This window comes from Lepidochelys olivacea, assembly GCF_965140295.1.
Source record: "Lepidochelys olivacea isolate rLepOli2 genome assembly, chromosome: 3".
In the NCBI taxonomy this organism is placed as follows: domain Eukaryota; kingdom Metazoa; phylum Chordata; order Testudines; family Cheloniidae; genus Lepidochelys; species Lepidochelys olivacea.
The window spans coordinates 188,886,536-188,947,483 of NC_140413.1; the positions used below are offsets into that span (position 1 = coordinate 188,886,536).

General features: G+C 40.5%; 1 long non-coding RNA gene across 1 annotated transcript; it reads left to right on the top strand.

Moving 5' to 3' along the window:
• Positions 1 to 19,725: 19,725 nt before the first annotated feature.
• Positions 19,726 to 60,210, top strand: LOC311518596. The gene is made up of 3 exons (XR_014711043.1): positions 19,726 to 19,801; positions 20,722 to 20,851; positions 60,124 to 60,210. It is a non-coding gene; the product is annotated as an uncharacterized lncRNA (long non-coding RNA).
• The last annotated feature ends 738 nt before the right edge of the window (positions 60,211 to 60,948 follow it).

Sequence of the window (60,948 nt, forward strand, 5' to 3'; positions counted from 1 at the left end):
CAGTAAGCACTGACAATTTTGGATGCATATCCAAAACCTCTGAATCATTTGGGTGTCTGGTCTGGGAATCTGGAATGAACAGGATTTCTCATGAGATTTCCTGTATTCCTTCCCAAGTTTCATAAACCACCTGCTATTTTTGATACTGCTGCCTGAACTTCAGTTTGAAATCAGGAAGTGCAGAGCTCTGTGTGGGAGAGAGAGAGAGTGTTTGTGTGCCTACGAAAATTCTAAATCCGAGTAGGCTTGAGTTTTGGGTCAGCATTTACTTCATCTGAACTGTTTCATCTAGCCCGAGTGATCTAGTTCAAAATCTTAACCAGAGGGCCAATACAAAAACTGGGGAGCTGATCCTATTCCCATTGAGGTCCATGACAAAAGCTCCATTAGCTTCAAAGGATAGAGGATTAGGCACTTGATTTCCAATAAATTCAGCATCCAGAACAAATCCATTTAGGTTTGTTAGTTACATTTTTATTTATTTAATTAGCTTTGGGTCCATCTAAATTTGACTTCTTGCTTAGCTACATTAAATGGTTCAATTTCTCCTTTGACATGGTTTAGCAGTACTTGTTGAATTTAATGTACTCAATGAAAAAGTGTTCCTGCTTATACTTTTAAGTAGCTATCATAAGAAATAAAATTGTACAAAATATAAATTAATAGCTAATAACCCCACAAAGTCCAAAAGACACCTGAAATGAGAGCACTGATATGTTTGGTGTCTTTCTGTATGCCCTATTCCCCACCACTGTTGGAAAGAAGGAATAGGTTAGAGCTGTGGCTATTGTTTAAACAAAGAATCAGATGGCTGCTTTTGCTCTTCTGTATGCTCATCCTAGGATCTCATAGTAGTCCATTTCCTTCAGGACATCTACATATATCTCCTCCAACAGCCATCTCTTTTCATGATATTCTTATGGTAACAACTCCATTGAACACAAAGGCAAGTGAGGTATACATTTCCGCTAGCTAACCCTCTGCACTTTGGGGAGTTTACATCCTGCCTCTGTTGAACCAATTTAGACCCATGCTCTGAAGCATAATTTCTTTACTCACCCATTTAAATTCTGCTTAATACTGAGCAGAATCAGCCCCTCCATGTATAAAGGTATCACCCATTTAACATAGCTGTGCAATAATATAAATAATCTATCTTCCTATAGTACCTTTTATCTGATGGTCTCAAATACCCTTGTGAACTAAAACCCTCCTTAACTATCAACTCCCAATCTCATGTGCCAGTGATTAAACAATGTTTCCTTCCCTATATGAAGTGCATCAAGGCTTTCATGTGGTGTTCCAGAAAATATGCTCATAATTCTTAAACAGGACAAAATTGTAGCCTTCCCTCCCCAACAGCCATGGAGGACCTTAACAGCAGCACAAAAATGATCAGGAGATCCTCTGTACAGAGGCTGGGCTATATGTTGAATACACAATTTGGCCTAAAATGCAGAAATTACTTGGTATGCTACCTGATTTAATACCTCTAATTTATATTTAATTGTTGTTATTATTACTAGTCTCATGTTCAGTGCTGCAGAACGGTTAAAAACTGCTGGATACATAACAGACTTGTTGTCTAAAACTTTCTCTGAAAGACATCATGCAACATGCAGTCATTTTGAACTTCCTATCAAAAGAACAGAATTTGGACTTTATTCTGCCATGTGAGTCAGATTCTAAATAGCATGTTACTCCATAAGTAGCCCTATTGAAATCAGTGAGACTACTTGAGGAGTAAAATTCTATTCAGCGAGCTAAAACTATCAGAATCTGTCCCATATACGTCTGTAGGCTATCATTCATTGTAGTATCTAGCTGATGATGTAAAAGTTCTCAGACACCCCTTAAAGAATACTCCCATGCCCAAGATAAAGGCTATGTCAAAAAAAAAAAAAACCCAAAACCTAAAAGCATGTTAAACTCTCAGTTATTAAATTTGTACTTAAATTTGCCACAATATTGTTATCAAACAAGTGGTGATTGTAGCACCCATTTCTTGCTGAAAGCTGCCCAAAATACAAGGTCACCCTACAAGAAATATGGTGGCACTAGTGTCTCAGGCAAACAAGGGCACTCTGTTCGCTGTCTGTGTGGTGATGCACAGTGACCCGTGGCAAGACAGCATTCTAATCCCCGTTCTCAGAGGTTCAGTATGAAGCCCAAAGACAAACTCAATAACAATTTCTTGAGTAGAAAATAGTGCTTATTATGTTTCAGAACTCTCCAGGAATATATTTCACACAGCAACAGTGACTTCCCTGATCGTCTAACTGAGATTTGAGAGCTGGATACTTTTTTTCCCTTAAAATCAAATACAGTAAATTCTATATCAGTTACAGTGACAGTACTGGAAGCTGGCAGGCCACTTTACTCTAAAATTTGCTAAAACATGCTTTAGGAAAACAGTTCTTGTACAAGGTGTCCAGAAGCTGTCCACCTGAAAAATATATCTGTGTACTACAGTTAGTATATAGTTTAGCAAGAAAAAAGTATAGTCACACAACTCATCTTCCCTGGCCAAATGCAATATTAGCATACACATACACCGTACACTTAAATATGCTCATTCTAAAAAGTCAGGAGCTATGGGATTTTTTAAATATATGAACTGTTGTAATTTACAACAGAAAACATGTTTACACAACTTTCCATTTAAGCACATCACTTTACTTATAAAGCATTCCGTTTTTACCTTTCAGGCAGAGGTAAGAATTATGTAAATGCTTTCCTGTGGAGTGTAATTATAGCTGACTAACAATATTTCTAGGATATATTTTTAATCTTCATTTTCTCTGTCATTCCTTTGTTCTAGTGCTCCAATCCCATATAATGCGTCTCTGGTGTTGTATCAACTATCTGTTCATGTTTCTGCCTTTTTTCTGGTGTTGTGACTCTCCTTTCATGTGCTTTCTCTTCTCTACTTTTATTAGACATTTGCAAGACTTTTTGCTTTGAACTGTGCAGGCTGCATTTGGGTCTGAAATGCTTGATACTGACACCATTTTTTCCATGTCAATGTTCTCTGAAATCTACTTGACCAATTTTTCAAGGGCTCAAGATATAGTTGTGTGCACAAATAAGAAGTAGGTATATGCCCATACAATCCAAGTACTGACTGGATGCTAACATCCTCTTATAGTTCTGCCAAAATTGCCTATGCTATTTCTTCTTAGTATTCAAAGGGTTGCACACATATTTTAAATGAATTCAGGTATGATAAAGGGGGAAAACCTATGAGCACAAGTACATTGACAGTCCTGTGTGTGTGTATGTCTATGTTATAACTTTATATTTTCTATATGCAGTCTAATAAAGGAGAAATTCTCACAGATACAAAAGGCCATTTCTGTTCCTCTGCGCAGGGATGGAGACAAGAGATTGAGAGGCCACAAAGGAAGAGTTGACACTGTTGTGCACTGCATAATCCCCACATAAATGCATCTACAGAAAGAGGGTAGGCAGGAATGGTAGGCACAATTTCTGTGGATCCAATGGCCACAAATTCCGCATCGGAGTTAGTACAGCAGCCTCTACTACAGGCCATAAGTTGTGCATTTATACAGCACCCAGAACCAATAGGCTGTAGCAATCACAGATCATCTGGACAGATGTGTTGTACCTGGTTCCAAGCTTTGAGTAGAGGGGAGAATTCCTTCCTCTCCATTCCCAGCATTGGTCCCAAGTGCAAGGCAAATTTAGACAGGCTTTGTATAAGGGAAATAATAATGGAATCTTAAAGGTAATCCTGTTTGCCTGGACACTTTCAAAAATGTAGTGGTAGCTAGTATTATATTTCCTGACTGCAACAATATAGCATGTTCATCTTACATGCCATTTATGACGCTGGCCCATGTAACTTAGATCTGGAAACATTGCTCCTATAGTGCAGGAACCTGGGCAAAATAACATGCATTACCACCAGCGCAACAAAAAACAGAAAATCTGAAAATGTGTTTATTAGTATCAGGGCATCTCATACATAACTATGCAGTGATCCTAAAATGAATAATCCGACCAATGATAATGGAAAATCCAGCAATTTATAACAAACATTACTGTGTATCATAGACAAAAATGAATTACAGTATAATAAGATGCGAGTACAGCTCATCCTCATAATAAGTTTCTTCATGGGATCCAAATGACTTGTATCTGAAAGTAGGTTCAATGTAGAGAGTGTTCATAACAGGATTATATGAAATAGGAAGCCATGTCACATCTGAGATAGTCTAATAAGAGAAAACACTAGAATATAAATGTCTTGTGCAATATAAGGAAATTTTTTTAGCAAAATTAGATTGTCATCATATAACCAACTGCTGCATTAGTGAAAACAAACATCAAACAGGATTATGCAATTTGCCTGATGATCACAGATATGAAAGTCACCAATAAAATGCTGCGATCACAGTAAGTGGCATAGAACAAGCCTTTAAACAAAAAAAAAAAAATTAGTGATCAAATACTTATACATTGAAATCAGTTGTATTACATCAGGGTGAAAACAACAAGGAGTCCAGTGGCACCTTAAAGACTAACAGATTTATTCGGGCATAAGCTTTCGTGGGTAAAAAACCCACTTTTTCAGGGCATCTGAAGAAGTGGGTTTTTTATCCATGAAGCTTATGCCCGAATAAATCTGTTTGTCTTTAAGGTGCCAGCAGACTCCTCGTCGTTTTTGTGGATACAGACTAACACTGCTACCCCTCTAACACAACGACCCCTCTGATTTGGTATCAGGGTGAAAAATTAATCTTGTCACTAGTATTTCAGGAAGCTGGAAATGAAAATTAACCAAAGTCCCTGATGCCATATCATTGGCATGAGTGCTACAGAGTCCATCTTGCAGGTGTATCCATCCATTTTGGTCTGATGATAGTATGTGTTGTTTTAAGAGCACAAAGTTAGCGGCTAAATACAGAGAATAAAGAACAGAATGACGGAGAGAGAAAAAAAAGAATTGTACTAATAATATCAAGAAAATGTTAATCATGTGACGATTGTTAGATAGATGTTTTGTCTATCTTTAATATCAACTCAAAAGCATTTGTAACCAGGGAAATTTGGAAATTTGATATACCTTACAATAATGTTTCATTTGATATTATGAGTTCTGAATCATTATGAAATTAAATGCCCCTTTGCATGGTACCTTTCTTAGTTTTAACTGGTAGCTCATGCTTTGCTTTTCTAGCAACGCCTTTTTAAAAATCAAATCAGACCTTAAGGTCAGGTCTGGGAGAACATCCTTGTTAGAGGGCGTGGTGGCATCCTTAAGACAATTACCACTGATCACCTCTTAATGGCACTTCAGAACTACTTGAACATTAAAAGAAAGGTTAAACAAAGCTACTGTGTGCACTTTTACAGGGCTCCAAACTATAATGTGAGCTCATATATTTGTTCAGTCACGTAAATGGTTTTAGTTACTGTTGTTGGAACACATAGGGTTACTTTGAAGAGGGTGGGGGTTGTAATATCAGCCTTTCTGCTCACTTTACAATTTTAAATAAGTATGCTAGGAAATCTTTATTTTAAAAGAAAAGGTTTCACGTAGGCTAAATTCTGGATAATGATATCCTGCACTCCATATGTTATTGTTACATATACCACATATTATTACTGTCCGGATAGCGATACACATTGTTTTCAAAAGGAAAGTTAAGGGCCAGATTTTCAAAACTGCTCAACATCCATTTTGATAACAAATTAACTGAGCAGATTTTCAGAAGAGCTCAGCACACTGGGGAGCGGAGCTCTTTTGAAAATCTGATCATAAGTGTCACAATATGAACTGCTGGGAGTTGAGGATTTTTGCAAATTTGACATTTACTTATGTGCCTAAATGGGAGCTGAGCTCTTCTGACCTTAATTGTGCGTGCTGAGAATTTGAAAATGTGGCCCCAAGTAACCCATTTCCAGTTGTACAAGCAGACCACAAAGTATAAGCCTGATAAGCTAAGTAAAACTGCATTATCAATACATTTTTTCTGTACTTACACATTTCCAATTACCTTGGTTATATGTTGTATTATAACATACACTTTATCACGTCACTTCTGTCCTGCAGTTGATCTTATAACACCTAGTTTTATAAGGTTCAGAAATTATATCAATTATAGGCTTTATAAAAAAGACGTTGTGACTTTTGCAAGTCTTTCTGTTATTGGGAAATATGTATTTTTCACATAATTTTTAAGAGTTAGAAATATTTTAATTTCTTATTTTCACCACTTTTTGTATGTTTGGCACAGGTATTTTTCTCATACTCTTTCATCCCAGTCCCAATACTAGAAGTTAGCTATTGGGGTCATAGTAAAAAAGAGGTTGATCCAAATAAAGATTTACAAATCACAATATTCAGTGTGGGGAATCTTTAGCATTTCTGATTTTAAGTTGTTTGAATTTAAGACACAAAAGGTTTGTCAGCTCAAAAATAAACAGGAAGGTAATTTCTACGGTGTGGTTTGTGGCATTTTGCCAGATGCTAATGTTTTGGCATAACTTTGCAGGGGGGCTGGTGTTTTCCTACAGAGAATTCTTGTAAAAGCTGGCAAGTTCATAGGGCTTTCCAGGATTTTTTTCCCCCATGCGGTTTCCTGTTTTGAATAATCACTCAGCCATTTTTGGCCTCAAGCTTCCAAAAGGTCTGAATATCTCAAACCATCATGAATTGAGCCATTCTTTTTCAAATGAACCACTTAACCAGCTTGCATACAGACAAAAGAAAACTCTGTGCTAGTTATTGTTATGGTGGTTAGTGATAGCTCTCCTATTATAATGCAATAAGGAAGATTCAAATCAATGCTGACTGGGAGCAGTGAGTTAGAGCTGAAGAAACCATGACTACTATTGCAGCTTTCCACCACCAATGGCTTTCACTCAGATCCTCTATGAGAGGGAGGCTAGAGAAAAGGAGAAGAAAGGCTAGAGGACAGAAATTAAAAACAGAAATGCAATGGATTTTAAAAGTAAGATTTTTAGACAGTGTGCTGGGTAACTGACATACTACAAGATCCTCTTTATCATCTATTTCAATAGCATCAAACTAACTAAAAGTCACTTTTATGAAGACCAAGACTATTGAAATTGATGTAATAGTCTATTTTGTACACAATGGTGCTAAATTAAATGTATGTTTACTAAAAGAATAAATTTTCCTAGCCCAAAACAGAATATGAAAGTATCAACCAATGATGCTGTCTTAGATTAATGTTTGCAATAAATAAACCAGTTGAAATAATAAACCTTCCATGCATCAGGAAAGTGGTAGGAAGTTCAAAATAGCTGTGAAATTAATATCTTTTCCACAGTAATCCCAAATAGACAAGTCTGATGTGACTATACTGTTTCCCTCATGATGAATCTGTCTTAAATGAACATGTTAAAAGGAAAGTTCTCTATGAACCAAAGTTATAGTTTTAATTAGTTTTCATTATATAATCAAGTACAGGAAGGAATATTAGTCTATGGGCCTTATTCTTCCATCCTGAGGCCTCAATCCTGCACTAAGAACTGTGCAGGTAGTGGACTCCCTGTGCCCAATGCAATTCTCAGTCCAGGATCAGGCCCTTACTCATGTAAGTAGCCCTTAATAACACAAATAATTCCTTTGATTCCAAACTTATACAAGTAAAGGCTACAGCATGAAGCTCCATAGTAGTATGATGTATAATGTTGGTTGATCTTTAGGAATTCCCCCAACGAAAAGCTAGGTTACCTAGAGAAAATTCAAAAATCTGTAGAGATTCTGTTTATTGCAAAAGAAAAGTACAATCCAGTCTCCAGTTGTTGAATTTTATGCAATAAAAGCATTGCAAAAATGTATTTGAAATGCATGCCAATGCATAATGTGTCATATTATTCATTTGCAGGTGCATATAAAACCTCTTTTTAACACTTTATTTTGGGAATGTAATACAGGGGTAATTATGTGCAGGTCATTTATTAAAAAAGATGTCCAAACACCTAATTACCATTTTGTACAGTTGGAGTTATATATATTGCCAAAAATTACTATTCTTTCCAGCATTCCCAGTGAAAAGACAAAATGGAGACACAGACAACATCTTTCATTGGATCAGCCTGTTTTTTCCCCAGAGTCTTTTCACTCTGTTTATATGATTTCTATTTTTTCAAAAAAGTAAACTTCCACCTAAAACAATTATTCCAGGTTGTTCCTCTTCTTCACACAATGGGATGCTATCAGTTACTACAAATAAGTGAAATATTAGTTTTCTACCAATAATATAGTTGTGATTTACCGCATGCAGCCTGCCTGATATGAATTCTATTGTATTAATAGAGATTATTTTAATTACTGGTTGTCACAGTTCAGGGCAATTATTCCTGTATTTCCCCTCTGTGATCCAGCAAGGTTCCTGGTTCCTCAGCCATGACCTTTCTTGGATCGAGACCCAAATCTCTCTCTTCCTGACAAGGTTTTCTAGGCTGGATAGTTCCTGGCCTACACTGAGAGTTTCCAGCAAGTCAGATAACCTAAACAGACCAGCATCTGTTCTTTGTTTTCTCTTCTGAGGCTTTCTAAGCAAGTACAGTTATTCTTGAGAGGAAAGCATTACAGAGAAAACAATTTAAAAACCCACACACATGCTAAAAAGCTTACCAAAGGTAACTCCAACCTTGGGCTCTGTCAGATGTCTTTCCTTTCAACTCTTCCCTAAGTTTTGGGGGCCATCCACTGGACAGAATGTTCTGTCCATTTGCTGGAGCAGAAGGCAGGCCCTAAGTCACTTTAAACTCAGGCTATTTATCTAAAAGTTCTTTCTTTGTCTGTTGGTCTCTGGAAAATCCAGTTTGAACCAGAATATGGTGCTGGTGCTTCTTGGGAGGTGCTACAACCTGAGTGAATTTGTTTAATCATCCCCCACTGTTCTTAGTTCCCAGATACCTGTGGTCACAGTCCCCTATGGAATTATGTACAGTCCCTGAATCACAATGAAACCTAAACTTAATACCGTAAGATCTTACAAAGATACTGCAGAGGAATGTCATACTTAGCACCTCTGTGTTCTGTATGATTCTTAAAGATAAATGTCGCTATCTTAAACTATGGCTCACATAAGTTGTCTGCTTCCACTTGCATGATACAATAGTGTTAGGTAGGTAGGTAGGTGGGTAGTACTCATTACGTCTCTGGCATTTAAGGCAGTAATGAAGCTCCTCCACTCCTGTCTGTTTATGGCAAGTCTTTCAAGACTTACTGAAGTCAATATAATGTAAGAGGGAGAAAAGGACATTTTTAGCTCAGTAGCCATAGCAGCGGAGCAGCTAACAGACACAAGATTTGAGGAGAGTGGGGGAGGAACCTATAATCTAAAACTGAGGCCTTACTCACACTGGATAATGTTTTCATAAGTGACCATGTTTTGTGTGCCTCAATTTGAGGGACGTAGGGCTTGTTGCTGTATAATTGCATAAACTTCAGTTTAACTTATGAGTGCTCATTGCCTGTGAAGGTCAGGCCCTCAGTGTATCAAATCAAGTGTCCATAAACAGGCACACCAAAAATTAAGGCCACTTTTAAAAATTTGGGCATGCTCCCTGGAGGATCATCCTCTCAGAAGCCCGTCACAAAGCTGTTTTCTTTTATATGGGCCAGAAACTAGACATGTTTCTCCAGTGCTGTAAACCCAGAAAATCCTGCTGTCTTGTTTAAGTTTAGTGCCATTCCAGCAATGCTTTCCATAGATTTGTAAAGACACATGTAAGTTTAACTCTTTTTTATTTTGTAGTTCTCGCTATATCTATCAAACTGACAATGTAAACATCATTGGGTCAGACTTTGCTGCACTGAAGATCTGACTGTTACCTGGAGCAGCTGCTGTTTGCATGCACAAAGAAAACTTAAAGGGGAGAGGAGGCAACAGGTAGCTCTGCCCACCTAGCAATATTAACAGAAAAAGCTGTGCTCTTCTGCCAAAAAAATGCCACAGACTAGTTGTGGAAGACCATTGTGGGCACAGAGAAAGATCAGAGGAAAAATCACCCTCATCCACCTAGAAACATACAGAAGCAGAAGTCTGGATCTGCTTTAGGGGTCTATTGGAGCATTGTCCTCGCTAGTCATAAAAAGAGGTGATGATAGGAACCTGAGTAAGCAGTGGTGAACCCTTAATGCAAATTAAAGCTGCCTCTGAATAGTGCTTACAAAAGTAGAAGCCTTAATTTCTGATTTTTTTCCCCTAACTAATATGCATCAGTTCTTTGTCTTCTGATTTTCTTTTACAGGGAGAAAATAAATGAACGACAGTTCAAGAGGTAAATGAAACACCCCAGAAGACAAAAAAGTTAGTAATGTATGCAGTCATCTTGATGGTGGTGGGAATTTGTCATCATATAATATGATGTCTGTTCTGGAAAACAGCAGTGTAACTATGTGAAATCAATTATATGCTTGACTGATGAGAGTACATTGTGGCCACACCAGGGAGACCCCATCTGCCCAGACTGTTTCAATGCCCTCAGCCACGGACGAGATACAACAATCAGGACAGTGATTACTATCCATTAAGACTCAATGGGTCAAACCACCCAATCAATGGAGCAGCCATTGTTGGGGCCATTCATCTTCATTAGCTCAGCTGAAAACTCTAGCCAACCAGGAAAACTCAGTTTAAGGAAATACACTCACCAGGGAATATATTTATTGGCTGTGAGTCAGATCATGTGCCAGCTTCATAAGGACCTTAGGTAAACACACTTAGGATATGTCTACACTGAAAAAAAACTGACGCAAACTGATTCAGGTTTGCACTATGGGGCTAAAAAGAGCAGTTTAGATGTTCCTGCCCAGGCTCTGAAATCTGGCCTAGGGGAAGATCAGAATCAAGGACTAAAGGCTGATAGAGACAAACAGACAACCATGCCCTCTGTAATGGTAGAGTAGCCTGCCTTGGTAGTAATGGTTCACTGCTATCCTCAGGTATGATAAGATGTGCTTTTAAGATGTGCTTGTTTTTAATACCTTTTCTCTGACTTCTAAATAACCCTTGTTTTTTTTAAAAAAAAGATCTGCTGACTGTGTCTTGGCAATTCCATTGTTGTCTGTCCCTGTGCAGAACCATGTGTAAATGACCTGTACACCTACAAGCACTGTACTCTGGCCTCAGTCTAGTGGGAGAATCACATGATTCCACTAGAGTGAAAGGTGAGTGGCAAAAGACGCCTCATCTAGGGGTAACTCTGAGAGACCAAAAGAAGGGACAGAGGTACAGGTGGCCATAACAGAGTCACAAGCAGATGACCAGTATTTTTATTACTGCAATGTACTCTTTTCAGTTGAGGAAAGGGGATTTGACTATGGAGTCAGTTCTCAGGTAGATGACCTATGAATTCACTTCAGACCATTTTTCTTGCCCTACCAGTTGCAGAGAGTGCTCACAGGAGACAAGGTAGAAATGCACCAACTGATGATGTGAAGACTAAGGAAATTAAAGGTTCTGCCTTTGATGGATGCAGATTATAAAATCACTACACATGCTGCTGAAATGTCCTTGGCATGCACTCCCCAGGTAATGTGTGAGCAAGAGTGTGTGGGATACCCTATGGTCTTTTGCTGACTAGAGGTACCAAGTAAAAGCTGTGCTATATTCATACATTGATTCAAGGCAAACCAAGTGATGTTTACTCAAGATACGGAAAACTAGGCAGCCCACTAGAATTATAGGTGAATACCAATCCCCACTTAGTTATTGTTTGATGGGCAATGAATTTTGGCTCATGGGGAGCACTGTTTGACTGAAGGCTGACCCTGAAATGACCAAACCAGAACTTTACATTTCCATGGAAACAAGCATTTTCATCCTCCACTAACTTGGTTTAGATGTTTCTTAGTTTTAGAATTGCTATTCCTACAGGATTAATTATAAATAGTTATCTACTGATATCTGCTGTAATACATTTTGCTTCTGACCATGCACCACTGAGTTTTATAATGGGCTGTGCATACACTGAAAATGTAAGACAATATTTCCATTGATAAATCTCATGCAACATGTGTTTGTGTTTCCTGTGAGATTTAATGATGCAATGGGACAGCTGTATGAGAACTAGGAGGTTATTTTTTGTCACTGAGTAAAAGTTCAATAATATTAAGACTTAGAGCCAAAGTCAGCTCTGCAAAGCAGGCACGTTGCCTGTTAACTTCAGAGGGATTTGTGCCCACTTACTCCACACTTTAATATGCTTCTTGGGGAACTAAAGATGAATATATTTGGTTTTATTGCTCTTTACTTTGAGACTAGAGAGAAGTAAACGCATTTTTAATTTGTTTTTTCCTTTCCTTTCCCAGAGCTCAACCTTTCCCAATTTATACTCCCTCTTTTACCCCCCCTTAAGAACAAAAAGACTCTTTCGATTTCCCTAGTCTACCCAAAGCCTCCCCCAACCACTGACTGTAGACAGACAATGCTCATCTCCAAGCAAGCCAACAGCTACCTGACTACTTCCTATCAGCTGCTGGCTCCATCCCAATTATGCTCCTCCCTGACAGCTCAACACCAGTTCTTCCTGTCCACTGGGCTAACATCCTGATTTTCCTTACTCTGCTGACTGAGGGATGGGCCCAGAATCAATAGCATGTGTCATGTGGGGAGAGAAGAGGGGATTCCAGGAAGAGAATATGATGCAGGACTCATTCTTCCTGCCCCACCTCCCATCACCCATAATCACTCCATGGTATGTGCTCTAATGGAGCCCAACTGAAATGCTAAGACAATTGCCAGTCCCTCAGGTACATACACCTGAGGATTAGTTAGTTTCCAGACAGCTAGTGTAGAACATGGGGTGGCAGGAGGAGAGATCCTTTTCCAGGCATTCTTCAAAATGATGCATTTATTTTTATGTCTAGAATGCCAATAACTAGATGGAGAAAGGAGGGAAAAACTATCCATATTTTATTTACTGAATGCATCTATTGAAATGTTGGCTCCAGACCCAAAGCTATGTAACCATCACCTGTTATCTAACAGACTTTTTTCCCAGCTGTGAAGCCCATTTGGGTTAGTTTGTTGGTTTTTCTAACTACATTTCTATAGGTAGCTCTCCAGCATTTTTTTTCATGGATGTCCTGAATATCATTCTTTTCAAGGTCCATCAGTGAATAATGAGAAATGGCCAGTCTTCCTTTGATACAGAAATAGGTCAAATATTTGTTTCTGGTTTCTTCTCTTCTCCTCTTGTATGCTTGCCCACACACATATGTTGTACTTGTATGATTGTTCTGTAATGTTTCTCCTATGATTTCTCTCTTATACTGCTTTTTATTTTGTTATTGGTAAATAAAATGCCCCGGTTTACATCTGAGAACTATTTTGAGGAAGAAAAAGGGCCTGTTTCTTATACTCTCAATGGGCACATTCCTGGAGTATGGCTCAACCCAATGTAAATTAGAGTATCAAAAAATTGTCACTTAGAGATTTATAGTTCCCATGACATGCGGAAAGTGGGTATCATGGGAGGTAGTGTCATAGAAAATGAGAGTGTGATGCACTGTACCTCAAAGTAGCACCTTGTAACCCCATATTCATCATTGCTTATATGTTTGTGATATTTCATACAAAACATACCTTGTAAGGTAACATATGAAAGTCATGATCTGCTGAAATTCACTGTTCTGTCAAAATATGCATATCACTATTGTGTATAAAGTTAGGAGATTTTATTATATTGTTGAAATATGTTGTAAGTCTGGGAGTTGCCTACTGTTAATTCTCAAGTGGCAACAAAGTGACCCACATGCAGGTTGGCATTGAACAACCATCACCAGCCATTGACCATCAGGGGAATTGTAAATTGGAGGTTTACAATTCAATAAGAGACTGTTGCGCAGGCATCATACAATGGGAATTGCTCGACTCATGACCCACCAGGACATGTCTAGGCCAATATCTTTCCTAGGACAGGAACTGGGAGTATGAAATAAGGGACAGTGGCATCATGAGACCACCTGTCTCCATCCCTACCTACTCTGAAGGCAACAAGAATGCTGGGAAGAAAAACTGAGGAGATTGGTCCCAGGCAGAGTCAGAAATTTAGCCTGTGTATTAAGAATTGTAACATGCCTGTGACATCCAGTGGGGTGAGAAAAGCTGTTTGATTCAAATCTTACTGAGTCTGATAAAGTTTATGACTTAGAATGCGTGTTTACTTTTATTTCTTGGGTAACTATTTCTGACCTTTAGGCCTACCACTTATAATCACTTAAAATCTATCTTTCTGTAGTCAATAAACTTATTTTAATGTTTTATCTTTACCAATGAGTTTGTCTAAACTGCTTGCTGAATCTGCTCAGATTACAAAGCCTGGTGTATGTCCATTACCTACTCCTGGGGGAATTTTGCACCAAAAATTTTTAAAAATTCTGCGCACAATGTTTTAAAATTCTGCAAAAATCTGCATTTTTATTTATCAAAATAACACAATATAATCACACCAATTTCAATTATTTTGGTAATTAATTTCAAAATACCTGTCAGCAAGTATGTCTGTAACAATACAGACAAAAAAAACAAAGATTCAGGAATTTTTTTTGACAAATAGATTCCTTACTAGACAAATTAATACAGTACTTTGAGTAATTCATTTAAACTACAATACAGAACCATATTTTAAACTGCACCTCAGAAGCAGTGCAAAGGCTTGGGGGAGTCAGGGGTAATGAAGGAGAGGGAAGAAGCCTGGGAGTGAACCTAGAGGGTTGTTGGGTATGGGTGGGAGAAGTATGGAAAAGTGTTTTTGGGGTGGAGGGAGGGATTGTTGATGGAGGTGGAGGGAGTTGAGAAGCCTCCCCCATGCAGACCCTGACTGACCCTTAGCCTCTCCCATTCAGTCAGGCACATCTGCCCCGTCCCCATGTGGCACTGCATCCCCTATTCCTGTCCCCATGTGGCCATGCAGCCCATATGCCCTCACATCCCCATGTAGCCTTGCATCCCCCCTCTCATTCAGCACCTGGCTCAGTGTTGTCACCCCTCTAGCTCCTGAGCTCAGACCCCAGTCTGTCCCCTCACTAGCCCTTCTGAACCCCAGTCTGTGACCCCCTGCAGCCCTGTGTGTCCCACTCTCTCTGCCCCCTCATATCCTGTGCCTCCTAACCTGGTTCTGTGGTCAGGGTGCTGTGATGAATGCAGCCAGCTGCTGGCTGTTACTGTCAGTCAGTCGACTGCTGGTTGTTCTGGCACCACAGCAATCTCTAGTGAGTGAAAGGCGGAACTTCAGCACTTCCTGGCAGAATGTATTTTCTGCACAGAAAAAAAATTCTGCATCAGACATGAATTCTGCACATGTGCAGTGGCACAGAATTCTCCCAGGAGTAACTATCCTTTGACAAAGTGGTGAACTAATTAATGAGCTTGCAGTATTCAAGAGAAGGTCTTGAGCAGTGTAAAATGGTACATTTCTGGGGTGCAAGACTGGGTGCTGGGGGGATTTGCTGGTGTCTCCCTCTGCACAGTTCCTGAGTGGCTTAGAGAACATTCATGCAACTTAGCTAGGTATACCTCCGCATGTTGTTGACTGAGTGATCACAACAGCTGGAGAGGTTTGCTGCCTGTCACTAGCAAAGCATCATAAGAGACAGCCCAGACAGTAAAGTTAAGGGGGCAGAGGGGTTCCACAGTTCCAGGTTATGTACCCTAGGGATCCTGTCACAGATGATTTACACAGACTTCCCCAAAATGAGAGCTTTGGCTATATTTGAATATTACTAGTAACAACTAAATATAAAAGATTTCCGGCAAAAATAATATATTGGCATTAGAGGTTTGTATAAATAAATAGTTTTCTCATCAGATTCAATGGGAACAGGAATGGGCCCTAAAAATGTAACAATTACTCCTAATCTGGGCTGAAATCATCTCCCTTTTTACAGTATACATTTACATTACAGTAAACAATTTTTTTCAGTTTGGATTTTATTATTTTGACACCATGGACCTGCTGCTCTTTACCTACCCACGCACAGAATTCCCACTGACATCAGCAAATTGAGGGCATTCTCCAACGCTTGGTGATTAACTGTTTCTGTATATGGAGTGTAAATTAGAAATGGGTCAGAATCAAAATACTCACTTAAATTGTGTAAGTATTTGTGGGTAACCCCACTATTTCATTGTTAACCACAAGTACCAGGAGTGTTCAGTGATATCTGAACGATTCAGTGACATCTGGAGGTTAAAGTGCAGTTATGCTTAGAAAAGTGACTACGAAAAAAATGGCATCTTCTAAGATCTTGTAGAGAATCTCTGTTCTGAGAGTGAAATTCATTCTTGTTCAGAGGGCCTGCATTAAGCCCATGCAATACTTGAACCCCATTTAAGCCTTCAAAATAGGGTTCAAGTGGGACTTTTGCAGGCACCTTGCTAAGGGGGTGAATTTCACTCTCTCTGCTTAATTCCAGTCAAACTGCTTACTTTAGTATCAAAAATAAGATTTTACTACATTTTAATCCAGTTTGGCTGGACAACCCAGCCTAGGGGAAAGTGACCTGGATTCAGTTCTAATTTACGTATCACCTCTTATAGTTATAAAGTGCCATCACCACAAAAACTGTGCTATATTTGAGAAAATAAACTATGAACAATGTTGCTTTTTAAGTCAAAAGCACTATTTGGCACTGGATTATTAGCCTTCTCATCAGAGAATGTAAGAATTGCATAAAGCAGGGAGACTGAACTCCCCTATTACCCAACACATGGGGCCTCCCAAGTGAGCATTAGTTCACATGAGCAGAACAGTTTGGGTAGGTTGCATTTACAGCACTCATGTAACTGATCTAAGGATATATTCAAGTCTTCAGTGTCCAGCACTGTCATTCAAACACCCTTCACAAAGCACTAAAATCCACTTTTCAAAGAAACCAGCCCATCTCCATCTTTTGAAGAAGTCAAGAAATGCATATATTACAAAAGATGAAAAAGTTAGAATAATAAATAGTTGGTATTAGGATAGATGGTCTTGTGGCTGGGACTGAAAAGATGTGGGTTTAATTCCCTGCTCTACCATAGATCTCCTGAGTAATTTTGGACAAGTCACTTAGGGTCAGAGCCTTAAAAGGTATTTAGGCATCTAACTCCCATTAAAATCAATAAGGCCATTAAATACTGTTAAGGATCTGGACTTTAAGCTTTCTGTACCTCAGTTCCCCATCTGTAAAATAGGGATAATCATCCTTTCTTTGTCTTCTCTATTTAGAATGTAACATCTTCAGGGCAGAGACTTTCTTTCACAATGTGTCTGTACAGTGCCTAGCACAATAGGGCCTCAATCCCAGTTGCGGTGTGTCAGGGTTCCCTCCCCACTCTGAACTCTAGGGTACAGATGTGGGGACCCGCATGAGAGACCCCCAATCTTATTTCTACCAGCTTAGGTTAAAAACTCCCGAAGGCATAAATCCTTCCTTGTACCTCGGATTAAGTAATGCTGCCACCACCAAGTGATTTAGACAAACTCAGGGAAAGGACCACTTGGAGTTCCTACTCCCTCCTAATATTCCCCCAAGCTCTCACACCCCCTTTCCTGGGGAGGCTTGAGAATAAACAAGATGAGCACAGACCAACCTTGGGTTTTTTTAGAACACTAAAATACACCCAATCAGATTCTAAAATAAACAGAACTTAATTTTAAGAAAAAAGGTAAAAGAAGCACCTCTGTAAAATTAGAATGGAAGATAATCTTACAGGGCAATCAGATTCAAAAACACAGAGGATTTCCCTCTGGGCCAAACTTTAAAGTTACAAAAAGAAACCCAGGAATACACCTTCCTCTCAGCACAGAGAAAATCACAAGCCAAAACAAAAATAAGCTAAAGCATCCCCTTGCTAATACTTACTCATTCTAATGGATCTGGATTGCTTGCTTCCTTGATCTGTGTCCGGCAAGCACACAGAACAGACAGACCAAAACCTTCCCCCCGCTCCCAGATTTGAATGTATCTTGTCCCCTTATTGGTCCTTTTGGTCAGGTGCCAGACAGGTTACTTGAGCTTCTTAGCCCTTTACAAGTAAAAGGATTTTGTGTCTCTGGCCAGGAGGGATTTTATAGTACTGTATACTGGAAAGTTGTTATCCTTCCCTTTATATTTATATATAGGCACCACTGTAACATAAAACACAATAGTAAACATTAATTCCTAACTTAATAACCCCACCCCTGCCTACCCCTTTCAAAGCTTCATCCGTCTCTCAACTTGAGGATCAGGAAATTTTTGTTCAGGAATACCCGCTATTCTATTGCCTCAACACGTTCCCTACATGCTCCCATATTACATACGGTATATCACTGCTACCTCCATAAAACACTAGAGTTTCTACAGAAGATGATGCATGAAGCTGGCCATCAAGTTTCTTCAGGGCTAGACTGATGGTTCCCTCTTCACAATCAAATACAGTCTTATATTTATTGGTGTAGGGATAGCTCTTGCCCCAGTTCTGGGGAGGCAGAATCTCAGCTCCTTACACTGAGTCCTATTCACCTGCAGTTTAAAATATGAAGGACACTCTGGAAGACCCATAGACCTCCAGGGTATTTTGAAGATTCTCACATCATTTCTGCAAGAGTCTCCATTCTTAAATGACAGTGTGTACAGGTGGGAATTGAGACCTCATGAATAGGACTTTTCCCAAATGAAGGATGCCTTCAACAAGGCTCATATATGAGGAAGTTACAGCTTTACTCAGTTTGTTTTGTATTCTCAGTTTGTTTTGACTCGTGGATAAGGATGGCTGTAAAGGGAAAATGCAAGATAAATTGTTCACTGTCTCAGTAAAAGACCATCACATTAAAAAGAGAATAATCCTGTATCTTTTAACTCATTGAAAACTGACCTTCCTTAGCTTGAAACTGTCTATAGAAGTCCCAGGACAGGTTGTTCTGACATTCTTTTAACATCATCTCATCATCACAGCCAAAACTAATCACAAGAATATTACCCAATGACAGGTGCATTTATTCTGTCAATTAAATCAGATGGTTAAATCGAAATGTTCCCCAAATCTCTCTTGTTTGCATTATCCATATTGGCATTTCTTGGCTGTGGTTCATTGCTGGCTGGAAGTCATCCAGCCCCTGCAGTCACTTTGCAATTCTGTGCCAGCAAGTTTCCATGCTCTGCAGCAGCCGTTACAATAAGACCAGAGTGGCCCTACAGGACTGACCTGAAATGTTATATTGCTTCACTAAGATTTATTTAAAAAAAACCAAAGGAGGAGACTGAGATCAATGCTTTTGGAATGAGAAAGGATATATCATCTCATGGCTAAATATGGATGGCGTGCAGGTGATATGAAATAGAGAATCTAAATCCTAAGAGAGACTTAAACATTATCTGTAGACTATAAAATGTGCAAGAATCAGATATACAACCTGCCCTCATTATAAGGCTCTTTTATAAAAGTTACTCCAATGTTTAAAAAAGAAATGTATTGGTGATAATAATTCAGTCCATCTGCTTCAGACTTCTTTTTAATTTTGAAAAAAAACAATGGACATTGAAGTATAATTGTGGTGCAAATCAACAAAAACAAAGAAATGAAGAGTTAAAACCAAAACTCTAGCCATAAGCTATCTCATCTGTCTAGTTACTGGAGAGGCCTCTGAGCAGTGGGTGAGTTTACATAACATATTTGCTGCAATACCTAGTTGCAGTGGGGCAGGTTAAAGGCCAGGATGAATTTGATCTCACCCACATGCTGTGCACACCAGTATATTTCAGAATACTCCAGATTCTCTTGCTCATGGTGCCTTGTGGTAAAGCCTTATCACTACTTTAAAAGTGAGTAGTTTTCTGGGAGGGTTGCGGGGGAGGGGGATGGGGACTTGCATTGTATTATTTAATGAAAACTGAAAAAGGAAGGACAAGAAAATATTTTAGGACCCAATTCACTGTGGTTGCTGGAGGAAGATGTAAATTGTACTCCCTTCTGCAAGGCAGGAGGACTGCACTTTGATTGGACATATGCTCCCAGAGGAAGGCAGGCAGTGTTGCTCTCTCTCAGGGGTGGGTAGCTATAGTTTGTGTTTGGGGCTTCCTAAAAAACAACTCCTGGAAGAAGGGAATATGCAGAGGGGGACATATAGAGACTCGGTCCATTATCCCAGCCACCCATGTCCCACTCCTGCCCTGCGTAGTGCTGATCTCTTTCTGAACCCCCTTCCCCTGCCACTGAGCACTCCCCTCCCACCCTTGGAAGAATTTCCACCACGGTCAGCCTCACACCCTGCTTCACCCCAGCAGCAGATGATGTAAACCAGGGCTGAATCTAGCCAAATATAAAACAGACCAAAATGCAGAGCTATTGCTATCTGTCATGTAAAGATAAATACATATCCCTAGATGTTGCACTACTTTAGTATGCATTGTTCAGCACCTGCTCAATAAGCCACAGCAGCCCCTTTGGAGTCTGATCCTGCAAATTTTTATACACATCAGTAATTTTGCTCATGTGAGTAGCCCTTTTGTCTTCCAAGGCATTACTCACACAAGTAAAGTTACTCATCAGTGAAACTATTAACAGGATTGGGCTCCTGAAGAGCTTCCAGACTGGCAAGTGAATACCATCTTTAATGCAAGATTTTAAAATATTATAGTTTACAGACAGCACATTCACACAATTCACAAGGAAGCTGGTGAGAGTTTGGAGCAAGAACGGTTGTAGCCCCATAAAACATTGATGCCAACATTTTTCTTGTCAGTGTGAATTATCTACCTAAGGGCTCATCTATATGGCACCGCAGTCTGGGTTACAGGGATGTGAATTGTTGAGCCCTTTAAGATGCTGCACTCTAACTGCCCCATGTAGACTCTGCCAGCATAAACTGAAAGGTACCTAGTTCATGTTTACATAGTTCCATTTGAAAGTATATTGTGAATACATAATTAACCATTTCTACTTCTTTCCCATGCTATGTCTTATTATGATGATTCTCATAAATGGCTCTGTTTATTTGTTATTATTCATCTGCAAAATTAAAAGTGAAAAACCAGTGACCTGTTTCACATTCCTGAGCAGTTATAAGCTAATGGTTACAAAATCTATTTATTAATTATTATTATTGGGAGAAAGATGGGTTAATGAATGTTAGGCCCTGAACCTGCAATGTGATACATGACAGTGATTTCCTGTGCCCATGTGAAGCCCAATTGACTCCAGTGAGACATTTTATAAGCACATGGGTTTGCCCTTATGTATCAGATTGCAGGAGCGGGGCTATAGACTGCAAACACATGGTGTTTCTCAATGAGTTTGAAATTTATGTATAAATAATACATTTTGTATTTTTCCTGTGATAGTGCTTGTCCTTGATGTGATGTTCCCTTCCCCTTCTTCTCTATCTCATCTAATGTGTTATGATAATATTCACTAATTAGAATTATCTTTAAGAAAACCAATCACATTGTGCTAAAAAGAAACGAAAGAAAGAATTTAACATGCACTGAGATTAATGTTCATTATTTACAGTGGAGGTAGCCCCAAAACAAACACACAAAACACTCTTTGTGTAGGTCCTACATTAATAGTGACTAGTGTTTTAGCCATTTTAAAAAAATCTTCGCAACAGAGTAGTGGACTTTTTAAAATATTTACTGAGATTGAAAGACTATCCCGAAAGATGGATGTGGATTAAAGTCCATGGGACTTCTGTATGTGAAGAATTTGGCCCTTCAGATATATTTTCCCTGATGTTAAAAGAATTTTAAGATTGGCCAGTAGAGGGGGTTGAAAAAATTCAAATTTTCTCTATTTTTTGTAATCTTATATATGTATGTATGTATGTTTATTTATTTATGGTTTTCAACCAATTTCTAGAGGACACAAAAAATCTGTTTTTTCCTGCATTTTTAAACCAGCTCTACTGCCCAGATTAAAATCTTAGGGTGTTATATTCCTTTCATTTGTTCTAGGTTTTAACCGTGGAGCAACTTTATTGACCTTAATCATGATTTACTGTCATGTGAGAGAAGATTCAGGCTCCTAAAGAACTCATCATTAGATTCTTTTTACTTTTCTGTTAGACTAGCACAATATACAGCATAGACCGAAATGGGAGACTTGAGAAGCTGATATATTTTTTAAAACTTCATGCTTTCATTTTTGCTGCTTAAATGAAGATTTTTATAGAGAGTTGGAGAAAAACTACTGATCTTTACACAAGGCCACGAAAAGGAAATGTTTCCCTTAAATGAAGATTAAGTAAAGCATAAGTTAAAGTATATAATTACCCGATGCTTTCTTTAGATAAAATTACTTACTGCCTGCTTGAAGCACTCCATTTGTATCTATCATTTTAAAAATCGTGAAACATCTATTATACATACAGTATGTCTGTTAAATTATATCTCCAATTTATTTTAAAAAAGTATATATAAAGTTTTCTTTTCAGTTGTGTTTCACATCTTCTAATTTACCAATAATTTCAATGACCATTTAGGGGAATATGTTGTAGGAACAACAGTAAAGCAATATTAAGTATGGTAACCATATGTCTCCTACTTCTACCGTACTGTTTGTGACTGCCCCTGACTCTGGATGGATTAGATGTCTCATCAGTTTGCATGCTGATGGGATGTCTGTTGCAGGTGCTTTGTTGATATAACATAAAACACAAATTTCAGGAAGCTAGACTCTCTAATGCATACAGGAATATTAGCTACTTGCCTTCGCTTAAGCAGCAATTCACAGAGGTCTCCTTTAAGACTCTTAATTTATAATATATTTTATATATCATCATGAGTGAATGGCTGCCCCCAGATAGCTGACACAGTGCCCAGGATATTCAGAGCTTAATGTTTTTGATCATCTTATGGTTTATCTCTGAAGCTCAGTAATAGAAGCAAACTGATTATAGAACTATATTTTCACAAGCAAAAAAGAATTATAAGTGTCAACAAACAGGCTTCCTTCTGTTAAACTCTAAGAAAGCGTTCTCACCTTGGTGCAGAGGTTTTAATGTAATGAATCTTTAAATATAGCTAAACGCAAAGCCCTATTTAAAGCTGCCATTCCACTTTTCTCTGATTCACTGATTTTGTCCATCTTAAGAAATGGCAATAATGTAGAAATTTATATAAAGCAAGGTGGTATGTCAGCTAAGTAGAAGGTTAAAAATTGGCATAATCTTATCCCATCATCACAAATTATATTATCCTGGGGAGGATTTGAGGTTTTTCACAGCTCTGAATAGCCCACCTCTCTCCACTCACTCTGAACAAATTAAAGTGTAGGTGCACATTGCCTCCAAGAGAAAATCAAGCAAGAGATAGAATATAAAAACAACACAAGAGAAGAATCTCTAAGTTTATATTTTTATGTTAATGTGCTGGTAAGAAAAGGGCTTCATTTGGGGAACCATAAAAAAAAGCATTAGAAGATCTCCAAGTTAGAGCATAGATGCTTTTTATGCAGATGGAGGATTTAAAAGAAGCAAAATGATAACCACATAGTCAAGAGACTAGAAAAGAGACCTTGATGTTTGATAGTTGTAATAACCTGCAGAGTGCTCTAATGGCTCAGGGATCAGGTGCAGAACTACAGCAATAACAAGAGCTGAATAATTATCTCAGCCATATCTATGTAACCAAAGTCCCAGAGTATGAACTATATAAGGAGGCTTCTGCTGCCTCTCCAAGATTTCCTGAAATGTTAAATCACTGAATTGGGACCACTTCCAGCATTAGTACTGCCCAGTTAGAAAGAAATAAAGCCCAGAAACCTCCAGTGGCAGTTCTAATGTCTTTGTTAATTATGAATTATGGGTAAACATGCAGACTCACAGAGGTCACGGCTGTCAGCAACAATACTTTTCAAGAAGGATTTTTATGAGGGTCTTTTTCATTTTGCTATAATGTCTTTTATATATACACATAAACTCCACCAAGAATGTGAAAAAATCGTGTTTGTTTTTAGGGGAGGTGTATTTATTTTCCATTTGTTTTTCCCCTTCTGTAGAATCGTGTATCCATTGCCAGTATAGCCCAGTTCATAACTATAACCTCCTCTGTGAATAACAACAGCTGTACAATTCCAAGGACTAGGCAGAACGAGTCATTGGGGCTGAGGTTAGGTTAATGATCAGACACTCTGTTAACAAGAAAGTAGTGGTTTTCAAAGTGAACGGCCAGTCGGTATCCCATCAGCTGTAGTCACCTTTCACATACAATAGAGAAATAAAAGCTGCATACAGTATCCTTGATTAACCTCACTTAAATGGCAATGCTGATCTCAAATCTGTCCCATGGGTGTATATAAACAGGATTAAAATTATATTATGTGTGGATCCTGCCCAACAAAAGCACCTGGCACAAAATCATTTTAATTAGGTGGTAGAGGCTTTGGCATTTATTCTTTTTTGTCCCATTCAAAGAACTTTAATACAAGATATAGAAGGAAGAGAGGCACTTTGCAATAATGTCAACATGCTATTTAATATGATCTCTAGGGTAGATTGTAAGATGACCATATCAAAATCCGATAACATTCAACTTATCTCAGTAAATTCAATGTAGAGAATATAATCAAGGAACAAATTATAAATCCAGTGCTATAGACTCTCCAGCTTGAGGTGGATGGGTTCAGAACCTACTAAATTTATATTAATGGATTTAGACAAATCAAACTCAAAAGATCCAATTCAGATTTTTAGCAAATGGGCTGTAACTAGTTGAGCTAGGTGAAACTTTCCAAAAAAAGCAAGAAACGATATGAACCTCAACTGATTTCAAGTTCACTTTCAGCCCATGAAAATTAAACCTTGCAAGACATCATAGATATTTCTGCTGACTCTGGATAGTCATGTTTTTTTTTTAAACTGAGTGTTGTAGTTTTGTTTTGGTCTCATAATAAAGATTGTGGCAGTCAAACATATGGATGAACTTCTTAGTCAAATTAAGCTGAACCTTTGTGAATCCTTGTAAACATATGTGCAATTGAAACCAAAGATTTCAAAGTCTGCTGAAAACTCATTTGGAAACTTGAGTACTTCTCACAGCACTGTTCACCATCAGTAAAGTTTAACTATCTTTGATCATGCCATTTGTGAATGGTTGAAAGGGTCTTAATCCTCCTAAAGGTTAAGTCAGGTGTTGTGTACTGAGGACTCAGAAAAGTTTAAAAGTGAGTCAGTGGATGCTGATTCCTGCCATGTGATAGGGATGCAACATTTTGCAATCCTGGCCCATGTCATCTGATTGGAGCCAGGAAATTAAGGCAAGCACTCCTGTGTCCAACCCTTATTACATGGTGTTAGAAGTTAACTATGTTTTTTTCACAAAAATAGAGCAACCTAAATCTCCCAGTCTGAAAGAGAACCTGGCAGATAGGAGAGGAGGTGGCTGCAGAGCTTCCAAATGTTCCTGGAAGCAAGTGGCATTGCAGAGATATCAGAGAGGATAAAATCCTCGCCCTGCTACATAGTACAGACCATACACTTTGGAATCTGTGATATATTCTACTGTGAGCATGATGGCAACACAAGAATGTCGTATGCACAAAGGCACATTTTCCTTACCAAAAAATAGCTTTCAGGCAAATGCCTGACCCTTATGTTACAGTCCCACATAATAAAGCAAAGTCATGTGTACTTGAATAGTTAACAGATGGACTAATTAGAGGCTGAATTATTTCTGGTATAACTGATAGCCAGGTGAAACCAAGGTTATTGAGGGAAATAGACTTGACTTTGCAAAGAACAGTGGATATTTTCAGGGCTGATGAAAACTGCTTCCCAAATGAAAGGGTTAACAAAGAATGAAAGAACAGAAGTGCATCTAATTAAAAAAGCATACCAAGGCAGGCAGAATGAATGCAAGGGTAAGCAAATGGCAGAGAATCCGATTTGTCTGCAAAAAATGAAGAGGCAATCATGAAATAATGTAAAGATAGCCAGACTGGAGGGTAAGGCACAATACAGGTGATAAAATCAGCCACACTGAAAAAGTGTCCCTCTCGAGTCACTGCATAAATTGTAAAGAAATATCAAAATAAAATATATACATGAACATACAGGTGAAGAACAAAGTTTGATAATGATGAAAAAGACCTCTTTTTGTGGGCCTCTAAATATATTTAGAAAGTAGATTTACAATCTGTTAGTTTGTGACATTAAAAATAAATTAACAAAAAGTGAATTTCAAAATAGATACTGGAGTGGATTCTAATGTAATCTGTAAACATATACAGAAAGATTACTAGACTGCCCTATGTTAAAAGAGAAAACTTTTTGTTTCAAATAGCAGGTACAAAATAAGCCCATCTGGCAAAAACCACGGGTATATCATTATTATTTTATCAACCTAAATAATTTTAATTTAACAAACAACTTAAGATCTCAGTTGATGCCAGATCACGTGGCATGAGGGCAGTACTTCTACAGGTTGAGTGCCCAGCAGTACATGCTTCCAGAGCTCAGACTACAACTAAACAGAACTATGCTCAGAATAAATAAGACATACTAGCAATTTTTATGGTTGTGAGCTGTTCCATTAATATGTCTCTGGGCCAAAACTGGTCAAGGTAGAATCAGTCTATCAAACTTTTGAAGCCATATTATAGAAACCATTGTATAAAGCCATGCCCAGACTTCAGAAAATGATCAAGAAATTGCAAAACTACTGATTAAATAAGAAATACAAACCTAGTAAGGAGGTTACTATAGTGGGTTTGCTTTTAAGAGAATTTTGAAGTAGTAAAAGCAAGGAGCTGCAAGGAAGAGGAGCATGAAGTAAATATGAGTCAAGTACTGCCAATTTCTGTAACAAAATGTGACAAACTCAGACAAGAAACACAAAGTGACTCAAGCTTACAAGACTTGAGAGAGTAATTCTAGAGAATGACCAACAGAAAAAACCCACACACCTTAAAGTACAAAAACTTATTGACACTATGCAGATGAATTGCTACATATAAAGGGATTATAATAGTAGAATAGAAAAGAATAGTAAATATGGCAGGCGACCAGCTTGGCTTAACGGTGAAATCCTAGCGGATCTTAAACATAAAAAAGAAGCTCACAAGAAGTGGAAGTTTGGACATATGACCAGGGAAGAGTATAAAAATATTGCTTGGGCATGTAGGAATGAAATCAGGAGGGCCAAATCGCACCTGGAGCTGCAGCTAGCAAGAGATGTCAAGAGTAACAAGAAGGATTTCTTCAGGTATGTTGGCAACAAGAAAAAAGCCAAGGAAAGTGTGGGCCCCTTACTGAATGAGGGAGGCAACCTAGTGACAGAGGATGTGGAAAAAGCTAATGTGCTCAATGCTTTTTTTGCCTCTGTCCTCACTAACAAGGACAGCTCCCAGACTGCTGCGCTGCGCATCACAACATGGGGAGTAGATGGCCAGCCCTCTGTGGAGAAAGAGGTGCTTAGGGACTATTTAGAAAAGCTGGACGTGCACAAATCCATGGGACGAGTTGCATCCGAGAGTGCTAAAGGAATTGGCGGCTGTGATTGCAGAGCCATTGGCCATTATCTTTGAAAACTCGTGGCGAACGGGGGAAGTCCCAGACGACTGGAAAAAGGCTAATGTAGTGCCAATCTTTAAAAAAGAGAAGAAGGAGGATCCTGGGAACTACAGGCCAGTCAGCCTCACTTCAGTCCCCAGAAAAATCATGGAGCAGGTCCTCAAGGAATCAATCCTGAAGCACTTACATGAGAGGAAAGAGGTCAGGAACAGTCAGCATGGATTCACCAAGGGAAGGTCATGCCTGACTAATCTAATCACCTTCTATGATGAGATTACTGGTTCTGTGGATGAAGGGAAAGCAGTGGATGTATTGTTTCTTGACTTTAGCAAAGCTTTTGACACGGTCTCCCGCAGTATTCTTGTCAGCAAGTTAAAGAAGTACGGGCTGGATGAATGCACTATAAGGTGGGTAGAAAGTTGGCTAGATTGTCGGGCTCAACGGGTAGTGATCAATGGCTGCATGTCTAGTTGGCAGCCGGTGTCAAGTGGAGTGCCCCAGGGGTCGGTCCTGGGGCCGGTTTTGTTCAATATCTTCATAAGTGATCTGGAGGATGGTGTGGATTGCACTCTCAGCAAATTTGCGGATGATACTAAACTGGGAGAAGTGGTTGATACGCTGGAGGGCAGGGATAGGATACAGAGGGACCTAGACAAATTGGAGGATTGGGCCAAAAGAAATCTGATGAGGTTCAATAAGGATAAGTGCAGGGTCCAGCACTTAGGACGAAAGAACCCAATGCACAGCTACAGACTAGGGACCGAATGGCTAGGCAGCAGTTCTGCGGAAAAGGACCTAGGGATGACAGTGGATGAGAAGCAGGATATGAGTCAGCAGTGTGCCCTTGTCGCCAAGAAGGCCAATGGCATTTTGGGATGTATAAGTAGGGGCATAGCGAGCAGATCAAGGGATGTGATCGTTCCCCTCTGTTCGACAGTGGTGAGGCCTCATCTGGAGTACTGTACCCAGTTTTGGGCCCCGCACTACAAGAAGGATGTGGATAAATTGGAGAGAGTCCAGCGAAGGGCAACAAAAATGATTAGGGGTCTGGAACACATGACTTATGAGGAGAGGCTGAGGGAACTGGGATTGTTTAGTCTCCAGAAGAGAAGAATGAGAGGGGATTTGATAGCTGCTTTCAAGTACCTGAGAGGTGGTTCCAGAGAGGATGGTTCTAGACTATTCTCAGTGGTAGAAGAGGACAGGACAAAGAGTAATGGTCTCAAGTTGCAGTGGGGGAGGTTTAGGTTGGATATTAGGAAAAACTTCTTCACTAGGAGGGTGGTGAAACACTGGAATGGGTTACCTAGGGAGGTGGTGGAATCTCCTTCCTTAGAAGTTTTTAAGGTCAGGCTTGACAAAGCCCTGGCTGGGATGATTTAATTGGGGATTGGTCCTGCTTTGAGCAAGGGGTTGGACTAGATGACCTCCTGAGGTCCCTTCCAACCCTGATATTCTATGATTCTATGATTTTGTACAAAGAACATCATGGCATAATAATACACAGCATGAGGTCAGACATTATAAACATAATTCACAGTGTCCATCTGGATCTTAAGAAATATAAGAAAAGAGCCCAACATGTCTTATTTTAGCCAGGCTGAATTCTGTCATTGAAGGTCAGAAGTTAAATCCTGGCTCCATTGATGTTAATTGCAAAACTCCAAATGAATTCAGGGGAATCAGGATTTCTCCCTAGATATGAAATCAGCAACAACAAATGTAGGAAACATAATGCAAAAGAAACATTGAAATCATAAGATTCCCGATTATACTTGATCCACAGTTGGTACTGTTCCATTCAAATTGAATGGAAAAGATTACCCACAATTAGTGGACCGCTGCACATATTGAGCCTAATGCAAAGACCACTGACGTCAATGGAAGTCTTTCCATTAACTTCAGTGTGCTTTGAATCAGGCCAATATTCTTATTTTTAATTGAACTGTTGCACAACACGTTGAGCAGCAATATAATAACATGTTGTATATCACAGTGTGGTCGCAATGGGATTCCAGATGGGTTAATAACTAGTGATAGTCCACAAATCATCAGTAACTCATTTTGGCAATTCTTTTTGCTAGGTCAGTTCAAGCACACCATGTCAAGCCCTTACTTAGTTTGATAGGTTACCAGAAAATTCAGTACAAATAGCAAGGAACTTGGTAGGAAAAAAGAAGCCATTCACAGAATCAAGAGATCATACTGACTGAGCATTGTTAGACTATCACAACAAACCTCACAATGCTTTATTCTGATCACTGGTTCAGAAAGTTATGGGCAGAAGGAAAAAACAAAACTTTGCGCCAACATCAGAAAAGCTTCTTGAACCAAAAACAAGTAACCCTGAAGTTATTAAAGAAACTAGAGCAGAAAAAATGCTAGGATAAGGATACCAAACAGTTACCACCACTGGAAGTAGGACAGAATGTTAGATTTCAAACATAGAGTGGCAAGCAACCTAAGTTAACAGCTACAACAGCCACACTAAGGTCATTCTGATATGCTGTTCACACCACAGCAGCCCCTGAAGGAGTGTAGATGGCTAGGTGGGCCAGTTAATCACCTAGGCTGCACCTGGAGGAGGAGCCAGAGAGCAATGAAGACTAATTAAAGGATGAAGCTCACCTGGACAGGAACAGGTAGGGCTTCTATAAAGCCAGGTAGCTGAAGGTAGGAAGGGGCCTGCATGGAGGTGGTCTGCAGTCACTCTATCAGAAGCTAGGAAAGAAAGAACATCCTTGGAGGAGGGTTAGGGAAGGAGCCTGATAGAGACAATGCAGGAAGCAGTCCAGGGAAAGAGCAGCAAGGTAAGCAAGACCTTAGCTGCTGGTTGCAGGGGCTGTGGGTTGGAACTTAGAGAAGAGGTGAGCCTGGGTCCCTCTACCAACCAAGTGGTGGCACTTAAATCCTAGTGAACGCACCATCGTAGCTACCCACTGTGAGGGGATTGCAACAAGGGGAAACCAAGCCTCTGTGCTCTGGATCCCCAGAGTGTTTTCAAGCACCTAGAGCTGCTGCAAGCTTCAGTTTTTCCTTTGGTGCATTTCCTGGGCTTGCTTCCCCTTCTCCACACCTTCTGCCAGAGCTCTGCCTCAAAAGTGTGAAGCTTCTAGTTTACAGCCTAACTCTCTCAGGGGCACACTGCAGCTGTGAAGCAATCAACACTCACACGTTGTACAGGCTAACACCTTTATGCTGTTTTATACTTCTATCCTAAGCCTTACATGATTTACAGCTCATCCAGAACAATAAACATCTGAAACTGCAATGTCCCTCACTAGCTCACCCTTCTCTTGTGAGTCCTTGGGGAACAATCTGCATCCAAGAAGGCAGGCAGCATGTCCCCTACCTCATGCAGACTCTTACATAGCGAGTGTTTTCTCTGTCATGGACTGGAGAAAAACCTTCCCCAACAGAGCAGCCTCTGCACTTTTAGAACCTTCAGTCCACTGTGTCAAGCAATCCTTTTACCAGCTTCCCCTTATGACCAGTGAACGAGAAGCTGGATATGAGTCAGCAGTGTGCCCTTGTTGCCAAGAAGGCCAATGGCATTTTGGGATGTATAAGTAGGGGCATAGCCAGCAGATCGAGGGACGTGATCGTTCCCCTCTATTCGACATTGGTGAGGCCTCATCTGGTGTACTGTGTCCAGTTTTGGGCCCCACACCACAAGAAGGATGTGGAAAAATTGGAGAGAGTCCAGCGAAGGGCTACAAAAATGATGAGGGGTCTGGAACACATGACTTATGAGGAGAGGCTGAGGGAACTGGGATTGTTTAGTCTGCAGAAGAGAAGAATGAGGGGGGATTTGATAGCTGCTTTCAACTACCTGAGAGGTGGTTCCAAAGAGGATGGTTCTAGACTATTCTCAGTGGTAGAAGAGGACAGGACAAGGAGTAATGGTCTCAAGTTGCAGTGGGGGAGGTTTAGATTGGATATTAGGAAAAACTTTTTCACTAGGAGGGTGGTGAAACACTGGAATGTGTTACCTAGGGAGGTGGTAGACTCTCCTTCCTTAGAAGTTTTTAAGGTCAGGCTTGACAAAGCCCCAGCTGGGATGATTTAATTGGGGATTGGTCCTGCTTTGAGCAGGGGGTTGGACTAGATGACCTCCTGAAGTCCCTTCCAACCCTGATATTCTATGATCACAAATCCCTGTCAGATGACTTTGTTGCCAAGGGGACTTTCCTCCTGCTAAACAAGCTCTTCTCAGCAGGGAACACTCTTTTGTCTGGAGTGACTAGACTTCCAGTGATTGAGTACTTGAGTCTACTACCCCCTACTTTTGCCATCAGTGTTTGGAATCTCAACCCAATATGGAGGCTAACCGACCACAGAGAAAGCAAACAGTTACACAAATTGAGTGTTCGGCCTGATGCAGATACAAAATCTCACACAGAATTCAAAAACTGCACAGGCATATTCTCAATTCATCACAACACCCACTCACTGACAATGAAAATCCTAATTTGCATATTTGGTCCATTAATGGTTGTTCATTTTGGGTAATATATTTTATTTTTTAAGGGAAGACATGACAGAAGCCACTGGAGTCATTGGATACTGACCAAGGAACCAACACTCTGGTGTGCCGCATCTTTATTGCAAAAGAGATGATTAAAAAGCAAGCCTGAAATCCCATTTTTTGCACTTTTTGTTTGTTTAGGTGTTTGGTTTGTTTGCTCTGGTCTTTTTGAGAGGGAAAGATAAATTTGGGACTACCTGGACACATTTAGGGTGTCATGCTTGCCTTGTATTATTTTTAATAATTATAATGACAGATCTGTGCAAAAAGCCTTCTCTTCCCTCTGTGACTGGCCAGACCATTACACACCATTCTATCATACACACACCTGGCCTCGGTGGCCTGTTAATTCATGACCTTCGGCTTGCTTTTTGGTTCCTTGGAGCTAAGATCAAGTGTAGTTCTTGGCCTTTTGGCTAAAATCAAGTGTAAGTAGACTGAGGGTGGCAGGAAGGGATAGCTCAGTGGTTTGAGCATTGGCTTGCTAATCCCAGGGTTGTGAGTTCAATCCTTGAGGGGGCCATTTAGGGATCTGGGGCAAAAATTGGGGATTGATCCTGCTTTGAGCAGGGGGTTGGATGAGATGACCTCCTGAGTTCCCTTCCAACCCTGATATTCTAAGACTACTGCAGCATGTATAGAACACAGAAATTGATGTGCTTAGAAATGTAGATTGCCATGAACTTTCTGCACTGACTCCCTACTAAATCCGCAGTATAGTTCAAGGTCTCTGTCCTGATATTCAAAGCCCTCCATGTGAGTGGCCCTACTTAACTTAGGGATAATCTCCATCCCACAGCAGCTATATTCCACTGGAACAATAAAATGCTAAACCAATAGAGTGAAGTATGGGAATGCAGGAGAAGGAAAGTTCACAGAAGCAGGACCTCAGCTCAGAACTCATTCCCATAAGAATAGGCACAACCGTGGATTCTACTTTAAGAATTAAATGCAAAACTCATCTTTTTGATTTAGCTTTTCCTTAATAATTTCATGTGTATAAAACACTCAGTTACTCATGCACGCAAGCACACACACATACTGTATAATTGTGACATCACCCAGAGTACAATCTGGACTGCTGAACAGCTATGTCCCCCCGAGTTCTCCAACCTAGGGTGCCTCTTACACTGCTTTACTGTGAGAACGGCCAATCCTGACAAGTTAACAGTGTCTCCAGCATGTAACTTGCTCCCAGTTACACAGTATTGAATGCTACTAGCTAGCCACTCATTAATTAAACTGCAGGGCAACACCAGCACCTCTCTAGTCCCAGACTTTTACACATAAATGTGCATTTTGTACTGTCCAATACATTGCTTAACAATGCAAAGGCCATCATTTCATCAAGGCAAAATGATATGTGCCGGCTTTGTTATCCTAAATGGAGCTTCCCACACACTTTAATCTAAACACACTGGTTAATATAAAACAGTATAATATGTTTATTAACTACAGAAAGAGAAAGATTTTAAGTGACTACAAGTAGTGAGGCATAAAAGTTAGGATTGGTTACAAAAAATAAAAGAGAGAATGCAAACTGATGACTAACTTAACAAACTAACAGAATTCAACGCAAAGGTATTTCTCTCACCACATGCTGCAATAAATTTCACAGGTTGGGTCTCTTTTCAGCCTTGGACCCCTCCCCCTTCAGTGTCCTTCATGTAGTCATTGATGACATGAGCAGAGAGATGGGAGGAAAAGGAGTGAAGCCCAGTGTTTTCCTCCCCTCTTTGTAATTCAATTTCTTGTGCTAGAAACATCCTTTCTGAATCATGGTGGACGTGAGGTTTGAACTGTGTCTGTGATGAAAGGTCAATTTCTTGTTTACCCCTTTTCCCTTGCTGGAGAATGGCTGCTTAAGCATGAGCACCTGGCTGGGAGGCCAGTATGTCTTTGTCTCTGAAAAACTGGTTTGGGCCTGCTTTTCCTAACCTTGGAGTATGTTATAACAATGTTATAGGGTAAAGTCTTATAACTTTACATAAAGTGTTGCCACCCATATTTTATCAGGACAACAATGTTCAGCAAATTATGATTTTTCCCAAATGATATCTCACAAGGCATACTTTGCACAAAATAGATCATAAACTTATAAAGGGGTGAACATGGGGTACAGGCTGTCACAATAATCAAGTAGGCTGGAAAGGAAGAGAGAGAAACTTTGTTGTTTTGATTTTTGAACTTGGCAAGCACTCAAAATTGTGATGACTTTAGCCATATAAATCTATGAGAGACGGAGGCTTCCATACTTAAGCCTTGACCCTCTCACACATGTAAAATCAATTAGACTACTTATGTGCTTAAAGTTAAGCACATGCTTCACTGCTTACTAAATCAGGGCTTTAGATTGTAAACTCTTTGGAACAGAGCTCATCTTTTCAGTATATGCTTTTGCATTATATTGTAGAGTGCCCCGCTCCACGGAGCCCTGAGCCCTGACTAGAATGACTACACACTACTGAAATACGCATAATAACTGATAGATCGACCATTTAAAAAATCCTTCTATCTCCCAGCATGTGAGGGTTCTAAACATTAAGTGAGGCAATAGCAAACAATGGCCATGCACACTGTGAAAGAGGCAGCTTGATGTGTTATTCCTGGTGCCTTATCATGTTGCCATTTCTTTCTCATCTCTTTTTTTTTCCCCTTTATGTCATTATTGTTGTTGCCTGAATTTCTAGAGTCCCTTGCCATGGCAACACCTGCAGGTGAAGGCAGAGCTCATCATCTACAAGCTTTTGCCAATGCTGAAGAGGCAACTAATCACTCCACAAGTAGAGAAGTGCTATCTCCAAGATACCCATAAGCAATTTGCAAATGTGGGTGTCCCTGAAGCACATGCTTCTCACAGGTGTTCAACCTGCTTCTGCAAACATCGGTATAAGCACTTTTTCTGCTGTTTACATCTCATCACGTACCTTGCCTGTGCCACTTCACACAGAGCTGTAAACTGACATTAACAGGGCTAAGAGGAAACAAGTCCCTTCTGCATCAGGTAATATGTGATAGGTATAAACCGTGATGAGGTGCTTCAACTTTCCAAGAGCCCTGAAGTTTGCACTGACACCATTTTAGGAAGCTCTGCCATCATGACTCAGGATGAGAAGATGACCAAATCTTTGCTCTGGCAGCCCTGAGGCATTCACCTCATTCAAATCGATCCTCACTCTGCTATATGTATATATATGTTCACAGCCCTCTCAGCTGAGTTCTGATCTATAGAGTATCAAGTTTATACGCCTATTCAGTCTTTGTCCTCCCCGCTAAGATGTCCAGTACCAATTAATGTCCTATGAGCTGGTATACAAACATTTCCACTAAGACCTGAATGGAACCCACCATCTTTCACATAGGTCACTAAACCATTATCATACAGTAACGCCAACATGGACTGGATTTTGGACTATAACCAAGTTAAGAGGATAAACCCACTGGTCTAACATGACATTATTTTTTGTACAGTGATCACCTTTGCAAACCTGCCAGTTGTACCTTAGGTAAATGGATAATGTTACTTATCCATTTACAGTATTCTCTGTGCTTCCCTGCATATAGTGCAGGGAATATCTAGAGAGTATTGCAGATACTGGAAGCATGTTATTTAGTTGTCGAAGACATTTGGAAAGGTTTGAAGGATGACCATTTTAGATCTTAACACAGGCATAATCAGAGAAGAATGTTAATTTAGACCCCAATCCTGTATCAGGATCTGTTGGAGTACCACTAGTTTGCAGGATCGGGGCAGGATCTTAGGAAAATTAATGTAGCCCTATTAAAATAATTATGTTCACATTAGTGCACAAAAAGTGAATACTACAGGATTCTGCTCTAAGATATTTTGTCAGCCAAAAACAAAATGCAAAGTCTAAAAAATGCACACACTTAGCAGCCACAATCCCTTTAAATTTCTTCAGGCTAGGTTTTCATCCAGCTCTCCAGAGCTGAGAGCTAAATGCCACAAACTGGTGCCTTAGCTCAGTAATTGCTTAATTTTTCATCACAGTAGCTCTTCACGGATGTAAATGGATAGATTTTCCTTTAAAAAAATAAATACTTCCTCCCCCTTTTTTAGTTTTTTTAAACTGTAATTATTTTTGTGTCAGAAATATAATTGCAATCCATATTGAAAGCTAACCCAGTGGGGAAATAATTTTACACAATTACAGAAAGTTTTAATAAAAGACTGATAAGTAAAGTTTTGAATTTTTAATGCATTCTGCAGGCGGTTGAGTGCCTTTTGCCTATTCTGTCACTTATCATTAAAGCTGTGTGAAAGGAAGGACTACCTGTTATACTTGACTTGATTGGTGAAAGTGTAGCCTGACAAATAAAAAGTGAAACAGACAAAAGTGGAAGTGAAAAAAAAATTAAACAGCTATATAGCTTCATAGATAATTTAACATTAATGCCTCCCCTTTAACCATAAAATTCTTTTGTATTTAATATTCTCTACCTACTTATTATTCCACAGTGTGAGTGTTAGATTTGAGTGTAGGATACAGTAGTAATTCACTTCTGTAAAAGCACATTACATGTGTAGTGTGGCTTTCTTGCTTTAATTTGAAAAAAAGTCCTCTGTTTTCCAATGACATTTAAAAAAATGTATATACCTATCATGCATGTTAAAATGGATGAGCCTGAATATTTTAATCTAAGCTCTGAGTGATGGAAACATCACCAAAAAGATGCTATCCTCAAAGTGGAATTGAATTTCTTTGTGTTTTATTATTTGCTTCTGATGCAACATCCAGTGTGTTTACTCCTGAAAAACTGCAGATCCAAAAACAAGAAAAGGAAAACATTTATTTCAAACTTATTGGAGATAAGTGAACTAATTCTCATCCTACTCAATTGTCCTCATGCTGTGATATTAGGAGCATGCCCACTGAGTTCCAACTGCTGTGTTCAAACTGGCATGGACTGGCTCAGGACAAATATCAAGTCATCATTGGTTCATTTGTTTGTTGGCTAATAAGTGTATCTCAGAGCTGCCTGATTTACCAACATACACTCAAGACAAAATCTACAAAATGATATAAAAAACACTCCAAACATTTTTTAATTTCTATTTTCAGATGTGTTTTTATTTTAACCATGTATTTTCTACAAATTTGTAAATTAGACCCCAGAAGCATATTGCAAGTTGTGTAAATGAAATTGCAAAGAGTGTAAGCAAGACTCCCCTTCCTCCCTTTTTATTTGGAATAAGGCTTTTAGAAAAATAGCATGCATGATAAGGAACAGTCGAGTGACTCACAGCAGGTTTGTGAACAGAGGCACAAGGACATAAACAGCTCCGGATGGGTATGGAGCAAAAAACAAAAAAAAACAAAAAAAAACCCACACACCTCAGCTAGCAATCACAGTGCTGAATCCCGGAAGGGGCTTGGAGAAGTGGTCACAGGTGATTGTCATGTGTGATAATTATTATTACTGTACACCTGCTCCTCTGCACTAATTAACTTTGGATATGCAAATCAATCCTATTGCATCATGCCCCTGCTCTCCTCCCCTATAGATAAGAAGATGTTCAGCTGCTGGATTTAATTAGGATAATGAACGGCAGGCCCACTGTGGCTTGGCAGGGGAGAAGGGGGGGAAGCTGTGACTGACCTTTTCTCCCAAAACGTTGACATTTTCTATAGCTTCTGAGCACTCCAAGTCACCTCCATGGCTGGGAAGTTGATAGGAGCGGATTGATGAGGTGTCATTAGAAGAGAAACACTATGGCCCCAGTGTTTGCTGGGAGAATACAGCAGGTGTTCTGACAAGGACACAAGCCATCACTGTTATTTGCCAAACAATTCTCTTGATTCACTAAAGTCAAGCATGCCAGCATTTCTTTAGAAAAGAAAACAAAGCTGTTTTTCATATTCACCCACCAGCGAGGTCATCCCTAAATTACATTTCTGAGTTACTTTTCATTTCCCATCAATAAGTTAGAAAGGGTTAAATCCTCTTCCCACTTAAGCCTTCTTGGGACATGCATGCAAAACACACATGATGGTAAGCTAAAAAAGGTTAAGTTCCATGTTATCTCTTCTTGTATCAGCTCACCTGTAAAATAAGGTAAGTCAAGGTGGCCATGGCTAAAATAAAGAAACAAATAACAAAAGAGAGGGCTAAGCCTTCAACTTTGTGTTTGGACATCCTATTCTACCTGTTTATCAAAAAATTGTTTTCAAATATATATAAAATGCCTTATTTGCATTTCAAATTCAGAGACATGCATAAAAAAAACAATACAGAAGAGCAGTGATTGCAATGCAATCCTCATTTGTTTGGCTTTTTTTTTCCCCCTCTCCCTCTAATCATTTACTTGGCTTTAACTTTTCAGCCATCTGTGCACTTAGACTTTCTCTCTATTTCCAGTTCTAAAGTGTAGTTTTATGTAGTTATAAAATAATACCATATTAGAGCTCTCTCTTGCTTTATTTTTGTTGTTCGTTTTTTTTCCTAATGTGTAAAATGACAATAGCAGGAATCTAAGGTTATAGGGAATCAAGTTTACACAGAGGTGAAATAAAACCGCAAACTGCCAAAAATTAAGGTAATAAGAGCACAAGAAGATGAGAGTATTAAAGTAACATTTCTGAAAAAAACAAAGTTTTTAAGAGTAACAGAATTTAACAAAAGAAGAAGGGTGCCATTCAATTTAAATAATCTTGATAGTCTGCATATTGCATAAAGATTTCTGTAGAGGACAGAAATAATAGTTTTGTCTACATTTTTTATTTTTGGTAGATAAGAGGCAATTTATTATTTTTCTCTCTCCTCTCAACAAACTCTGAGTGTGATAGACAACATCTCAGAAATACAACAATATGTCCAAATGGCATCATAAACCACCAGAAACTATTGATTGATCACTGTCTTCAATATAATAAAAAATTAATTACATAGTCAAGAGCAAAACTGTGAGGTAATGCAGAATCAAGACAGCTAATAACACAGGAGAAAAATGTTTTAGAAAAATTGCAGGAATTTTGTCTATGCCTAAAATAAATAAATAAATAAAATATAAAGGAAGAAATAAAAAAGACTGCAAGTACATAATCAAGGTTCTCTCTGTAGAACAGGCATACTTATAGATTAATTTATCAACCATTGAAATGAACAGGAATTTTGCCTGAGTAAAGACTTCAGGATTGGACCTATATTGTGTAGTTATAATCACATTCCTTTCATTATGAGGGTCCTGCATAAATGAATGTTAGCCACTAGTAAGTTTGTTGCATGAACAAATAAATCAGCAATGTGCAGCTTTAGAGAAGTCATACAAAGTAGCCAGAATTTAAAACCAGATGCATCACACTAATGCTGATTCACATTTTAAGTCCGTTTTAGTATCTTTCCCTATTTTGTTTCAATCATTTTACTCATTTACTAGTGTTCATTGTTTGCTTTAAATAGAGGCCTACCCAAACAAACTGCAAATTACCTCACACAATGATTTGTCTTGTCTGCGCATAGTTGTTTTATAGTTGATTGACGTAATTTTCATTTAGCTTGGGGCACTGGTCTCTACAACTTGAGAGCCTCATGAACTGTAAGCAGCTGAAATATAACATCCCAATTTCATCTGACCTGTAAATTAAATAGCAGAGTTCAGAAAGAGCTCTCCTGTGTAATGCAACATCAGCCCAAGACATACCAATAGTATGGTCATGAGTGGGAATAAAACTCAGGCTCTTCAGTGCCAAAAAATCACCTGGTCCCACTATCTGAGCTAAGGGAGTAATTCTTTCAGTAGTGAGTAAATAGCAGGCTCTTGGTTTCTGGGGCACAGACACTGGCGGGAAACATAACACCACATATTCAGGGTTAGACCGTGGGTTGAACTGCACAGGTGTCAGTGAGATAATTCTGCTGAGAGAGCAGTGGAAGAGGAGATAAAGATATTCACCTGCAGTGCCATGGGACCATTCCCTCCCAACTGAAATTGCAATAAGATTCAAACACTATAAGTTCCTTTTCCCCACACCCTGCTTAGACAAGAAAAAATAAAGGTCCCAACAATTACTTTGGCTTCTTCCTGTCCCCATAGATATCCATCCCCCGTAGGTGTTCCTCCACTCCCCCCACCGCCTCCATGGATCTGGTGATTTCTCTGCCCAAAACTGGACCCCATCACACTCCGCACCAAGTGGGTAATGGAAATAGAAGTTGCTTTTCTGACTCCTACTCTCAAAGAAAGTAGAGCTGCAGCCCACTGGCTACTTGGCAGGGGGTCAGAGTGGTCCCTAGGGGTGAAAAGCTCCAACCACAGCTTCCTGTAGAGCTGAGCAGCTAAACAGCTGATGGGGGAGGGAAACAGCTAAACTGCTGCTCAACCACCTCAGACTATCCTCACTGCATGGTAGCTATACCCTCACCACCGCATCTAAAAACCATCCACCTTAGCTAAAACCTTCACTTCCCCATGAAACTGCTCAGCACAAGCCTAGGTGTTCCCAGGAATGTGATTCCTCCAAATTCAGGGCTTCAGATAAGCTGAGAGGTAGTACTGTCTGACAACCCACTTGCAGGTATAGAATACAATAGGTTGTTTTCATCCATTTTCCTTGAGTATACAAAGAAATTCCTCACAGGTGTCTGTTTTGAATAAAGGGGGCAATACATTGCCCAGCTATGAAAGTGGCCATTGCAGGGAAGATCTGGGCCCTCCCAACCTGTGTGAGTCCTAGATCCAGCAAAACAATTAGCCCCAGTCCTCAGGTCTGACCAAATCTGTTCAATGTTGCACCTGCAGGGAAGACGACAAAGTTGGATGTACAGCCTTTGGGAAGCTCTGATTTGTGCAGACTGTCCCTTAAGGGACCATTCCAGCTGGGGATTACTAGAGTACAGCAGTGCTCCAGATAACCCCTTTCTTCCAGCCATACTCCCATCATATCCCCGTATGTCAGTTACACCAGCAATACACAGCTGAAGGATTCCCAGGTAGATGATTATGCAGACTTTCCAGCCCTTTTGCTTAATTAGAGCAGCACACGGGGCCTAAACAGGGCTAAGAATCTGGTCCATTGTCTTCAAAAGGAGTTTTGCCCCAGCAAGGCCTGCAGAATTCTACCTTGAGGGCCAAATCTTGCGCCCTGTTCTAGGTCCAAACCTTGATGGGGGATTCTCCAGGGAGATTGGGAGGAAACATCCTTTCCCCCTCTGCCAGGCTGTGAAGTGGTAGCAGAACCATGCTGCAAATACAGCAGCTTTTGCCTGTGGTAGGACCTAGTCTCTAAAGCATTGGTGGGCAACTTGTGACCCACAGGCCGCATGCGGCCTGTCAGGATAATCTGCTGGCAGGCCGCCACACCGTTTGATTACATTTGCACAGCTGTCCACAGCTCCCAGTGGCCACGGTTCACCATATTCAGACATTGGGAACTGCAGGAAGTGGCAGCCAGGCCCGTGCCGCTTCCTGCAGTTCCCATTGGCTGGGAATGGTGAATCATGGCCACTGGGAGCTGCGGGCGGCCATGCAAATGTAAACAAATGGTCTGGCAGTCTGCCAGCAGCTTACCCTGGTGGGCCACATGCAGGTTTTCCCACCACTGCTCTAGAGAGAATGACTAGTGGATCTGCATAGTCGCAGAATTTGTCCTGATATGAAGAATCAGGACTGAATCCGTAGCAGAATGGGACATCTTCTATCTGTGGAACCCTATGCAAGGAGCACCAGCCGTAGGGAGTTTTATTTTAAAAAGCCACTTTGTCTGATTACTACGCAGCACCCAAAGATGACATCAGTGAAGTGAGAGGATACAGAAAGAGCAAAGTTTATTTAAAAAGTATTGATGAAACGCAGTGTTATGACTGATTTAAGACTTCTATTTTCTTTAACAGTTTTCAATTATGTCCTTCTGCATGCTATTCATGAGCTTAGATTAACCTCTCAGGCCGGCTTGCAGATTTCCAGCCTCAGTCGCTACAGTACACAAGTTCTAGATCTTAAAGGCCAAAAAACGTCTATTTGACTAAAGAGCTATAAGGCAGCCATAAAAATTATGGATCACAGAAATAAGCAATTAGTGTTATCTTCAATTGCTTTATTGGCAGTATTCACTCGTTAGAATAGAGGCAGCAGTAAAACAGATTGCAACATACTGTATAACAGCATATGGGATTTTACATTATAATGCCATTCTCTGCCAAGAAGTCATATTTTCATTTGAATGCATGGAACAGATTATCACAGGGTTTCCAGCATTAGGACTGGGTGACTTTTTTTTTTTTTTTTTTTTTGGCTGTAAGGCAATTTTCGAGGTTACAACTAAATCATAATAAATACAATAACAGAGCAGTGATAAGGGAGCTCTGACTGTAGAGCACTGACTTGTGCTCTCAGACCCTTGGCCCACACAGACTGAGCATGTCATAGAGCTATGGAGATAATAAACTCAATCTCTAAGGTAGTGGGCAGAGGAAAAGTTGAGGGCTTGCCAGTCTTTTCAACCAGCTGGCTTCAGCTCTAGAGGAAGCTGCTTGCCCGCCCATCTAATCACAGCTGAAGTGCCACAAAGGCAGCCACCAGCAAGAGGGCTGGAAATAAAAGAATCGGAATAATAAGAGGGGGAAAAACAGAATCTTTATATTGTATGTAACATTAGGGATATTTTCTGCAATTGTTTTTCTGTGTCTACAGCTCCTCTTTAAAAGGTAGTGCCATAATGTGAAGGAAGAGAACTGGTTCTCTTCAGGACTGACACACAGGCCTGCGGTTCAAGTCTCTTTTCAAATTTTTCACATGAGCTAATGGAGAAGGTGTAAACACTGTGATCTGGCACTCGTGCAAATTAGAGTGAACAGGACATATTATACAATAATTGTTCTGTTCGAGTAGAAAGATACCTTTGGAAAAGCACTTTCTTCTTCCTGCCTCAGCCCAGGAAGGATTTGAAAGTCTCAAGTGCCAAAAAGAGAACTTGTATAACTTCAAAAAACTAGCCATAGGGGTGCACTCATAGCTGATCCAAATGTACTTACATCACTCCTTGTGAAATGACAATGGTTTTTGAAATGCTGAAACAAAACACAAGGAGGGGAAAAGCACTCTCCTTTATAAAAACACAGTAACTGGAAAGCTAGAGGCACAGGTAGTAATTTACCAGAACAAAGAAATCTGATAGAATTAGGTTCTGAATGTTTCTATTTATTCAATACTAATGAAAGCTGAATAATTTGGTAACACCTCAAATACAGTGTGAATCAGTGAATTTCTGCACACATCTAAGACAAAATTTTGTATGGAGGATATTATAGCTTTCAGTATTTTCCTTTGATTCTTAAATGCACCGCTAACATTCATCAACAGGATAGCATTTTTAAATATTGATAAATAAGTTAATATGTTGAAATATGGTCCAATAACTGTTCACTACGTGAGGTTTCCTGTCACTGACTTTACACCCTTCCTAAAGACTAAAAACAGTACTGTCATTTGTACAACCAGCCCATCCCTGTAATGGTTGAAGTTGTTTAATAGCAGACACTCTTCTCTTAGTTTCCTTGCTTGGGGTAAAGTCAGAATCTTAACACTATTTATAACAAGCATCAGATGGAGGCTCCTAGGCAGGAGCTGCAAAAATATTGGTAATAAAATCAATTATTTTGCAGTTTGGCACAAAATATACAGTGCAAATTAGCATATACAATGGGGTGGAGGAGGTTGGTTTTCACAGCAGTACAGGATGCAGGAAATTTCTAAGCTCCAGATGAAGTTCATTCTTTCTCCTGTCTGCGTCCTGGTACATCATCCCTGCCAATGATTCATTTTATTCTGTGCTCATAAGGATACTTTGGAAAAGCAAATTTTGTATTAGTTTTTGGCAGGTATTTTCCAAAAATGTTCAGTGGGGGAGAATGCACTAGAGCAACCCTAAACCAGCAATATCGCCCTCATTTTATAAACTACTCAGCACAGACATTTATTAGACAACAATTCAATTTCCTGAGTAGTTCAGAAGAAAGGCTGAACTGTTCTGGCACTTATACAATAGACCACAAGCAGGACAACATTCTGCTAACATGGTCAACTGCCTCCAGAGCACCTCCTTGTCGCTGGGGTGCCTCTGCAGTGCCCTGCTTCTGTTTACCCTTTTTTCAGGACTATTTAAACAAACTCCACACAGGTTTTCTCATCCAATCACAGCCCTTTGGGGGGGTCTGTTTTTTCTATTAACACAAAAAATCTTCCACCCAGCCTTAAGCTGGGCCCAGCCCTTCTTCCCAAAGGTACTGTCCCCTCCTGCCCTCTAAGCAGCTGGAGAAGACACAAGGCCTGGCCATCCTTACTTGCCTTTTCCCAAAGGAACAACAAAAATTGCAGCTGGGTCTTCTTTCCCAGTCACAGGTGCCAACTTTTGTCAGCGCAGGTGGGTGCTCAGCCCCCCCCCCCGCCTCAACTCTGCCCCTCCCTGCCCCTATTGAATCCCTCCCCAAATCCCCGCCCCGGCCCTGCCCCCTCCCCCAAATGCGCTACGTTCCCCCTCCTCCCCCCTCCCTCCCAGGCTTGCTGCGTGAAACAGCTGTTTCACAGTGCAAACACTGGGAGGGAGGGGAAAGAAGCAGGACCCAGCGGCGTGCTCAGGGGAGGAGGTGAAGCGGAGGCAGAGGTGAGCTGGGGCAGGGTGGGGAGCTGCCTGTGGGTGCTCCAGCCCTGGAACACCCATGGAGTCGGCACCTATGTTGGGCCTATGTTCCCAGTCATAGAATCATAGAAGATTAGGGTTGGAAGAGACTTCAGGAGGTCATCTAGTCCAATCCTCTGCTCAAAGCAGGACCAACCCCAACTAAACCATCCCAGCCAGGGCTTTATCAAGCCGGGCCTTAAAAACCTCTAAGGATGGAGATTCCACCACCTCCCTAGATAACCCATTCCAGTGCTTCACCACCCTCCCAGTGAAATAGTCTCAATTCTCTTCCTCCGAAACCACCGCAGGAGACTCTCCCTCCCTGCAACTTCACTCTACAGTTCCCCTTCTAGATCTGCTCTCCTTGCAACTCCCTCTAATCCTTCATAGCCCAGGTGCAGCCCCCTGCCCTCTTAATTGGCTCACCCGGGAGCACCTGCTCATGCCACAGGGGAGCTGGACCTATTTTAATCGCAGGGGCCAACCATCCTATGACAGTTCTGTTAAGCTATATCCCAGTCCACATGTACGTAGCAGTACAGTGACTGTGCTGTCTTGTTCCTGCTGTTACAAGTTCAGCCCTCTTGTCCATTTACCACCCTATCCCTTGCCGTAAACATTACATGAGTAAAACATTGTTCTCAATGGGAGTTGCATTGAACACTTGAAAATCTGGCCGCAAATGAGGATGCTAAGCACTTTTGAAAGTCTGGGGTAAGACTTGCTACTTTTTCTTCTCTTTTGGATGCAATTCCATTAAATGCTAAGACCTTCCTGCAAACCACTGTCCAGCATCAGGGCTCACTGACCTCTGTGGGAGTTGATAGCTCTAAGCACCACAAAGGATGAAGCCCTTTTTGGAGTTGCGTAGGAGGAAGATCAAACAATTTGGTAACTGCCAATCAGCATCCAAATTTACTGAAGACTGAGGAAGCAGCCTGCGTGCAACTGCAAAGCAAGAATGCTTTGGAAGGCTGGGATACTGAGCATGCTCACATATCTAATCCTCCCTGAATACATTTCCCAGGCCTGAAGAAGAGCTCTTCGTAAGCTCGAGAGCTTGTCTCTCTCACCAACAGAAGTTGCTCCAATAAAATATCTTACATTACCCACCTTGTCTCTTCCATATCCTCGGACCAACATGGCTGCAACAACACTGCGTGTATATAAAATCCACATAAAGCATCTGCTTTTTGTACAACTAAATTCGGTACAATAGCAACCTTTTATTCCTCTCTATATTTAGCAGCTGTTGCAGCCCAGTTCTTGAAAAAAGAGAAGCACACATCACAAAGCAGTGTTGGAATCAAGCTGAGCTTTCTTGTCTGTGTTAGGTTCCAGGCTCAAGGGACTGCATGTTTTGAAAATGTCACTGTGCTATTTTTCCACTGAAGGTGGTCTTACCAAGTCAAATGACAAAAGCTAATAGAAAAAAATGGTTCTTTTATCTTACTTTCTCTTACTAAACATTAATACTTTAATTAAGTACTGATGAAGACAATACAATGATTTCTAAAATATAATACATTTCAGTACAACAGCCAAGTCATAGAGAGCCCTGTGCTCTCATGCAAAAAAAAAAAAAAAAAGATAAAGGGCAGCTCTCACAACAGCAAATAGTAACTGCTTTCAGAAAGGTTCATAGGGAAGCATACAGTAGTATAATATTATAACTAGAAATATAATACATGTTGTTCCACCCACCCACTCACCACCAGTACCACCACCAAGGGAAATATATAGCACTTGGCAGGGCATAAGAGGTTACAGTGTGGAGGCAGATTCATGCAAAATCTGTTGTATTACAGTATATGGCAGCTGAAACACTGTATTGGGACTGCACAGGTGTTTGCTAAGGAGGTCTGCTCTCACCTCAATGTGCATGCATAATTCAGATTAACAGTTACATGTGCACACTGAAGGAAGATTTTTCCCTAAAAGCCGGATGAGGGCAGTTAAACAGAAAAGGGTTGGGGGTTATGGGTTTTTGGGTTTCTTCCTCTCAGTTCTGGAATGAATTTGTGGGTTGCAGGAATTTGTCTGTCACAGTGCAACAGATTGTAGCTTGATCTGCCAACAAATTGCAAGTAACAGTAGGTAGTGACTAATTGCAAGTGTTGGGGAGTTGTTTATGTTTTAAAACAGGATAATTAACAAGTTCTTTTCTCAAGGAACATCGAAATTATGATAAAATGGAAAAAGTAATAATAAAAAGAAACATGTCTTTTGCTTTTAAGAACTGATAAATAACAGTGTCCTTATTTCAATGAAATTTCTGGAAAACTGCAATCCAATCTTAACGGACTCTGCAATTCTCAGTGTAATGTCTGCTCTACTATTTCATGCCTGCCCCTTATATGATTACTTAGGAAACTTTAAATCGTATCAGCCAGATCCTCAGCTAGTGTAAATCAACATAGCTCCATTGATTTAAATGAGGCCTTGCTGATTTACATCAGCTGAGGATCTAGTCCATTCAGTACATCAAGCAATTTTCCATATTTTTAATAGGAAATAGCTTTCCAATTAATACTTTAAAAACTACAGGCCACCTTGACGTTGCTTTATGTGCACTGCTAGCCTGGCCTGACCCCAAATCTGATTTAGGGTCAAATCACAGGAGTGCAAGAGATGAACATGTGCCTTATGCCAGCTACCTGCATCACAGGTAGCAGTGCAAGTTCCACAGAGCCATTACATTTCCACTCCACCCCTGCACAGGTTGAAATCAATGGCACTAATCAGATGCTTCAAGTTAAGCACATGCTCAAGTGCTTTGCTGAATAAGTTCTTAATAACTATATGGCCCTCCCATAAAACATGCTAAAAGCAAAATGAAGCAAAAACCTGAACACATGGGGCCATGCAGCATTTTCAGAGTGAATAGACAAGCGTGACTGGTTCCCAAACCTAGGGAATGTCTTTAGCTTAAATTGCTTAAAGTCAGGCACACGCATGAGTGTTGTCTTCAGTAGGGATGCTTTCCTGAATTGGGGCTTGTGTGTGCAGGACCAGTGAGAAGCCCAAGAGCCTTGGTACCCAGAGCAAAATAATACAGAGTGCCCACTCCCAGCACCACATAGCTTTCCCCTGACTTTCTTCTGATGTCGGCTCCCTCCATACTGGTTTGGGGGAGGGGGAAGTAATATGTGCACTCTAGGTTTCTTCAACAGGATGGATAAGAGAGAGGAAAGAGGGCCCTTTCTTAACATTATTTGCAATGAGCATCCAGACTGAAAGTCAGGAGTGTTCCGAGTTATTTCTCTTGCTCAGTTTTGCTCTGTGACCTTTGGCAAGTCATTAAACCTTTGTGTGCCCAGTGTCCCCACCTGTGAAATGGGTTTTACTGATGAGAGCTGTGAGGGATAATCCAAGGGCAGATCATTGCTACTATTGGGATCGCCACCCCAGTGGGAGTCCTGGCAGACATTGTGCCAGTATCCCATGCATGCAGGGAACTTACCTGCTGCTATACCCTCTGTTTGGTACAGGGGAGAGAGATTCTGGCCCTGCCTCGTCCCCCATCTTCCCTGCCCCCACACAGGACAATGCAAGGACAGCAAATGTGTGTGGTCCTGAAAAATGGGAGGTAAGCAGGGAGGTTTCTGCCACTCTCCCCTGCTTAGGGATTGGCCATAATTTGACCCTTTACTATGATCTATTTATTTGTTTAATAAAGCTACGGTCAGAAAAGAAAAGATGGGAAGCTCAAATTAACGGAGTGAGAATTGGGGGAAGCCTAGACAGACAGACATATCCAGAGGGATGGGCCCACAAAACAGAAATCTCTAAAGAGAGAGAACCAGGGAAGAAGAATATAAAAATAGAATAATGGGGAATTCTGTCAAAGAGGAATAAATCCAGAACCTGAAATGAAGCTGGCATTAGTAACACAAAAGTATTGCATTTTATCCATTGTCACTTCGTCCTACATCACTAAAAAGTTTAGATGCCTCCCTAGCTCATCAGTATTGTAGTCTGTGGCAGGTTCACTCAGGATCCTTTGGAGTCACAGTGCACACAAAGAGAGAGAGAAAGACACAGATATCCCCTAAAGGGCATGTGTATGTGCTGTATAGTGTCACCTAAATGGAATACTTGCGTTCTTGAAAGGTACATTTTGGAAGGAAAACGTATATCCACATCTTGGTAGTTACAAGCCTGCTTAAACTGTTTACATTTATTGTAAAACTGTCTCTGCTTTTCAACTTGTGCACTGTAAATCCAGATTTTCAGCACAAGCGCACCAGCCTCACATTGTCACCTCTATCTTTTACATTTAAACACTACATGACAGCATAGCCATTTGACAACAGTAATATACTATGGCTAACATGTACATAGCATAATGTTGATGGGGTATTGTGAAGAGCTAGCAGTGGTCTAGACAAGAGACAAACACCAGTATTCCAAACAATGGAACATCCTTTGCAAATTGCAGGCCAGGAGACAAGTTTCAGTGACGGAAGAAACTGCAGTTTTGGGTGGATTGTGCAGTTCACATAGGGTGAAATTCATCCTTGCATACAGGGAGCCTGCAAGAGGTCTGCATATCACTTAAGTCCCACTTAAGTCTTCAAAGTAGGGCTAGTATGGGTAATAAGTGGTTCATAGACTTTGTGCTTGGCCTCTGCACAGTTGTGAATTTCACTCACTGTGCATATTCAGGCTTTTGAACATAAAATCCACTCTTTGCAAGAATTTTTGCTAGTCTTGCTTGGGCGCCCAATGTTCACGTAAAGCAAACATGACATGGTCACAAACATGGTTTACCTGCAACTTATTTTGAATATGAAAAAATATCATGGGAAATTTTTTGAGTCTTTGCTCAGCCCAGATCTGTTAGGCCCAGATTCAGGAAAGCACTTGGCATGAGCTTAAGTCCCATTGATTTAAGTTCAAAAAGCAAAGAAATTCCTAAAGTTAAATATGTTTAAGCACTCTTCGTAAAGAGGAATGCTTTTCTGAATCAGGACCTTAATGAGGTATATTCTCCCCTTCCCCATACATCTAAATAGGTGTTAACTACAAAGCCTACCGGTAGCTCTGACCATTCCACAAAGAGACTAGTGATGATTTACAGTCTATTCACAATTGTACCTTAAAATAGCACTGTATTATTATTATTATTATTTTATTAAGTACTATTTTTGCTGAAGTTTTATAAGTTTAATATGTATATGACTTTCAACAACAATGGCTTTTAAAGGGAAATATACTATACTGATTCTATAGTAGCCATGAGTCTTGAGGCAGTGGAGTGCAGGGAGAAGTAGTTTTGAGTATACCAAATACAGTTTTCAAGCTTTAAAAGTGCTAAACAAAAAAAAAAGGACACAAATTTTGAGTAAAGCCCAGGCACTAAAGAAATGTAAGCACAAACTATTTGCACAGAGGATCATTAATAGATATAACAAATTATCAGTAGGCAAGTAACATAGGAATGGTCAATATAGCATGATGTATGTAGTACAGTGTCTTGTCTCTGACAGTAGGCAATGCAAAATCATAGAATCATAGAATATCAGGGTTGGAAGGGACCTCAGGAGGTCATCTAGTCCAACCCCCTGCTCAAATCAGGACCAATCCCCAATTAAATCATCCCAGCTGGGGCTTTGTCAAGCCTGACCTTAAAAACTTCTAAGGAAGGAGATTCTACCACCTCCCTAGGTAACGCATTCCAGTGTTTCACCACCCTCCTAGTGAAAAAGTTTTTCCTAATATCCAACCAAAACCTCCCCCACTGCAACTTGAGACCATTACTCCTTGTCCTGCCCTCTTCCACCACTGAGAATAGTCTAGAACCATCCTCTCTGGAACCACCTCTCAGGTAGTTGAAAGCAGCTATCAAATCCCCCCTCATTCTTGTCTTCTGCAGACTAAACAATCCCAGTTGCCTCAGCCTCTCCTCATAAGTCATGTGTTCCAGACCCCTCATCATTTTTGTTGTCCTTTGCTGGACTCTCTCCAATTTATCCACATCCTTCTTGTAGTGTGGGGCCCAAAACTGGACACAGTACTCCAGATGATGTGGAAAAAGCTAATATACTCAATGCTTTTTTTGCCTCTGTTTTCACTAACAAGGTCAGCTCCCAGACTGCTGCGCTGGGCATCACAAAATGGGGAATAGATGGCCAGCCCTCTATGGAGAAAGAGGTGGTTAGGGACTATTTAGAAAAGCTGGACGTGCACAAGTCCATGGGGCCAGACGAGTTGCATCCGAGAGTGCTAAAGGAATTGGTGGCTGTGATTGCAGAGCCATTGGCCATTATCTTTGAAAACTCGTGGCGAACGGGGGAAGTCCCGGATGACTGGAAAAAGGCTAATGTAGTGCCAATCTTTAAAAAGGAGAAGAAGAAGGATCCTGGGAACTACAGGCCAGTCAGCCTCACCTCAGTCCCCGGAAAAATCATGGAGCAGGTCCTCAAAGAATCAATCCTGAAGCACTTGCATGAGAGGAAAGTGATCAGGAACAGTCAGCATGGATTCACCAAGGGAAGGTCATGCCTGACTAATCTAATCGCCTTCTATGATGAGATTACTGGTTCTGTGGATGAAGGGAAAGCAGTGGATGTATTGTTTCTTGACTTTAGCTAAGCTTTTGACACGGTCTCCCACAGTATTCTTGTCAGCAAGTTAAAGAAGTACGGGCTGGATGAATACACTATAAGATGGGTAGAAAGTTGGCAAGATTGTCAGGCTCAACGGGTAGTGATCAATGGCTCCATGTCTAGTTGGCAGCTGGTGTCAAGTGGAGTGCCCCAGGGGTCGGTCCTGGGGCCGGTTTTGTTCAATATCTTCATAAATGATCTGGAGGATGGTGTGGATTGCACTCTCAGCAAATTTGAACATGATACTAAACTGGGAGGAGTGGTAGATACGCTGGAGGGCAGGGATAGGATACAGAGGGACCTAGACAAATTGGAGGATTGGGCCAAAATAAATCTGATGAGGTTCAATAAGGATAAGTGCAGGGTCCTGCACTTAGGACGGAAGAACCCAATGCACCGCTACAGACTAGGGACCGAATGGCTAGGCAGCAGTTCTGTGGAAAAGGACCTAGGGGTGACAGTGGACGAGAAGCTGGATATGAGTCAGCAGTGTGCCCTTGTTGCCAAGGAAGCTAATGGCATTTTCGGATGTATAAGTAGGGGCATAGCGAGCAGATCGAGAGACGTGATCATTCCCCTCTATTCGACATTGGTGAGGCCTCATCTGGAGTACTGTGTCCAGTTTTGGGCCCTACACTACAAGAAGGATGTGGATAAATTGGAGAGAGTCCAGCGAAGGGCAACAAAAATGATTAGGGGTCTAGAACACATGACTTATGAGGAGAGGCTGAGGGAGCTGGGATTGTTTAGCCTGCAGAAGAGAAGAATGAGGGGGGATTTGATAGCTGCTTTCAACTACCTGAAAGGGGGTTCCGAAGAGGATGGCTCTAGACTGTTCTCAATGGTAGCAGACGACAGAACGAGGACTGATGGTCTCAAGTTGCACTGGGGGAGGTTTAGATTGGATATTAGGAAAAACTTTTTCACTAAAAGGGTGGTGAAACACTGGAATGCGTTACCTAGGGAGGTGGTAGAATCTTCTTCCTTAGAGGTTTTTAAGGTCAGGCTTGACAAAGCCCTGGCTGGGATGATTTAACTGGGAATTGGTCCTGCTTCGAGCAGGGGGTTGGACTAGATGACCTTCAGGGGTCCCTTCCAACCCTGATATTCTATGATTCTATGAGGCCTCACCAATGTTGAATAGAGGGGGACGATCACGTCCCTTGATCTGCTCGCTATGCCCCTACTTATACATCCCAAAATGCCATTGGCCTTCTTGGCAACAAGGGCACACTGTTGACTCATATCCAGCTTCTCGTCCACTGTCACCCCTAGGTCCTTTTCCGCAGAACTGCTGCCTAGCCATTCGGTCCCTAGTCTGTAGCTGTGCATTGTGTTCTTCCGTCCTAAGTGCAGAACCCTGCACTTATCCTTATTGAACCTCATCAGATTTGTTTTGGCCCACTCCTCCAATTTGTCTAGGTCCCTCTGTATCCTATCCCTGCCCTCCAGCATATCTACCACTCCTCCCAGTTTAGTATCATGTGCAAATTTGCTGAGAGTGCAATCCACACCATCCTCCAGATCATTTATGAAGATATTGAACAAAACCGGCCCCAGGACCGACCCCTGGGGCACTCCACTTGACACCAGCTGCCAACTAGACATGGAGCCATTGATCACTACCCGTTGAGCCTGACAATCTAGCCAACTTTCTACCCATCTTATAGTGTATTCATCCAGCCCGTACTTCTTTAACTTGCTGACAAGAATACTGTGGGAGACCGTGTCAAAAGCTTAGCTAAAGTCAAGAAACAATACATCCACTGCTTTCCCTTCATCCACAGAACCAGTAATCTCATCATAGAAGGCGATTAGATTAGTCAGGCATGACCTTCCCTTGGTGAATCCATGCTGACTATTCCTGATCACTTTCCTCTCATGTAAGTGCTTCAGGATTGATTCTTTGAGGACCTGCTCCATGATTTTTCCGGGGACTGAGGTGAGGCTGACTGGCCTGTAGTTCCCAGGATCCTCCTTCTTCCCTTTTTTAAAGATTGGCACTACGTTAGCCTTTTTCCAGTCATAGAATCATAGAATATCAGGGTTGGAAGGGACCCCAGAAGGTCATCTAGTCCAACCCCCTGCTCAAAGCAGGACCAATTCCCAGTTAAATCATCCCAGCCAGGGCTTTGTCAAGCCTGACCTTAAAAACCTCTAAGGAAGGAGATTCTACCACCTCCCTAGGTAACGCATTCCAGTGTTTCACCACCCTCTTAGTGAAAAAGTTTTTCCTAATATCCAATCTAAACCTTCCCCACTGCAACTTGAGACCATTACTCCTCGTTCTGTCATCTGCTACCATTGAGAACAGTCTAGAGCCATCCTCTTTGGAACCCCCTTTCAGGTAGTTGAAAGCAGCTATCAAATCCCCCCTCATTCTTCTCTTCTGCAGGCTAAACAATCCCAGCTCCCTCAGCCTCTCCTCATAAGTCATGTGTTCCAGTCCCCTAATCATTTTTGTTGCCCTTCGCTGGACTCTCTCCAATTTATCCACATCCTTCTTGAAGTGTGGGGCCCAAAACTGGACACAGTACTCCAGATGAGGCCTCACCAATGTCGAATAGAGGGGAACGATCACGTCCCTCGATCTGCTCGCTATGCCCCTACTTATACATCCCAAAATGCCATTGGCCTTCTTGGCAACAAGGGCACACTGCTGACTCATATTGAGCTTCTCGTCCACTGTCACCCCTAGGTCCTTTTCCGCAGAACTGCTGCCTAGCCATTCGGTCCCTAGTCTGTAGCGGTGCATTGGGTTCTTCCGTCCTAAGTGCAGGACCCTGCACTTATCCTTATTGAACCTCATCAGATTTCTTTTGGCCCAGTCCTCCAATTTGTCTAGGTCTTTCTGTATCCTATCCCTCCCCTCCAGCGTATCTACCACTCCTCCCAGTTTAGTATCATCTGCAAATTTGCTGAGAGTGCAATCCACACCATCCTTCAGATCATTTATGAAGATATTGAACAAAACCGGCCCCAGGACCGACCCTTGGGGTACTCCACTTGATACCGGCTGCCAACTAGATATGGAGCGTGATATCCGGGACTTCCCCGGTTCACCACGAGTTTTCAAAGATAATGGCCAATGGCTCTGCAATCACAGCCACCAATTCCTTTAGCACTCTCGGATGCAACTCGTCCGGCCCCATGGACTTGTGTACGTCCAGCTTTTCTAAATAGTCCCTAACCACCTCTTTCTCCATAGAGGGCTGGCCATCTATTCCCCATTTTGTGATGCCCAGCGCAGCAGTCTGGGAGCTGACCTTGTTCGTGAAGACAGAGGCAAAAAAAGCATTGAGTACATTAGCTTTTTCCACATCCTCTGTCACTAGGTTGCCTCCCTCATTCAGTAAGGGGCCCACACTTTCCTTGGCTTTCTTCTTGTTGGCAACATACCTGAAGAAACCCTTCTTGTTACTCTTGACATCTCTCGCTAGCTGCAGCTCCAGGTGCCATTTGGCCCTCCTGATTTCATTCCTACATGCCCGAGCAATATTTTTATACTCTTCCCTGGTCATATGTCCAACCTTCCACTTCTTGTAAGCTTCCTTTTTATGTTTAAGATCCGCTAGGATTTCACCGTTAAGCCAAGCTGGTTGCCTGCCATATTTACTATTCTTTCGACACATCAAAGGAAGGCATAGCTCTGCTGCAACCCCATAATGTACCTAACTGTCTAATACAATACCATGGGGGAAAACGTATTCTTCCACCCAGCTGATGAACAGTTTATGTGATGCAGCAAGAGGGATGATGATACCTCTTATCATTTTAATGCTGTTTAGTGTAATTATAGAAGCTAGAATTCTCTGACTAAAAGTCTGACTCTGTTTTAAACTTTAATCTTTATGAGTTCCACGAGTTAACTATGTACATTGTGTAACACTACTTCACCCACTCTAATGAATCACTCTTTGATGTGTTGTTTGTTCCACCCTGAGTGTCCTCTTGTTTTTCTGTTATAGACAAGTATAATGAGGAACACTAGATTGGCCTGCTCTATGCCTTTCATTATTTTATATGACTTTGCCATGTTTCATCTTGCTCTTCTCCTTTCTAATCTAAATAGTGTTGTCCCTTTTAATGCATTCTTGTTTGAAAGCTTTTCAGATGTCTCACTAATTTTCTTCGCCACACTATTTCTATTTCTGTTATGTCTTTGACATAAGGTGACCATAAGGTGACCCCATTTTCAAGCTGAGGATGTACCACTGATTTATATAATGGCATTACAATATTTTCAAGTTTATTGTTTATCCACTTCTATCACCCTTGCACTGTATTCTATTATATTTGGACCACTTTGAACAGAAATCCTGACCAACTAGACTGGTTGTCTCTGTCCAGGTGCCTTTAAGCAATGGGAAAAGTCCCATGGGGTGGGGACTGTGTTTAGTGGTGAAGCAGGCACACAGGGACTCCTCCTGTGCTTAAAGTTAGGTATGTGCTTAATTATCTTGCTGGGTGACTCTGAAATCCTCAAGATTTTGAAAAAAATCCATAGCGATGATTACTACCAATCCAACTGATCACTGTTTGCTGGTGGTGACTCCTCATCCAAAGTGTGATATGCTGCAATCATGCTTCTTCACACTTTACCTCACAGCATGCCCTTCTTCCTAGTACAGGAGCCCCTATGACCTGAGTTCTTGCAGGTGACAGTTTGGCTTTCTGCTGATTTATTAAAAAATCTTACATTTTACTACTCATGGGTATTCTCTAGACCACGGTCACGTGACCTGTATAATGACAATCTGTCTCTCTGCTAACATTTCTCAACTTTGGTTATTTGTTTGATAAAGTGAGGCGCTTCCCTTTTGTTGCCCTTCATCAGAGCTTAATGTCTTTACTTTGGGATCAATATACTTTATGAATAATTTTATTTCCTTCTATTTTTATGGTCTTTTCTGCTCATTATCATACTGAGTTTATTAGCTGGTGTTGTCAGTATCTTTACCCTGTCATATGTTCCTGAGGTACAGTAAATATCACTTGTGTTGTAATTAATATGCACACCCTCTGCAGTAATTAAAGCACAGACCCCTTCAACCAGCTGAGCTTCCTACACTAATTCCACCTTATCTTCATAATGAATTTATTGTAATCTGAAACTACTACTGAATATTGTTCAGTAAGGAAAGAAGAATGAAATCTAATGAGATGCAATAATATTTGTGAACATGTTAATATGAAAAATGAATTTAATTAGCCTTAAATCTAATTAAATTTCCTGTACAGTCAAAATCCTCCCTCCCCTTTTATTCCACACAAACATGAGAAGTGCAACACTATTGCCCCTTCAGAGACTTACTCAAAGATGGAGAGTGGACAAACCATTTTCTGTCCATGAGATAGGAAGAGGTACATGTTTAAATAGATTCCTGTTGATGGATAATTGTAGAAAGGAAGTATAATCTCTGATTGGGGATATGATTAAGAAATAAAACATAATAAGGTGAGGATGGAAAGACAATCCAAAACTCCTGCAAAAGAATAGTACTAGCAAAATAGTTGGCTAAATGTTTCCTCATGACAAAAAAAGGACATTTGAAGGTATGAATGCTACAATATAACACCAGGATTATGAGGGTGCAATGATACAAGAGGAATACAATACAGTTCTTATTCTCTGAAAACATTTCCATATGGAAGGCTAGTGCCAAAGGCTTAGAGTCACACAATAGGAAGAAAACTGGCTGGTTACAGAGACTGAGGACTGGCTGAAGGGCAAGGAACAAACAGGGGAAGTAAATGGGATTATTTCAAGGTTGAAAGAGGTTAGCAGTAGGGTACAGCCCAGCTTTCTAATTATTCACAATAATGACTTGAATGATTGCATAGAAAGGAACATTTCTGAGATTTTGGTAAATTGAGAAGCACAGCAGAAATGAGAACCCATGGAATCAGATAGCCATTTCAATACTTACTTTAATCACAGGGATTACATTTGAAGACCAAACAATCTGCATAGGAGTCCACCTGCCTGGATCACAGGATCGGGGCCTAAATCCATACAAAAATGGAATAATCTTCTCTTGTAAATGGTCCTTCTGGAACAGGTTTGAGCATCAGTGGCTGGGCAGTGTGGGCAATTCCTTGTGCTTTATTAATTTCTGTCAGTCTGTCTCTTTCCAGAATATTAAACTCACTTTTAAATATGTTCTTTTCTGTCATTTCTAGCAACTCCCTTAATGTGCCTCTCTTCCTGCACCAAAAAATTCTGCAATCAAATTTGAGTTGTGAACCAGGGGTTGACACTTGGACATTGAGACCATTTAAGAGTTTATTCACTTAAGACACATGTGATTTAACAAATATTAGAAGAACAAAGGAATGACTACAGAATGGGAAAATGATACAGCATACTAAACAAGAAAGAGATTCGGTACTGAAGGCTTCTGTCCAACATACAGTTTCAATGAAGAAAAAAAACAGGACTCTGAGAAGTATTGCTAGAGGGATACTCTGCAAATCAAAAGAAACAGAAAGAAGTTAGCATTACCTAGAGTATGGGTGACTATATCGTAAGAAAGATATACACAGATTTCATAAGGATAGCATATGAAGTAGAGTTTCATCATGTCTGAAATACAACTATCAGGAAAAACTGAGAAAAGCTGCTCTAATATAAAAATAGTAAGCTGTTGGCATCTTTATAGAATTGTTTTTAAATTATGACATGGACTGATCACAGGCATCCAAAGAATCCTCTAACATCATCTCTTTGCAGAGAATCTGTAGCTAAAATAACATAGCCCCAGGGGGAAAAAAGAAGAGTTTAAGTAAAGTTAATTCACATAAGGTGAAATTAACTTCTGCTGAAGGTCCGGGGTGAATTTTACCACAAAGTGCTACAAATGTGGAATATGTTGCCAAGAGTTCAAGGTTGTGGGCATCTGAAATATGTTCACATGGTGAGAGTGAAAGGATGTGGAGAGTTGGCATGTGGACCTAGAAGCAGTCATCACAGAATATTGTATCTTTTTTCCTAGGGTCTCTATGTACTGATACAAAACAATTTTGAATGGGGGGTGACAGCTACACCCTTTCCCAGCCAACTTATACCCAGTTTTATGTATCCATTAATAAAAGAGGTTAGTGGATCGTTCCCTTTGTTAAATCTGCTTTAGGCACCATGCCTGAAGCTGGAAAGTATTTATTAAAAAGCAAGAAAAGATGCAGTAGTTAGAATCAGTCTGTTTACATAATATTCAGAAAAATAGAGGGATATTGGCGAGTAAAGGATACGTTTTGAATTGAAGCACCTAATTTGTGAGTTGTATCTCAGTCTGTGTACTTATGAAGGGCAGACAAGAGTGCTGATAGGTATGGACTAGTAGACTAATCTGGAAACGATAGTAATTCAGTGGGAATTTTCATATAGATAAAAGTATCTCTTTCCTATCTGATTTGTCTGAGTCAGCACAAAGGGAGGAACTGCAACGTAGATTCTAGATGCAAAATGTGGAGTATGAAAAGCCACACTTATGTTCCTACTTTATGTTAGCCCCTAATTTCTAAACAGGCCTGCCAAGTATGCTGACATTCCCTGTAGCAAAGTTCATCCTACCACTTACACCAACAAAAGATACTTCCTTCATATAGAGCTGGCTCAGGACAGCTGTGCACAAAAGTGATGAAAATCCTTTCACACTGTAGCAAGAAGCTGCATGGAACTACTTTCTGCTGCTGGAAGTGATGGAGGACATACACTCCATAAGCCTTTGTGAGTTATTGCTAGAGAAACTCAGGAAAAAAATAAGAGACACTAGTATTGTTCTGACTGGCTCAAGAAATAACCCATGAACAGTAGACTTCCTCTGCCCTTCCAGAGCACATTGGGTGAGCTCAGCCAATCAAAGAAATAGAAGAAATACCACATGGCTTCAACTATTTGAATTTCACCATGTAACCATTCCCAACTCAAAACACAACATTACACTACAGAAAAGTGGCTGCAAGATCATTTGCCAACATCCAAAGAATGCAAAAAAAAAAAAGTCATGCCCAACCACCAAGATTTTGCTGATGTGTAAAATTTTGTATGAGACTCTGCCCCCTACAAACAAGGGGCCACAAACAGCTACCTTAAAACCACTTAAGCTTTGCCACTGGGACCTGCTCCACAGGCTGCCCTTGCATGTTTGCAGTACTCCGTGAACTCAGAAATAGTCAAATTTTCAGCTTTTTTAATTTCCCATCAAATACTGCTTGGGAGGGTGGTGACCTAGCTTTGTCCTCTCTCTAACACAAAATATTTAATTGATTACCTCACAAAGCCTTCAGAATTTTAAACTTGGCAGCTCAAAGAGAGGCAGAATTGTAAACAGCAGGGCATCATATCCTGCTAGGGAGGGAGGGAGGAAGTGAAGAGAAAAAGGACACAGAAGGAGCAAGAGAAAAGAATGTGCCAAAGCAGAGAAGTTAAGGCAGTGGGAGTGATAAGGGAATGTGGGATAGGGGGCCACAGAGAAGAAACAAGCATCTCATGGACCTTGAACTCCTTACTGTTCTCTTCACCATTTTCTCATCCTCTCTTTTTCCCTTGTCTCTTTAGAAATGATACCCAACTTTTCTCCTCACAGAATATCAAAGTAAATCCCCTGCCCATGTGTCCTAGGGCATTTCTCCCAGTGACTTTAATGTTGGGAGGATCACATGTAAAGAAATGTTAGTAATTGTATAGTTCTTCCACTATGGCAGCCGATAGTAAAGGAGTGCCGCTGCCATACATATCGATTTCTTGGCATCAAAAGCGTTAAAAGAATAAGCATTAATTTAATCAAATGCATTGCTACAAATCTCACTTTAATGTCATCCTTAAATGGACTAATAAAATCCTTTGTCTTTCCTTCAGGTGTCTCTCATAATCCTGTGTCACAGATGAGTCCTGGCAGTGACAAACCAGAAAGGTTGGACACTGTGGTCTCTTCCATTCTCCAATTCCTTCACTCTTTTTATCTCTTAGGGATAAAATAAATGCTATGCTTTCTTGCATTCCCTTTTCAAAATGTATATAATCCTTTTCAAATGAAGGAGATTAAACTCACGCATATGCACGTGAGCACATAAGTGCATAAATCCTCTTAGCTTTCAGGGAGTTATTCAGGTAAGTCCCCTGAGCACCATTTGGAGAATATATCCTTTAAATGATGGCGGGCAGGGGCTGGTGCATGGAACATACAGTAGACTCCTTAATATGGAATTAAATAAGAACAAGTGTAGGTAATGGAAAATCAGGACCGTCATGTCCATTATCTAAGTCAATCTCATTATTACCCCACAGGTGGCCTGTGTTTCCAATGGTGTTTCCAGGGGAAAGCCAGCAATCCGTTCTTGAATAGCTAAGACTATTGAGTGGTGTTGCTAAATTTAGTGATCTTTTATGGAGCAAAAACCCTAGTGAGGTAAACAGGTGTTTTGCTTGTTTAAGGACTGCAGAATTTGTTCCACAGAGCCTAAGGAACAGAATCTCCTGTCACCTATACAGGTTCAAATCAGGCATAACTCCACTGAAGTCGATGGAGTTACAATGGTGGAAAGTGCGTGAAGCGAGAGAAGAATCAGTCCACCTAATATATATCAGACATAAACATCATTTCTGGTCAACCCGCTAAGTCCCGTGGGTTTGGAGGAATTGACAAAAATAGTTAACCAGCCCAGAAATGGACCTAATAAATAC